We start from the raw sequence: 71,767 nt of genomic DNA on the forward strand, positions 1-71,767 counted from the left end.
TGTGCTCCCCTTTGTGTCCCCAAGACCAGGATCAAGAAACACTGCAGTAGACAGATCAGGGCCACGTTCAAAGGTTCTCTAACATTGCAGATAGAAATGTCATGAATAGAGCCTACATGATTTCTTGTTCCATGTCGGAGAGGCATGTTTGTTCTATATAACATGTTTATATCTGAACTGTCCAAACGTGTCCTCCTGAAGGCGCCCCAGAGTATGAATGAACATACAGTATCATAATCAAATGTCATTGTGGTGTCAAGGTACTTTCGCCGGCAGGTAGCCTAGCGATTAACAGCATTGAGCCAGTCATTGAACGGTTGCTGGTTTGAGTCCCTGAGCCGACTGTGTGAAAGATCTGTCAATGTGCCCTTGAGCAAGGCACTTAACCTTAATTTATCCTGTAAATTACTAAAAATGTACATTTTAAATCACACTACAGGCCTGAGGCAACTGAAATATAAAATTTCTTTAGTTACCTTGTTTACGCTGTTCTTTTGTCTTCTATGGCTGACACTTGTACACGTGAAATTACGAAAGACACAAGATAATGTGTGAATGTCTGTGTGTGACTGGGATAGGTAACTTCTCTGCAGAATCTTTACAATTTTGTGGTTATTGGTCTGAAGAGGTCTTTATTATCATTTTTCCCTCAATTAATTATTAACTACATTCATTACTTAATTAACTCCATGTTTTTTCTTGTGCCTCTTCTTTGGGGTTGTATGACTGTGCAAACCAAACCAGAGACGTTTAGAATCCTTATTCAAATGTAACCTTAAAAATAAAAGGGTTTCTTATTTGAATACCGGAAGTGACGTTTTAAAAAAGGAAGACAGAAGGAAACACATCCACGAACAAAGCTCACATTATTTTATTTTGAATCCAAGTATACTGGCACTGAAAGCTCGAAATGCGAAAACACCATATCCTGATTGAAGAAGGTATGGTTGCAGTGGCCATCTCTTTGGCGTTGTCAACATTTCTAGGCTAGTTAGCTAGTGTATTGAATTAAAAACGTGAGGGATTGTAGCTAGCTAGGCAATCTATTAGACAGTTTAGCCACACGTTGTAAAAGATGTGCCACAAACAAAAACGTAGCTTGTTAGCTGAACGAAGTAATTGCATTTTCACATGGAAATAGCACTTGATTTTCTATGTAATATTGTAGCTCGTTTTCAAGGAATGACATTATATGAAGAAAAAAAATTATACTTTGCTAAAACGTTGGAAGCTATAGAATAACAAGGATACATGTCAGAGTTATCCAAATAACTGAATGTGTGCCTGTTGTAAGTCCCTCTCTGCCCCTCATATATGGTATCCAAATAAGTGAAATTGTGACTGCTGTAGGTCCCCTGTCATCTCTGTTACCAGCTAACTGAATTTGTGTCTGCTGTAGGTCTCCCTCTCCCCCTATCATCTCTGTTATCCAACTAACTGAATTTGTGTCTGCTGTAGGTCTCCCCCTATCATCTCTGCGTCTGTTGGTTCCTCCCCTGCGGCTGGTGTCTGCAGCTCTATGGCAAGTTGTTCAGCAGAGAGACGTAATGGACTACGGGTTGGTGGAGGAGTTTGTCACCACTGTGTTGGAGATAGTTCCTGATATGATGAGTTACAGGGAGAGAGTCCAACTCATCATGGGGCTGCGAGCACAGGTGAGAGATGGTGCTGATTGGTGGAGACGAGGGAGTGGCCAGAATTCCTCAACTCTCATCTCCTGAGGTGTATTCATTAGTGTGTACACCATAGTACCTTACCATATTCTATTGAGGCATATATTAAACACAAACCCTTACGGGCAACAGGTAGCCTGGCGGGTTAGGGGCTTTGGGCCAGTAACCAAATCAGCAAGGCAATTAACCCTAAGGGGGTGTGTCAGTGGGATACGCAAAAAAACACATTTCCATTTCACACTTGTACAGGTTACCCTCTTGTACAGTGGAACAGGTTTATATACACACGCCCTAATAATAATCATTATAATAATCATTGATGTGCTGCTTTTAGTGTGTATTTATTGGTGATGTGTTGGCTTGTGCAATGAAATTTCCCCTCTGTGGGATGAATAAAGTATCATCTTATTTTAGCAAAATGTTTTTTGCAACAAAAAAAACTTTCTTATTGGACACATTCTTATGGGTCCCTCCCTGTTTCAGCCCATTTGCTTCCTAGTGAATACACTCCCGATGTCAATATACTGTTTCTATTTTTGTTGGCCCACCCACCAGTCCAATTTGAATTGCATTCATAACAAATTGAACTTTTACTAATTCAGCTGGTTCTGGAGTTGTGTCGCTCTGATCACCTAGCCAACCCTGAGACCATCCAGCCACACCTGAACAGGATGAAGACCTGTATCATCACTCATAGGGACAAGGAGGTTAGTACTACCCAGTAACAGATCAAGAATTGTAACGCTGCTACTTAGTTTAATTTATTATGACTGAGCTATCCATACTTGCTGTAGATTTCTGATCCAGAGGTGGAAGCGTCACAATTAACTTTCCGGAAGCTGATTCAAACTCTGCTGGAAGACCCAATTGAGAAAGAACACTTCTTTCAGGTCAGTGTTGTAACTTAAAGCTGCTTATAACTAAGGGCCGATTTATTTTATGAGGCAGGTGCAAATAATTCTGTAAATCAGAAAGTACTGAATACCCTCTACTTGTTTCTTAGAATATTTTTCCAGAGGAATTTGGCCCCAAGTATAACTCAGCACTGCAGACTCTGGTGTGGGAGTTCCTCTCCAGGCTGGAGAAGCTGCTTCCAGCACCAACCCTTCAACAGGTACCATGCTAACATCTTATTACCTTCATCGGGGACCATGCTAACATCGTATTACATTCATCAGGGACCATGCTAACATCTTATTACCTTCATCAGGTACCATGCTAACATCTTATTACCTTCATCAGGTACCATGCTAACATCTTATTACCTTCATCAGGGACCATGCTAACATCTTATGACCTTCATCAGGGACCATGCTAACATCTTATGACCTTCATCAGGGACCATGCTAACATCTTATGACCTTCATCAGCATACTGTCATACATGTTGTTTAACAATTGCATATGTTATAATACAAAATGGATACATTGGTCTTTTTAAAAGCCATTCTCTCTCTTCCCATTAGACGGCATCTTGGTTCCTACCTGACCCCTCTGTCCTGGAGGAGTGTGTGCAGTGTGTATCCCACCCTCAGCATTTGAAGACCCTTCTCCAGCACCACAACAACACATGTGGACATGTAGACACCAATGGTAGGAGAAATAGACTTTGGACAGGAAATAATGTTAGCAGAAAGCCTTTAACATTTCCATGTTTGGTTTTAATATTGACTTTTCTTCTTCAACTGTCTCTAGCTCTGTCTTCCGGTGACAATCAGATCCTCGCTTCAATGTCTCTCTCTTCCTTAGTGATAGATGAAGCCTTCACTGACCAAGCTGACCCAGAGGTCCAATCAGAACCTGAGCAGGAATGTATGAGCCCTGTCTCATCTGACAATGAGCCAAAGATGGCCTCTTTGTTGGAACACATGGAGAGTGAACTGTTGCCTTTGAATAAAGAGGTGAAGCCTGCTTTTTTGGAGGTAGCGTGTAGACACAAGAAAACAACAGCGAAAAACAATACATCTTTTCACCACCTTCACACTGACAGTGGGCTGAAAATTCAAGGAAAAGCCCACAGCAGCCAACAAGAAGTGCAGGACATTTCTAGTTTATCTACTTCCTGTCGGCTCCGTCAGCCCAAAGTGCTGCTACACAGACTTGACATTACTGATATGCTTTTACCTGTGACGGAGGTCTCTTCAACACCGAGGAGAGAGAGGCTTCAGATTGACAAAGTAGGATCCCAAGGACAGAGAAGAGGACCGGTCATATCACAAAAGAGTGAGGAATATCAATGAAGAACCCTCTGATGGTCAACCTCAGTATTCTCTGGCCCCTGACCCATCCCTTACCACAGGACAGCCTAAAAGAAGCAAGCGTGTCAAAATATGCTCCTTGTGTGGAAAGACTTTCAGCGAAGCAAAGGATTTGACGGCACACATGAGATGTCACAATGAGCAGAGCCCTTCCAAGTGCACCCAGTGTGGACAAGACTTTGAACACCATGAGGACTTACAGAAACATCAGCAGAATGTGTGTGAGGCGGCAGCTCAACCAGAAGAGGACATGTCTACGGCATCTTTTAAGGAGGATAACATGTCTATGACATCTGTAGAGGATGATTGGACAGAGATATCCCACCCCCATGACACTTTACCTCAGAACAAAAGAGGTCCCTATGTTCATCACACTCCAAAAGCCTTCCAGCCTTCCAAAGCCAGACAAATATGCCATGTGTGTCACAAGACTCTTTGTAATGTATTTATGCTGAGAAGGCACCTGAAATCCGTTCATGGTCTGCTCCCCTACAAGTGCTACAACTGTGAGGCAAGTTTTGGGAATAATCCTAGTTTGAAGAAACACGTAAAAGAGTGCTTGAAGACGAAGAAACGCCACCCTTGCTCTCTGTGCGGTGTGACCTTTGAGCCAAATGAGTGTTCGGAGGGGAACCAACAGCAGTTTGTAGAAAATGGTACAGCGATACCCCAGAATGCAACAGCCTTCAGTGCTCTGCCCTTCAGTGCTCTGATACAGTCCTCCAGTAATTACAGAACATGTCTTCTGTGTAATGAAACTTTCGATACTGCAGCGAACTTGAGAATACACCTAAAATGTCAACATGATGTACATCCTTACCCATGCATCAATTGTGGGGAAAGTTTCCCTAGCATATCGGATCTGCGGATACACAAGTGTTCAGGTCAAAACATTCCAGACTCCAGAAAGTGTCCGGGGTGCAGGAATAGGACATCTCAATCCACACCGCAGCAGTTAAAGACAAGTCAGGAAGTAAACCTTAGACACCAGACAGACAGGCCACTAGTTGCAGCAGAAAACGAGATGGCGATCCCGCAGTCCTGCAACACAGATGTTGACTACTCAAATGACTTGCAGCAATGCAAGCCAAAGGAGTGTGAGATTAACTTTCAGAGAGGACAGCAAGACTGGAGTGAGGCAGTTGATCCAAACCATCATCCAGAGGAGGTTGATCCAGCACACAGAAGCAGTTGTCTGGTTCCAAGGGAGGATGGGACAGAGATTCCCCACAGCCATCGCACGTCACCCGAGAACCCAACAACTTCCAAAGCGCCTCCCACTGGCGTGATTTTAAATTCTAGAACATGTCTGGTGTGCTATAAGACATTCTTTAACAGAGCAAGCTTGCTTCAACATCGGAGACGTCACTCACAGGGTCAGGGACCCCACACATGCACCATATGTTCAAGAAGCTTTGGTCGAGCTTTCGATTTGACACGACATCAGGCCAGGAAAACAGGTTGTGGCTCAATGCACCGTAATCTCGTTGTACATGAGAATGCTACTACCGAAGTTAAACCGGTCTTCTCTTGCCCCCATTGTCAGGAATGGTTCACGAGTGAAAATAAACTGGAGACACACATGTTATGTCACACAGGGGAAGGGTTCACATGTAGGTTTTGCGGCAAGATGTTTGCTAAACAATATAAATTATACATCCATGTTCGTTCGCATATTGACAGACCTCATCTATGTGATGCATGTGGTAAGGATTTCAGAACTAAGTATGCATTGAAAGTACACACGCGTGTACACACAGGAGAACGACCGTTCTCTTGCCCAGATTGTGGCAAAAGATGTTCTTCGAAGGGTAATCTGAAGGCCCATCAACAGAGTCATACAGGAGAACGTCCATTTGCGTGCCCTCTCTGTAAAGTACGCTGTCGCATTAAGTCGCAACTAAAAGTACACATTTTAACTCACACAGGGGAGAGGCCTCATAAGTGTTTGGCTTGTGGGAAGACTTTTCAACTGAAACTTTTGTTGAGAAAACATCAGTCAGCTTCATGTTCTTAGTTGTCTTTGACTCCCTTTTTGTGTTCGATTTTTTTTTTTTTTAATTTGTCAAGATTCTCCACATTACTAGCTTGTAACTAGGTGACTAGCTCGTAACTAGGTGACTAGCTCGTAACTAGGTGACTAGCTCGTAACTAGGTGACTAGCTCGTAACTAGGTGTAGGTTCTAATCCAGACTGTAGCCTTCACCTTTTGAATGTACATGTTTAAAGAACATGTCAAATATGCAGGATTTTATTTTCACTAAGAATTGATTAACACAGCAGCCCATTTGTGAAAATCCTTTATGTGGCAAATATGTTGAAAATAAAAGGTGCAATTATTACGAGTGGCGGTTGTTTACCCCCTTCTTTTCTCCAAGTGTTTCAGCTGTTCTTATTCAAAGAGCACCATGGTATAGCTATAAAGTTTTTACCCCATATGAGCATCCAATATATAGTTTTCTTTAAGTTCAGGATGTTTTTGTTCACTTACACCCCAAGAAAAATAATCCATGCAGTGTTCATGATTTTATAATGCCCTTCTGAATGTTTCTCAAGAGTATAGATTAAAATAAAAATGCTAAATGTAATCATTGCAGAACATATTACGGTACCTTGAGAATAAAATTATAAAAGCAACTGAGATTGAGATGAATAAAACCGCATTTGAGCAGAACTCAGTGTTCCTGTCTTTTTTATTTATTTAACCAACGATATCTGTTAATTACAATGAATATCCTGGAGGAAGGATCCTTTTTTTTTTACAATTAAAATAAACTTAACCTCGATATTCCCAGAAAGAAGTCTGTTCCAGACTATTGTTTACTTTGCTCCAGTTTAGCATTAGCAATAGTTGAGTACAAAAATAGCATTGATCTAAGCAGCATAGCCTCCCTAAAATGCTTTAAGGACCAGTGGATTAAGGCAATGTTGTGTCTAGGCATACAGTAATGGCTGATTTTATATAAATCAATGATGTTAACAAGTATCCTACCAGTTACATCAACTAGGAGGATAGGCACTAATATCTCAAAGTAAGGCAGTTGGGTGAGGCTAGCAGCAACTATGCTTTCACAATTCTGGTTGAAGCACCGGAGTCACCCACCATTTCTAATTCACAGCCATAAACACACACAGATCTCATCTCTAAAAGTTTTGTATTTTATTTAAGACGATAATCCTTTCCAGAGTGGCCAGCTGAGATGAATGAGCTTCATGTCACTGTGGAGTCTCCTGACGCGATCCACGTCCTCAACTGAGAGGGAGAACCCAAAGACCTGAGGAGGAGACACTTATGAGTGACATCACTCTCGGAGAAAACAGTCCTCCCCAGATCTCAATGGTATTTTAAATTGAGGCACGGCCATTCATTGTCTGTTTAGTTACCTCTGAACTAAGCAGCCATTCACGTACATACACATCAACTAAAAGCAAGCCAAGATATAGGGGCAGCCAAATATACACACGAAATCAGATGAAAGGGTTTGTGAAACAAAAGGAGAAAAGCGAATACGTTGTATGCAAATATGATTCATGATAATCAGATCGGGGATACATTTTGTAGGGTGGAAGACTGCAAGCCAGGGAAAAAGACCAGAAAGGAAGAGTGGCTGAGAATGATTTAGTTACTAAATAAAGTTAGAATAGTAAAGAGCTGAAGCTCTGCTATCCATAGAGGCAAGGCATGCTTGTGAGAAGCAGTGATGGTGAACACATGCTGCACCTGTCACTCCACACATGTGGGATCCCAGCTCACGTGTCTCCCATCATGCAACTTGCCCAATGCCTCCATGTCTTTCCCCTCCAGTTGGAACCCAAAGACCTAGGAGTGGGAGGAGCCAGGACCAGCAGGGGGGGGAAAGGTGGAGGGCAAACATGGTGGTTTGATAGAGATGATACGTCCTTTTAGCTGGGGGCAGGACTCTGGACAGGATCCATTCTTGAGCTTGTGATGATCATTTGACATTTGTTGAGTCTTAAAGTAACAGTACACCCAAATGTCCCTTTTCAGCCTTCACAGACTCACGTTGGCATTGATTACCCTAAAACAATGGGGTTCTCTTAGAGCCTATTTCAACTAATTTGGACGATTTGGGTGAACTGTCTTTTTAATATTAGATTGAGCTAGATCTACTTCAACACATGCTCAAACAGAACTCCACTAAAACATGCACACAACTCCCTTCTTCTGTCTTGTAAAAAAAAAATCCAACTCACTTGACAGTTTTCCAGGATCCTCTCGTTTTTGGTGGACTTGGGAATGGTGACAACTCCATTCTGAGAGGGAAGGGGGACAAAGCACACCGTTAAATAAAGATTTGCATTTTCAGTGTCTTAATGTAAGTGTATAACTATGACAGTGTAATAAGGAATATCTTTTTCGTAAGAATGAGTAACTGTATGGAACTTTGAAAAGTAATCAACACTCTCAAACATCCCCTTTACCAATCATATCCAGCCTGAGCAATGAAGCAAACAGAGCAGCTGCATCTGCTAACGTATGTTTCTGCAACCCCACTTTTTTTACTAGAAAAGTATCATGATCCATTGGGTAATTTGTCATTTTCAGTGATTATAAATATTTTTGAGCAATTTTTTTATTTTTTTATTTATTTTTTTATATATGTCCACGGGCGACACTGCACACTGCCCCCGCCCACCTGTAGAAGAGGAATGCATATGTGAGAATGCTGTTCGTCGACTACAGCTCGCCTTTCAATACCATAGTGCCCTCTAAACTCACGGCCCTGGGACTGAACTCCTCCCTATGCAACTGGGGTCCTGGACTTCGATAGGCCACCCAGGTGGTGAAGGTAGGCAACCATGGGGCACTCTGTTCAAAACATTGACATCAGCAAACCGCTCGCCCACACAACGCTATAGATGTGGTCTGCGGTTGTGAGGCCGGTTGGATGTACTACAATTTTTTTTTTTTTTTTTAAACAGGCGGCTTATGGTATATAAATGAACACTCAATTCTCAGGCAACAGCGCAATCAAATGTATTTATAAATCCCTTCTTACATCAGCTGATGTCACAAAGTGCTGTACAGAAACCCAGCCTAAAACTCCAAACAGAAAGCAATGCAGGTGTAGAAGCACGGTGGCTAGGAAAAACTCCCTAGAAAGGCCAGAACCTAGGAAGAAACCAGGCTATGAGGGGTGACCAGTCCTCTTCTGGCTGTGCCTGGTGGACATTCCTGCAGTCAGCATGCAAATTGCACGCTGTGAGGTTCTGTGTTATATACTATAGCCCTTACCATATCATATGTGATGGAATATTATTTGCTGTTGGCTTGTGTGGGTATATGTGTTATGCAACATAGCTGACTTGAGACACTTAACAGTTTCAGGGCCATGGGCCTTTCTCATGATGGAAAAATACAGAATAACACGAAGACAGGAACTGTGCAATGAGTTGGGGGGGCACATTCAGAACGTAGTGTTGCGAGAACAAAAGGTATTTTGTTAGATAACTGTATATTCTACACAACTACAACGACTGACCGCTGGAGCGCCCGGGGGCTGGGACCAGCTCTGCGCCAACAATCAACGATAGGCTGGGTGAGTTTAAACCACGCCCAGTCTCTACACTGACAGGCCGGCTCGGAAGCAGGAACTACTTCTGTCAGAGTATATTATAATATCTTTGTCAGGAACAAGTCAGTTCTGTTTGCCCTGCGAGGTGTGACAGAGAAAATCTATACGAAAATTGCATTTACCACTTATTGCTTAGCTAATAAAAAATACATAGCATACAATCGGTGTCATACTTATCCTGATACCAGATTCGAATTGACGCAACCCTAACAACGCTCCCTCTTAAAACTTGAGACATCTGTGGCATTGTGTTGTATGACAACTTCACATTTTAGTGGCCTTATTGTCCCCAGCACAAGGTGTACCTGTGTAATGATCATACTGTTTAATCAGCATATTGATATGCCACACGTGTCAGGTGGATGGATTATCTTGGCAAAGAGAAATAAGCTTTTTCTGCGTATGGAACATTTCTGGGATCTTTTATTTCAGCTTGTGAAACATGGGACCAACACGTTGAGTTTGTTTTTGTTCAGTGTAACTGATGGGATACACAAGCTACACATTCCTTGCCAAATGAGGACTCCAAATGGACTGGTTGATTGAAGTTGGGAAATATGTGTTCCAAAAAACAAGCTGCAATTTTGCATTGCTTAAAAGTTTCCGCTTAGGCTACTTTGCAAACTGCTAGTGCCATATAGATTTGGTTATAACCCCCCCCCCCCCTTAAACATAGAGGTTCCAAACTGAAAATATGCAAAAACAGTTTGCTAAAGACATACATATTTTCATCAGAATCATTAAGCCTGGGCCTACTCACCAAGCAGATGTTGTGGCCGTAATTCATCACCATGCAGTATTCAAATGTGGAATTGTCCATTTAGAAAGAACAGGCAGGAAACTAAATCAAACATCTGTATATTGAAAAGAAGACTGATTGTGGTTTATAACCAAAATCATTTTTGTTTTATTTCAACTCGCCAAAATGGGCCCCCCCCTGTATTCTCTTTGAGAATAACTGTTTTAGACCTGAGATGCTACTTCACACGGGCAACTTTTTATATATTGGGAAAATATTCTGTTCCATTTTATTCTGTTATATTACATCATGATTTTTTTTTACTATAAAATAGGTATGTCTTGACTGTGATAAGGGATAAGAGCGTCTTGTCTTAAATAAACAAAACTATACCATAACACAGCCATAGGTTTCTACAAGGAACACCGCTGAGGATACTGCCTTGATTGAGATTCTGTTCCACCATATAATGTAACCAGTTGATATTACGCTTTCAATAAATCAATATTAAATTACTTTTATTTTTTATTTTATTGACAATATTTATGGACAATTTAGCAATTAGGATTTTGTTATATCGTTGTCCCCCGGTGTCTAGCTAGCTAAAATTGGCCCTTTCCTAAATTAGCCATTGATGGAGATCGGAATTTGGCCTTGTGGTTTTACTTAATTCTCAGTGTTGGCCAAAGACGAGCACACTTGATTCAACTTGTCAACTAATCATCAAGCCCTCAATGAGTTGAATGAGGTATGTTTGTCAAGGGCTATAACAAAACTGTGTACTGTTGGGGGGTACTGGAGGACCAGGGTTGGGCTGTTATGGCTACTGGAGGACCAGGGTTGGGCTGTTGGGGCTACTGGAGGACCAGGGTTGGGCTGTTGGGGCTACTGGAGGACCAGGGTTGGGCTGTTGGGGATACTGGAGGACCAGGGATGGGCTGTTGGGGCTACTGGAGGACCAGGGATGGGCTGTTGGGGCTACTGGAGGACCAGGGTTGGGCTGTTGGGGCTACTGGAGGACCAGGGTTGGGCTGTTGGGGCTACTGGAGAACCAGGGTTGGGCTGTTGGGGCTACTGGAGGACCAGGGATGGGCTGTTGGGGCTACTGGAGGACCAGGGTTGGGTTGTTGGGGCTACTGGAGGACCAGGGTTGGGCTGTTGGGGCTACTGGAGGACCAGGGTTTGTGAAACACTGCGTCAAGGTCATGTAACTGTCTGTTACATGCAATGCGCGTCGTGGACTTCACTAGACAGAGGTTTCTATCAGGATTTGTGATAAAACAAAAGGTGTGGTTGAATTTATTCTGCCACTGTCTTATTGTCTTGGCCTTGAGGCCTATATATCACGGTCGCAAGGCATATGAACGAACAGGTAATAGAGCAAATGACGCAATTATCAAAACACACAGGTTGTAATATGGCTTTTTTTATGGCTTGGCTTCCCCAGTGATTTTATCCACGCACTGACACTGAATTCCCCTGATATCATATTGGTATTGTGTGTAGATCAGTGACACCAAATCTTAATGTAATACATGTTGAATTCAGGCTGTAACCCACTGTAGGTAGGCATCAGGAGAGATGAGGGTACCTGTACGCTCCACCGGATGCAGATCTGAGAGGGCGTGCGGGCGTACTTGTGTGCCAGCTGGAGGATGGTGGGGTGGCTGAGAGCTTGACCCTTGGCCAGGGGGCAATAGCCCTCGAACACGATGCCCTCCTGGCGACAGTACTCCACCAGCTCCTCTGGCTGCTGGAACGGGTGGTACTCCACCTGAGAGGTGGGAAAGGGACATCACTCGGTCTGTCCTTTCCTGTCGCTTATAACTGGTGGGCCAATGTAGGTAACAGGTCATGTCCCACAGACACACTGGCCGCATTTCCATTCCAAATATCAATCGCCTACCCTCTGCCCTCATTCAGTCTCCGTCACGGATCTAAGATAACTAGGTGGTCACTGGACAGGAAGCTACAACTCGTTTTATCCATGTTGCAATCACCCATCCAGTCCCTTCAGATCCTTCAGGGAGTGAACTAGGCCAGGAAAGACTGTGGAATGAAACGCAGCCCAATGCATCACTCACCTGGTTGACGTGAGGCACCACACTACAGTCCTCCTTCAGCTCCTTCAGATGGGAGACGAGGAAATTACTCACGCCGATGGCACGACACACGCCTGCCCCGCGTTCACCGAGACAGAAACAGAGGGCTCTAGATAAGAGACCTATGCAGAATCATATAGTCTTATAGCACGGTGTGTGACTATAAGAAATACTTTTCTGTGTCACCTTCATTATACAGCTCCTCCAAGGCCCTCCAAGTCTCCACCCTGACCTCCCTATTGGACCTTCCTGGGACCATGGCATCTGGCCAGTGCATCAGGTACAAATCTGAGAAAGGGAGAAGGGTGGGGGTGGGGGTGGGGGGGGGGGTGAGAGAGGTTGTGAGAGGGGAGAGTGGGAAAGGGAGAGAGACAGAGGGAGTGAACAGGGAGGGAAAGGGAAAAAAGAGGATTGATACAATTAGAGGGAGAGCAAGGAGTCAGTAGACATTCCACCACACCAAGGAGACATAGACATTCCACCACACCAAGGAGAGGTTGACATTCCACCACACCAAGGAGACGTAGACATTCCACCACACCAAGGAGACGGTAGACATTCCACCACACCAAGGAGACGGTAGACATTCCACCACACCAAGGAGACGTAGACATTCCACCACACCAAGGAGACGGTAGACATTCCACCACACCAAGGAGACGGTAGACATTCCACCACACCAAGGAGTCGGTAGACATTCCACCACACCAAGGAGACGGTAGACATTCCACCACACCAAGGAGTCGGTAGACATTCCACCAAACCAAGGAGACGGTAGACATTCCACCACACCAAGGAGACGATAGACATTCCACCACACCAAGGAGACGGTAGACATTCCACCACACCAAGGAGACGGTAGACATTCCACCACACCAAGGAGACGTAGACATTCCACCACACCAAGGTGACGGTAGACATTCCACCACACCAAGGAGACGGTAGACATTCCACCACACCAAGGAGACGTAAACATTCCACCACACCAAGGAGTCGGTAGACATTCCACCACACCAAGGAGACATAGACATTACACCATACCAAGGAGACGGTAGACATTCCACCACACCAAGGAGACGGTAGATATTCCACCACACCAAGGAGACGTAGACATTCCACCACACCAAGGAGACGGTAGACATTCCACCACACCAAGGAGTCGGTAGACATTCCACCACACCAAGGAGACGTAGACATTACACCACACCAAGGAGACGTAGACATTCCACCACACCAAGGAGACGGTAGATATTCCACCACACCAAGGAGACGTAGACATTCCACCACACCAAGGAGACGTAGACATTCCACCACACCAAGGAGACGGTAGATATTCCACCACACCAAGGAGACGGTAGACATTCCACCACACCAAGGAGTCGGTAGACATTCCACCAAACCAAGGAGACAGTAGACATTCCACCACACCAAGGAGATGGTAGACATTCCACCACACCAAGGAGACGTAGACATTCCACCACACCAAGGAGACGTAGACATTCCACCACACCAAGGAGACGTAGACATTCCACCACACCAAGGTGACGGTAGACATTCCACCACACCAAGGAGACGGTAGACATTCCACCACACCAAGGAGACGTAGACATTACACCACACCAAGGAGACGGTAGACATTCCACCACACCAAGGAGACGGTAGATATTCCACCACACCAAGGAGACGTAGACATTCCACCACACCAAGGAGACGTAGACATTCCACCACACCAAGGAGACGGTAGATATTCCACCACACCAAGGAGACAGTAGACATTCCACCACACCAAGGAGACAGTAGACATTCCACCACACCAAGGAGACGTAGACATTCCACCACACCAAGGTGACGTAGACATTCCACCACACCAAGGAGACGGTAGACATTCCACCACACCAAGGAGACGGTAGATATTCCACCACACCAAGGAGACGTAGACATTCCACCACACCAAGGTGACGGTAGACATTCCACCACACCAAGGAGACGGTAGATATTCCACCACACCAAGGAGACGTAGACATTCCACCACACCAAGGAGACGTAGACATTCCACCACACCAAGGAGACGGTAGACATTCCACCACACCAAGGAGACGTAGACATTCCACCACACCAAGGAGACGGTAGATATTCCACCACACCAAGGAGACGGTAGACATTCCACCACACCAAGGAGTCGGTAGACATTCCACCAAACCAAGGAGATGGGAAACATTCCACCACACCAAGGAGACGGTAGACATTCCACCACACCAAGGAGACGGTAGACATTCCACCACACCAAGGAGACGTAGACATTCCACCACACCAAGGAGACGTAGACATTCCACCACACCAAGGAGACGGTAGACATTCCACCACACCAAGGAAACGTAAACATTCCACCACACCAAGGAGTCGGTAGACATTCCACCACACCAAGGAGACGGTAGACATTACACCATACCAAGGAGAGGTTGACATTCCACCACACCAAGGAGACGGTAGATATTCCACCACACCAAGGAGACGGTAGACATTCCACCACACCAAGGAGTCGGTAGACATTCCACCACACCAAGGAGACGTAGACATTCCACCACACCAAGGAGACGGTAGACATTCCACCACACCAAGGAGACGGTAGATATTCCACCACACCAAGGAGACGTAGACATTCCACCACACCAAGGAGACGTAGACATTCCACCACACCAAGGAGACGGTAGATATTCCACCACACCAAGGAGACGGTAGACATTCCACCACACCAAGGAGACGTAGACATTCCACCACACCAAGGAGACGTAGACATTCCACCACACCAAGGAGACGGTAGACATTCCACCACACCAAGGAGACGGTAGATATTCCACCACACCAAGGAGACGTAGACATTCCACCACACCAAGGTGACGGTAGACATTCCACCACACCAAGGAGACGGTAGATATTCCACCACACCAAGGAGACGTAGACATTCCACCACACCAAGGAGACGTAGACATTCCACCACACCAAGGAGACGGTAGATATTCCACCACACCAAGGAGACGGTAGACATTCCACCACACCAAGGAGACGGTAGACATTCCACCACACCAAGGAGACGGTAGACATTCCACCAAGGTGGGTGAGAGTAAAAAGAGAGGAAAGCATTTGTTTTTTTTATTACCTATAGTGGAAGAGCTTTGGTATGAGTAGGGGGAGATCATCTTGTTGTGGACGTTGTCTCTTGCAAATGAGAACCGGTTTTCAATTGACCAGGTTCAATAAAGTCTGAATAGGTTTCCCTTATCTATTATTTCAAAAAGGACTGAATACTTTTTATCTATCAGATAAGTAAAAAGTACTCGGACCATATTGTCGTGAGCCTTACCAAGGTATTCCACCCCTAGGCGGGAACACGAGTCGCGGCAGGCCTTTTTGGAAGCGGTATAGCCGTATTCTCCGGGCCACAGTTTGGTTGTAAGCCATAGGTCTTGCCGCGGTACTCCGCTCTCCTGCACGGCTATACTCAGCTGCTCCTCACAGCCGTAACGCTTCGCTGTGTCGATGTGCCGCACGCCACACTCGCGGAGTGCATACAACATGGCGTCATGTGAATACCCGCCGTGATGCGATGTTCCTTGGGAAGAAAAGAAAGATACATCACTTTCCCTGATTTAGAATTTCAGGTATGAATTTCAAACGTTCCCTGATTTAGAATTACTGGTATGAATTTCAAACTTCTTCCTTTCAATGGGGCCATCTCAATAGTCTGAGGTGTTTCACTCTCCTTAGAATCATCTTCTCCTTCATCTGCACTCCTATAACAACATAAAATGAAAGCAATTTGGAGGATTGGCCAACCAATCCACAGAGCAGAAAAATTACAGGGGAATCAGAGAGGATGCCTCTGTGGACTACTGATACTGTGTCTCTTCATTCACACTGATTACTGATCTACAAAACATTTTGGTTAACCACTATTGAGAAGCTACTGATACTGTGTCTCTTCATTCACACTGATTACTGGTCTACAAAACCTTTTGGTTAGCCACTATTGAGAAGCTACTGATACTGGTACTGTGTCTCTTCATTCACACTGATTACTGGTCTACAAAACATTTTGGTTAGCCACTATTGAGAAGCCCACTACCTTCACACTGGTCTGTGTTGTTTTCATATTCAGTTCAGTTCAAAAGTTCGAGGATGTGTTCTTGATGGAATTCATGCTAGAACAGTCAGTCCTCTATGTAGGCTAGTTTGACACAATGTTGCGATGTTTCAGCAGAAATTCATCCGAGTAATTCCATACGGTGTGTGTGTATATATATATATATATATATATATATACATACATTCATACATACACCATATATATATATAATCTATATCTATATCTATATATATATATATATATATATATATATATTATATATTATATATTATATATATATATATATATATATATATATATATATATATATATATATATATATATATATATATATAGATTAACTGACTCATCCTGAGCACAGTAGTAAACATTGTTGCAAAATACCTTTACATTTCTCTTTAAAAGGTTGCACGTTATGTAAAATAAAGGAAGCTTTTTACCCAGTCCCAGAATTGGAATTTGCAGGCCATTGGAAAGAGAAACTTTAGGACAAGTCGTTACAATAGAATTCATGTTTGTTCAACTGTGACTTGTAAAACCAACTAATGCGTTTTATTATATTCAATAGGACGTTTCCGGGGTGCCGCTAGTATCCAATTTTCCAAATACGTCGTAAAACTAAAAGCCTTGCGGCGAAAACCCTCGCCATAAAGCAGCACAGTTGTGCGTCATTGTAGTTTTCCTGACTTTCCCGAATTTGCCTACAAATACTTTCCTGCAAGTCTACGTTGCGTCTGCGTAAATCATCCGAACTCTGGGTAGAATAGGAAAAGAGGGAGAAAACAACTAAAGTAGATTCATTAATTGTTTTGGAATGTGCGTTATAAGGATACAACAATGAGGTAGGTAGCTTAGTGTTTTTCCTCACTGTTGTATTGTTAAGTGGCCTAGTCTATTGTAGGCCGAGGTTTGTAACCCATTTTCATTAGGCTACTTTAAAAGTCACTAACGCCGTTAAAGTACAGTTTAATAAAGTTTACTTTTTGATGATGCCATAGCCTAATAGGCCCAATCAAATTAATTTTGCATATGCATGCGCGCAACATGTTGTCGTCGATTATTATCATGGAGGGTGTTGTGATTGGAATGTCGTGGTTTACAATGTATGCGCTTGACAAATAGTCCATATTTTTAAAAAGCCTATTCTGTGAATTAGTTTCTAAGTGCCCATGCCTAGTCTGTAAAATATGGCTCCTCCAATCGACCCCTAGCTCCTGCACCCTAAACACTGAAGGTCTGTGATCTGTGTGGATTAGCAATATGGCGAAAATTCCCCCTGACCTATTACAGAGGGCAAGGTAGACCTATTTCCATATTGTTTATGTCTATCTAATCATCTCAGATCTCCACAAGTGCATAGAGAGTATGGGCTAGGGGTTGATTTGGGAATCAATATATATGTCCATTGTTGTCTTTCTCCTGAGTGCAGAGTCCTTCTCCGTGGCTGCAAAGGACTTCGGCGGTCCTATCTCGTTGCTCCCATACTACTCCTTCTCTTGGTCGGTGCTGCCTTGACTGCCCTCCTCCCTTCCATCGAGGACCGGGGCCATGTCGGGGCCATGGGAGCCCTTCGCCATAGAGCCACCGCCGGCAGCAATGCCAACGCCATTCCCGGGCGCCACATGGAAGAGGAGGACGCCACCGCATTTACCATAGTCATACAGACGTATAACCGCACCGACGTCCTGCTGAAACTGCTCAACCATTACCAGGCGGTGCCACACCTGCGGCGGGTCATCATCGTGTGGAACAACATTGGGGAGCGGACCCCCCAAGAGCTCTGGGACAACCTGGGGCCCCATCCCATCCCCGTGGTGTTCAAAGAGCAGAGCGTCAACCGCATGCGCAACCGCCTGCAGCCATTTGCTGAGATCGATACCGACGGTGAGGTGTGTGAGTGTGAGTGAGTTGAGTTGAGGTGAGGTGAGGTGAAGTGAGGTGAGGTGAGTCAGACAGAGATGGCATTAAGGTGGCTTTCCAAAGTGTCTACCTCACTTAGCCGTTCAACCGAAGATAGATACTGACTGAGGTGTTGAGTGTGAAAGAGAGACACACAGACCAGGGGAGGACCACTAATAATAATGACATCAAACACATTGAGGACGTGGTTTCCATGTGGTTGATACCATTCCATTGACGCCATTATTATGGCCGTCCTTTCCTTCAGCAGCCTCCACTGAGACAGACTGACAGACACTTTCCTCGTCTCCTTTCCTCGTCTCCTTTCCTCGTCTCCTTTCCTCGTCTCCTTTCCTCGTCTCCTTTTCTCGTCTACTTTCCTCGTCTACTTTCCTCGTCTCCTTTACTCAGCTACGTCGCAAAATTGGCCAGTCGAGTATACAGGCACAACAACGCTGTGTATTGGAAGTATTTCATCATTTAATGGTAATACGGTGTTCCAATTCTCTCCTCAGCTGTGTTGATGCTGGATGATGACACGTTGGTCAGCGTTCCAGATATCAGTTTTGCCTTCTCTGTGTGGAAGGTATGTACCTCCCAACAATACACATTGAAATCAAATCAAAATGTTATTAGTCACGTGCCGAATACAACCTTACAGTGAAATGCTTACTTACAAGCCCCTAACCAACAATGCATTTAAGAAAATATGAATAGAAATAAAAGTAACACGTAATTTAAAGAGAAACAGTAAAAACAATAGCGTAACTATATACAGGGGGGTACCGGTGCAGAGTCAATGTGCGGGGGCACCAATTAGTTGAGGTCATATGTACATGTAGAATTATTAAAGTGACTATGCATAGATAATAACAGAGAGTAGCAGCGGTGTAAAAGGGGGGGGTAAGGCTAATAGTCTGGGTGGCCATTTGACTAAATGTTCAGGAGTCTTATGGCTTGGGGGGTAGAAGCTTTTTAGAAGCCTCTTGGACCTAGACGTGGCACTCCGGTACCGCTTACCATGCGATAGCAGAGAGAACAGTCTATGACTAGGGTGGCTGGAGTCTTTGACATTTTTTTAGGCCTTCCTCTGACACCGCCTGGTATAGAGGTCCTGGATGGCAGGAAGCTTGGCCCCTGTGATGTACTGGGCTGTACGCACTACCCTCTGTAGTGCCTTGTGGTCGGAGGCCAAGCAGTTGCCATACCAGGCAGTGATGCAACCATGCTCTCGATCGTGCAGCTGTAGAACCTTTGGAGGATTTGAGGACTCATGCCAAATCTTTTTAGACTCCTGAGGGGAATAGGTTTTGTCGTGCCTTCTACATAATAGCTTATACTGTATTACTATTGGAATGTTCCTCAATGAATGTTGTCCCCTACTCTCATCCTCCAACAGCAATTCCCAGATCAGATAGTTGGATTTGTCCCCCGTAAACACGTTACCACGGTGACGGGGGTCTACAGCTACGGCAGCTTTGAGCTCCAGGACCCAGAGATGGGAGGAGGTGACAGGTACAGTGTCTTCAAAGTATTCACACCCCTTGACTTTTTCCACATGTTCTTGTGTTGCAGCCTGAATGTAAAATTTATTAAATTGAGATGTTGTGTCACTGGCCTACACACAATAGCCCATATTGTCAAAATGAAATTATGTTTTTTAGACATTTTTACTAATTAATTAACGAAAAGCTGAAATATTTTGCATCAATAAGTATTGAACCCCTTTGTTATGGCAAGCCTAAATAAGTTCAGGAGTAAAAATGTGACTCACTCTGTGTTCAATAATAGTGTTTAACATAATTTTTAATGACTACCTCATCTCTATACCCCACACATACAATTATCTGTAAGGTTCCTCAGTCGAGCAGTGAATTTCAAACACAGATTCAACCACAAAGACCCTGCCTTGCAAAGAATGGCACCTACCTATTGATATAAAAATCAGACATTGAATATCCCTTTTGAGCATGGTGAAGTTCTTAATTACACTTTGGATGGTGTACCACTACACCCAGTCACTACAAATATACAGGTGTCCTTCCTGACTCACTTTGGATGGTGTACCAATACACCCAGTCAGTACAAATATACAGGTGTCCTTCCTGACTCACTTTGGATGGTGTACCAATACACCCAGTCAGTACAAATATACAGGTGTCCTTCCTGACTCAGTTGCCGGAGAGGAAATAAACCACTCAGGGATTTCCCCATGAATTTTAAAACCGTTAGAGTTTAATAGTGTGGTAGGGGGAAACTGAGGAAGGATAAACATTGTAGTTACTCCACAATACTAACCTAAATGACTGAAGGAAACCTGTACAGAATACAAATATTCCAAAACATGCATCCTGTTTGCAATAAGGCACTAAAGTAAAACTGCAAAAAATGTGGAAAAGAAATTAACTTTTGTTGGGGCAAATCCACCACAACACATCACTGAGTACCACTCCATATTTGCAAGCATGGTGGTGGCTGCATCATGTTATGGGTATGCTTGTCATCGGCAAGGACTAGGGAGTTATTTTATGATAAAAAATAAACAGTATAGAGCAGTAGAAAACCTGGTTCAGTCTGCTTTCCACCAGACACTGGGAGACAAATTCCGCTTTTGGTAAGGACAATAACATAAAACACAAGGCCAAATATACACTGGAGTTGCTTACCAAGACTACATTGAATGTTCCTGAGTGGCCTACTGTAGTTAAAGTTTTGACTTACATCTACTTGAAAGTCTATGGCAAGACTTAAACGGTTGTCTAGCAATGATAAACAATCAATTTGAAAGAGCTTGAAGAATTTTGAAAAGAATAATGGGCAAATATTGTACAATTCAGGTGTGCAAAACTCTTAGACGTATCCAGAAATAAGCACCGTTGTTAGCACTGCCAAAGGTGATTCAGGGGTGTGAATACTTTTTTCAATAAATTAGCAAAAATGTCTAAACACATATATTTTCACTTTGTCATTATGGGGTATTGGGTGTAGATGGGTGAGAGAGAGAAAATCCATGTTGAATTCAGGCTGTAACACACAAAATCTGGGTCAAGGGGTGTGAATACTTTCTGAAGACACTATAACTGCATAACTATAACTATAGAAATTTGCCATATCTAGACACTGAAGGCCTAGATGTAGACGTTGTTGCTCTAAATCATGTTCATCTGTGTCTTGCGCCCTGATGCATTTTTTTTTAAACAATCTGAATGTGGGCCCTGCTTTCCAAACTGCTGCAGGTACTCCATGGTCCTGATCGGCGCCGCCTTCTTCCACCATCGCTACCTGCAGCTCTTCCAGGAGCAGCCGCCGGAAGTGCACGCCCTGGTGGATGACACGCAGAACTGCGACGACATCGCCGTGAACTTCGTCGTGGCAGCGGAGCTACAGCGAGGTTCTGGGACCATAAAAAGTAGACCCTCTGGCATCTTTGTGAAGCCCGTGGATATGCGCAATCTGGAGAGGGACGCCAGCAGCGGGTACCTAGGCATGTGGCACCGTCCCGAACACCTGCTCCAGCGCTCCTACTGCCTGAACCGGCTGGCACAGATCTACGGCGCAATGCCCCTGAGGTATTCTAACATGATGCTGTGCCAGTTTGGCTTCCCAAGCTATGCCAACCACAAGGGCAGGGGCTGACTGGCACAGGGAGGCACGGACTGGCATTGACAGGTGTGGAACACAGCAGGCATTCAGGTAGGTCAATGTACAGGTGTTGGGATGTGATAGGGCAAGGGGATGAGGATTTGATCAGTGTTTTGGGTGATGAAACAGAGTAGATTGCATGCCAAGGTTAATGGAATAGAATGGCGGGGTTAATACTGAAGTTAGTATTGTAAAGCTGAATTGAAGTACGCAGGATTGTGTAACAAAGCGTTAAGAGGAGTAACACTTACCGTAAAATGTGAGGATTTTGCTTGGGTAATGGTTTCGGTTTTTGGGATACCCTAAAGTAAGGTTCTCATTCTGTTGTCTTTTTGTAGGAGAGCGAAGGGATTCCTTATTATGACCTCATCGGGACTAGATCTCTGAGACGGTGACCTCCAGGACCAAACACTGACAACAAGGCAGATGGTCCAACAACCGGGGCCTAACTAAAGATGGACTCTTTACGTTAATCCTGTTCTTGACAATCTGACAGACAAGATATCAGTATTAAACCAGAGGACTTTTGCTGTTGCCAAAATCCTAGGATATTACGTGGCTGTAGATAGATAGACTTTAGTTAGTGCAATGGCTTTTACTGCCAGCTGATGTCAGCATTGCAATATGCACATTGTACTGTAACTGTTCAAAAGTTCAATTTTACTTTTGCCTTTGTGTCACTACTTGCACTCCCATGACAGACATAACTTGTCAGGTATTCAGATGTGGATTTGATAAATTATTAAATATGATGAGACACATACACAGGTGCTCATACAATCACAAGACAACTGAGAATATTCCTTTGATTCTGAGATGCATAGCATTGGAAGGGCAAGTGAACATTTTTTATTTTTTTTAATCTACTGGTTTAAACATTATTATGACGTCATGACTTGAATAATGGATGCTTTCTGCTCTTGCTCGGCTCAAACTTTGCAGTGTTAAACGGTACTTACTGGAATTATGTGAATGTTACGCTGCCTTTGTTCTGGTGAGAACTGGTGCTGTTTCTGGCGATCGCCTCCCTGACATGACTGTTTCAGGGTGAATATCTACAAGACTTGTAAGCAAGTATCCTCTCTCTTTTTTTTTTTTACAATTTCTGTTGCATTAAGAGCCTGAATGCATTGAAAAAAGGCTGTCCCTACAAACTGTTTGTCCTTCGATCAGATTTCATATTATCTCCCTTAAAATGGTTTGTCTGCCAAAAAAATCTACTAATGTGCATCTCAAACTAGAAAACAATGTTTCTTTTCTACATGACATGTAGACCACTGGAACATTTATTCTCTCATTGATTTGTTGTTTTGTTTGTGATTGTGGCTTTGTTTGCATATGCTGTTGGTAGAGCTTTGTTGCAAATCATTTGTTGCACAGCACACTAAGCCCAAACAATTAAAGGTTCTAATATGCATTTTGTATTTTTTTTAATGTTGTAAAATAAAAGGGTTTATGTCCGCATATGGACTATTATGTTAGACCACCGGCCGGTTGTCTATCTGAACATTCTCTGAGAGCTGGTCATGGGTGCACCTCAGCCTCGCTCAAGGTTCTAAACGACATCATAACCGCCATCGATAAGAGACATTACTGTGCAGCCGTATTCATCGACCTGGCCAAGGCTTTCGACTCTGTCAATCACAACATTCTTATTGGCAGACTCGACAGCCTTCGTTTCTCAAATGATTGCCTCGCCTGGTTTAACAACTACTTCTCTGATAAGAGTTCAGTGTGTCAAATCGGAGGGCCTGTTGTCCGGACCTCTGACAGTCTCTATGGGTGTGTCACAGGGTTCAATTCTCGGGCCGACTCTCTTTTCTGTATACATCAATGATGTTGCTCTTGCTGCTAGTGATTCTCTGATCCACCTCTACGCAGACGACACTGGCCCCTCCTTGGACACTGTGTTATAGCTAACCTCCAGACAAGCTTCAATGCCATACAACTCTCCTTCCATGGCCTCCAACTGCTCTTAAACGCAAGTAAAACTAAATGCATGCTATTCAATCGATCACTGCTCGCCCGTCCAGCATCACTACTATGGACGGCTCTGACTTAGAATACGTGGACAACTACAAATACCTGGGTGTCTGGTTAGACTGTAAACTCCTTCCAGACTCACATTAAGCATCTCCAATCTCCATCTCTCCAGCACCAGCTGTCAGAGCAGCTTACAGATCACTGCACCTGTACATAGCCCATCTGTAAACAGCCCATCTATCTACCTACCTTATCCCCATACTGGTATTTATTTATTTTGCTCCCTTGCACCCCAGTATCTCTACCTGCACATTCATCTTCTGCCGATCTACCATTCCAGTGTTTAATATCTATATTGTAATTACTTCGCCACCATGGCCTATTTATTTCCTTAACTTACCTCATTCTCACTGTGTCGAATTGCTACGCTTTATCTTGGCCAGGTCGCAGTTGCAAATGAGAACTTGTTCTCAACTAACCTACCTGGTTAAATAAAGGTGAAATAAATCAATGTAAAAAATTAGATAGTGGTTTAATACAGCCTTTCTTAAAGTATGGGTCGTCCAGGTGGGAAAGGGCAGTGTGGAGTGCAATAGAGATCATCTGTGGATCTGTTTGGGCGGTATGCAAATTAGAGTGGGTCTAGGGTTTCTGGGATAATGGTGTTGATGTGAGCCATGACCAGCCTTTCAAAGCACTTCATGGCTACGAATGTTAGTGCTACGGGTCTGTAGTCATTTAGGCAGGTTGCCTTTGTTCTTGGGCACAGTGACTATGGTGGTCTGCTTGAAGCATGTGTGTATTACAGACTCAATCAGGGACATGTTGAAAATGTCAGTGAAGACACCTGCCAGTTGGTCAGCACATGCCCGGAGCACACGTCCTGGTAATCCGTCTGGCCCCGCACCTTGTGTATGTTGACCTGTTTAAAGGTCTTACTCATGTCGGCTACGGAGAGCGTGATCATACAGTCGTCCGGAACAGCTGATGCTCTCATGCATGCCTCGGTGTTGCTTGCCTCGAAGCGAACATAGAAGTGATTTAGCTCGTCTGGTAGACTCGTGTCACTGGGCAGCTTGCGGCAACTCGCGGCTGTGCTTCCCTTTGTAGATGATGCGCTGTCAGCCACTGACTTGTCATTCCCACTCGCCACCATTCACCGCTGTCATCAATTGGACTAATGCTAGCGACAAGATCTGACTGAGCTCAATTGTCATGAAACACATATACAGCGATGAGTTTTTCTGTTTCACACACACTCATAACGAGGAGCGCCCACAATGTGTTTTGTGTGTGGAAGGGCTTAGTAATGAATCTCGCAAAACGAACAAATTTATTAAAACAACACGTCCTGACCAAACATCCACAGCATGATGGTAAACCCAGGAAGTTCTTTCAGGACAGGGCAGAATGTTTCAGGAAACTGTGCCTCGACAGTGGAAAAATAAATCCGCTAGCAAGACATTGTTGTCATTATATAACAGGTGATGATCAGCAGAAATAAGGGAGTACTAACTCTCATAGAGTTTCTCTTTCAAACAATCCCCTGGCTTTGTACACAGCTAATAGCTAACGTTAGTCAAAGCAAGCAAGCTACTGATAGTGCAACCCTAAGTAACTACAGATTTAGGTGAACAATGATCAGGCCCACTGTACATTTTACTGTAGAAATTCTTGTTGAAAACTAGTCTCGATTGGAACTTTTGTTGTTAAGAAACAGTTTCAAGGCTGAGCATCACCTCAGTGTTACACTGTTAAAACAGAGACCAGAATAGACATGTTGCTGTTAAAATACAATACATATTTTTCATTCTGAACTGGAATAAACGGATTGATCACTTCACACAGATATAGACCAGAAAAGGACAGCGTGTGTGTTCTGTTATTCATCTGTGTGATGTGATCAATCAGTTTATTCCAGTTCAGAATGAAAAGTATTTATTGTATTTTAACAGTAACAGTTCCAACCCATACAGATATGTAAGTGTTTTAATGGGGAAAAATAACATTCATAGATATTTATATGGATATTTCATTTCATCATTTGTTTTAGGCATAAGGGCAATGAAATGTACCGATATTTATGTATAGTTGCATATTTTCCTAAGCTTGGGTCCCAGGAAAACAGAATTTCTCATTTGGGTTCCAGGAAAACACAGAATTTCTCATTTGGGTTCCAGGAAAACACAGAATTTCTCATTTGGGTCCCAGGCTGAAAAAGTTGAAGAATAATCAAACAAAATGCTGGTTCCGTTTTGTTTTCTCTTTGCCCCATACTTCAACACATTCTGGAAATTCCCAGGCCTAAATTCCTAATTTTAGTTCAGACCTTTTAAGATTGTAATCATCATTTAATCTCTGGGTTGAGGCACATCTGAGGAAATTGAAACATATAACAAACCCACTCCCTGGAACTTCCAATAGACCAGGGTCATTGGGGCACACATGGAAAAACATGTTGTAATGGAAAACAACTAAAATGAGCCTTTCTTATTAGACAAGTCCAACTAGCCCCTTCCTGTTCTAGTCTGTTTTTTATTGATTGGTGCGTAATGAATACGAACCAACCAACTTCAGAATCCATCTTTGCATTACTGTTGCACAATGCAGCCCGTATCGTCCCTCTTATTTTCCTCATGTTACCTAGGTTTGAGAACATATACCATTTGGTTGCTAACAGTAGGGGGCAGTTTAGAAAAACAGCTTTTTATTTTATCTTTGCCGACCATATTGCACGGTTTACAAAAGAGTGTGTGTATTGGCAGGGAAGTTGTCATTTTCAAGGGGAACTTACCGGGAACAAGAAGGAAGAGACACAATGTGCCTGTAATAGACTAGATTAGACTACCTCTCTATCCGGTTGGTTTATGACCCGTTTGAGTTCTATCCAATAGAGGAAGGAAGTTCTAAACCCCTGTATGAAGGTACTTGTGTATTGAAAGATTTAATCATAATATCAGAACGACTATGTGATGAACATCGCGGTTTTGACCCCAAAAATAAATGTTCCTCTCACGAAAGACACAGGTTAGGTTTTTGCAAATGAGTATTATTTTTTTTAATCTAAACTGATGCCTCTACACATATATTATACACAATCACCCTAACACACAAACATCCTGACACACAGATCTACAGGTCACAGCAAATACATCTGATTACTTCTGACTGGAGGACATAGCTTATTAACTGTGAAGAGGGGCTAACCAACACTTGTTCATCACTGGAGACGGTAAACAAACAAACCCCTTCACAGACTGCACAGTGCTTCTTAGATGAGAGCTCAGCAAACACAAAAAGGGCATTACTTAGCTGTTTCCTTTAAAAACGTGCGTAAAAACATCCCATGACTCAACGTGTGTAAAAGTATTTGGACATTAGGCATCTGGTCTAAGGCTGTAGGTGCAAATATGTCTCTACTTTGATCCGTATATGTGACCTATGACCCGAGGATGGCGATGAGGTCAAGCTGACTATTAATCTCTAGACCCGGACGAGAAGTGTTACTGATAGTGGGATGCATGGTGTCCCCGCTACATCATCATTACCCAATACCCACAACACTTTCCCTACTACACTGAGCAACAATATAAACACAACATGTATAGTGTTGGTTTTATGAGCTGAAATAAAAGATCCCAGAAATGTTCCATACACACAAAAAGCTTCTCAAATGTTGTGCACAAATTTGTTTACCTCCCTGTTAGTGAGCATTTCTCCTTTACCAAGATAATCCATCCACTTTACAGGTGTGGCATATCAAGAAGCTCATTAAACAGCATGATCATTACACAGGTGCACCTTGTGTTGGAGACAAAGGCCACTCTAAAATGGTCCGTTTTGTCACGAAACACAATGTCACAGATGTCTCAAGTTTTGAGGGAATGTGAAATTGGCATGCTGACTGCAGGGATGTCCACCAGAGCTGTTGGCAGATAATTGAATGTTAATCTCTACCATAAGCCGCCTCCAATGTCATTTTAGAGAATATGGCAGTACGTCCAACCGGCCTCAAAAACGCAGACCACATGTAACCACACCAGCCCAGGACCTTCACATCTGACTTCTTCACCTGTGGGATCGTCTGAGTCCAGCCACCCGGACAGTTGATGAAACTGAGGAGTATTTCTGTCTGTAATAAAGCCCTTTTGTGGAGAAAAACTCATTCTGACTGGCTGGGCCTGGCTCCTCAGTGGTTGGGCCTATGCCCTACCAGGCCCATCCATGAGTGTGCCCCTGCCCATTCATGTGAAATCCATAGATTAGGGCCTAATTTATTTGTCAATTTAATGACTAACTCAAAAATATAACAGAAGCATCTAATGTATACTGAACAAAAAGAAAACGCAATCATTTCGATTTCACTGTTTGTCCCCCTAAGATTTCCTCAGTTTTGTGTGTGTCTTTTCACAGATTTGGCTGAAAGCTTTTAAAGGGGAAGCCAACCAGAGATCATTTGGGATTGGTGTCTGTAAGCACAATGAACTCCAAACTCCTCCTCCCATTGACTGAGCCCTTGGGACAAATATGGTATTGTACTTATGCGATATGTACTTATGTTTTTTTTTTCTTCTCAACAAACACAGTCTCTAAATGGAAGATTAGTCTCACACTTCCCAGAAGAGTTAGTGGAACATGGGTGTTTTGTTTCTGAGATGGTTTCCTTGATACGGAGTGCCATATCCTCAGTCAAGTCTATTTGGTCTTTGTGTGTTTTGGAGGTATGCCTGTTGTTTCCTTGTTTCTTCCGCACCCTCCAACTCTTACCTAAACCCCTGTATCACCCTGTGTGTGTCTGTTCAAACAGGAGGCAGGGTACACCTTTTCATTGTCATCTTTATTACAATAAGTCTGTACAAAACATATTAATTCACATTTCTTTAAAAAAAATTATATACAGCAATAATATAAACTCTAGTGAAAGAAGGTCTGATGCTGCAGTGACGCAATGTCCTGGTCTGGTGGTTGACTAAAGGTATTACAAGATGCTAGAAGTCATACCTGTGCAAATCATCAGTTACATTCATGGCTTTGTACATCCACCAGTAGAGAACACGCATAAACAAACAATTAGGCCTCAATACAGTCCGTATCGCGGAAGGTTCTTCGCTGTAGCGCAATTTGAATTTTAAAAGGCAATGTTCCCGTAGACTGCTGTATCCGTCGGCTCAACTGGAAAACATTTACATTTCAATCAACTTCCACGATATGGATTGAATGGAGACCATGATTTCAGTGCGTGCGTGTTTGAGCTTCACTTGACCAATAGCAACGAAGAATACAGTCTCTGTCCACCTCTGAGGAAAACACCCCCTCGATGCTAGAAGTGGACTGTTACAGTGCTCAATTGCAGACTGATGTTGAGTCCATCTCTCTTCCCTCCATGGGGGGAGTCTAAACTGTCCTTTCAAGTTCATATGAACTTGCCTGTTTTGCTCTCTTCAGGAATCGCATCAGAGTCGTGGCAGCAGCGGTCATGAAAACAAAGCACGCTGCAGTTATGATGACGGTCTTTGGATTGACGGATTTATCTGGAGGGATGAGATTTAAAGTTAGCAGACTCCATATCCATTTTTTCATACTTTTTAAAATTTTGTTTTTTCATACACTGCTCAAAAAAATAAAGGGAACACTTAAAAAACACAATGCAACTCCAAGTCAATCACACTTCTGTGAAATCAAACTGTCCACTTAGGAAGCAACACTGATTGACAATACATTTCACATGCTGTTGTGCAAATGGAATAGACAGCAGGTGGAAATTATAGGCAATTAGCAAGACACCCCCAATAAAGGAGTGGTTCTGCAGGTGGTGACCACAGACCACTTCTCAGTTCCTATGCTTCCTGGCTGATGTTTTGGTCACTTTTGAATGCCGGCGGTGCTTTCACTCTAGTGGTAGCATGAGACGGAGTCTACAACCCACACAAGTGGCTCAGGTAGTGCAGCTCATCCAGGATGGTACATCAATGCGAGCTGTGGCAAGAAGGTTTGCTGTGTCTGTCAGCGTAGTGTCCAGAGCATGGAGGCGCTACCAGGAGACAGGCCAGTACATCAGGAGACATGGAGGAGGCCGTAGGAGGGCAACAACCCAGCAGCAGGACCGCTACCTCCGCCTTTGTGCAAGGAGGAGCACTGCTAGAGCCCTGCAAAATGACCTCCAGCAGGCCACAAATGTGCATGTGTCTGCTCAAACGGTCAGAAACAGACTCCATGAGGGTGGTATGAGGGCCCGAAGTCCACAGGTGGGGGTTGTGCTTACAGCCCAACACCGTGCAGGACGTTTGGCATTTGCCAGAGAACACCAAGATTGGCAAATTCACCACTGGCGCCCTGTGCTCTTCACAGATAAAAGCAGGTTCACACTGAGCACATGTGACAGTCCTTGTTTTAAGGACATTACATCAAAGTTGGATCAGCCTGTAGTGTGGTTTTCCACTTTAATTTTGAGTGTGACTCCAAATCCAGACCTCCATGGGTTGATAAATTTGATTTCCATTGATCATTTTTGTGTGATTTTGTTGTCAGCACATTCAACTATGTAAAGAAAAAAGTATTTAATAAGAATATTTCATTCATTCAGATCTAGGATGTGTTATTTTAGTGTTCCCTTTATTTTTTTGAGCAGTGTACTTTACCAAGATAATCCATCCACCTGACAGGTGTGGCATATCAAGAAGCAGATTAAACAGCGTGATCATTACACAGGTGCACCTTGTGCATTTTGTCAGACAACACAATGCCACAGATGTCTAAGTTTTGAGGGAGTGTGCAATTGGCATGCTGAATGTAGGGATTTCCACCAGCGCTTTAGCCAGAGAATGGAATGTTCATTTCTTTACCATAAGCCTCCTCCAATGCCATTTTAGAGTATTTAGCAGTATGTCCAACTGACCTCACAACCGCAGACCACGTATATGGCATCATGTGGTGCGAGCGGTTTGCTGATGTCAACGTTGTGAACCGAGTGCCCCGTGGTGGTGGGGTTATGGTATAGGCGGGCATAAGCTACGGACAACGAACACAATTACATTTTATCGATGGCAATTTGAATGCACAGAGATACCGTGATGAGATCCTGAGGTCCATTGTTATGCCCATTTATTTTTTTTAAGGTATCTGTGAAATCCACATATTAGGGCATAATGAATGTATTTCAATTGACAGATTTTGTTGTATGTTGCGTTTCTATTTTTGGTCCGTGTGTAGGAGCTTGAGATTTGTGGCCCGAGTCTTGAGGTACACTCAGATGCCTTGTGTGTGTATAGCCTAGTGGTTAAGGCGTTAGGACAGTAACGGAAAGGTTGCTAGTTCGAATACCCAAGCCAATAATGTGAAAAATCTATCGATTTGTCCCTTGAGCAAGGCACTTAAACCCTAACTTTCTCCAGGGGCACTGTACTACTATGACTGACCCTGTAAAACAACACATTTCACTGCACGGTGAACGTGTCAATACAACATGTTTTTTGTGTGTCAATGATGTATATAAACCATTCGTTTGTGTGAGGGACAGAGAGAGAGTGTGTGTGCCCGCATGTTTTTTTGTGTGAGTATCTCTCAGTGGTCTCACCCTGGATGCTGACGCTGAGGCTGAAGCTGAGGCTCTGGTGTCCCACTACATTGGTGACATTGAGCAGGTAGAGCCCAGCGTGCTCCGGGCCCAGGTGGACCAGGTGGAAGGTTCCGTCAGAGGAGTGCATCTCCACCCCATCCCGCAGCCTCACCAGGGTGGCGGAGGGGGCGGGAACGCCCACAGCCCAGCTCCAGATGGTCACGTTCTGCCCCTTCTCAAACTCAGCAGACGGGAACACCTCCACGGACAGGTTTGTGGGCGGCGCTTCGGGGGGGAAAGAAAAGTAGCAAATTGAAATGAAGGATTGCCATTTGTTTCAGCCTCTAGGTTGACGTGAAAATATTTGGCACGTGACGTCGTATGCTATTTGTAAACTGATTATATGGTTGAAAAGACGTCATATCACATTACAACCAGTTAGACCTAGACTTCATGACATCAAGACGTCATGGAAACATTCTGGTTGTTATCTGGTCAGACTGGTGATAACCAGAATATAACTATTTTACTACTAGCACTGACATTGCTGCTAATTTCTTTATTGATGTGCTCACTATGACTGAGAGATGTGGTTGTCCCACCTCACTATGACTGAGAGATGTGGTTGTCTCACCTCACTATGACTGAGAGATGTGGTTGTCCCACCTCACTATGACTGAGAGATGTGGTTGTCCCACCTCACTATGACTGAGAGATGTGGTTGTCCCACCTCACTATGACTGAGAGATGTGGTTGTCCCACCTCACTATGACTGAGAGATGTGGTTGTCCCACCTCACTATGACTGAGAGATGTGGTTGTCTCACCTCACTATGACTGAGAGATGTGGTTGTCCCACCTCACTATGACTGAGAGATGTGGTTGTCCCACCTCACTATGACTGAGAGATGTGGTTGTCCCACCTCACTATGACTGAGAGATGTGGTTGTCCCACCTCACTATGACAGATGAATGCACTAACTGTAAGTCGCTCTGGATAAGTGTGTCTGCTAAATTAAATTGATTAAGACATATTTTTCACTTTGCAGCTAAAAAGACGAAAACATCCTTTTACAACCAGTTAAAACCTTTTACATATTTATTTATTTTTACTTTAGTTTATTTAGTAAATACTTTAACTCTAGTTCTTGAACTGCATTGTTGGTTGAGGGCTTGTAAGTAAGCATTTCACGGTAAGGTATCATGTGACAAATAAAGGTTGATGTGTTTCAATGACATTGAATACCTTGTGTACTTACATGAGCAATGGTAAACTCATTGAAGCAACTGTCGCTGGTGCCAACGTTGACACAATATTAAGCACGTTTTTTTTGTCCTTATGAATTATAATCTTACAGTCAGTATTTGTCAACTGGAAATGGGATCGCAATGGGATATACCTTTTTATAACTACAAACCACAAGCTGATATAGTTTGCTTTTATCTGACTCACCTTGAACATTAACAGTCATGTGAGCTGTAAGGTTTCCTACGACGTTGTGGGCCACGCATTCATACTCTCCCCCGTGGGACCATGACGCTTCTTCCACCAATAGGGTCGCTCCCTCTCCTGCCACGACTGAGCGGCCATCTTGGTCCAGTTTTCTCCACAACACAGTAGGTTCAGGGTTCCCCTCAGCACGACACGTCAGTGTAAAACTGTCTCCGATTTTCACCTGAGTGTTCTCTGAGATAGTGATATTTCTGGGGGAATCTACATTGGGGAAAATAATGGTTGTTAGATATACATTATGGAAGTTAAGTTGCAAATTGTTTACATCAAATATTGGCTTGTTTGCTGTATAGTTCATATACCTATGACATAATATGAAACAAACCTTTAGTTTTAGGCAAACAATGTGCTCCTTTTTGTCCAATGAGGTCATTTCTGGACAATATTTCTGTCCATTTATGGGACCCCTTTTATCTCGAGCACCCCAGAGGCAAAAGTTATGTATAGCCTCATTAACTTCTACCCAAATTGTATTTGAAACATTGTCTAATGAGAATGATTGAACAACTCTTGACAGAAATGTACTTACATTGAACTGTCATTGATGCGACAGTCGTTGTGGTTCTCTGGGTCTCTGTATAAAGCTCATTGAAGACTGTGATGTTAATGGAAGATGTCTGTTTCCCATAGGGATTGGTAGCCTGACATTCGTACAGTCCCGAGTCTCTAGCTGTCAGCGATTGGACAGTGATGGAGGTGTGGCCCTGGTTGGACTCTAGCTCCGCCCCCTGACTGCCGGTCAACTGGCGTAACGCCACACGCCCCTGCGGCCCACTCTCTGATTGGCAGGTAATGGTCACACTGTCCCCCGCTTTCAGCTCACCAGATGGGCTCAGATAAAGAACAGGCTTCTCTGGAGGACCTGCCAGGGGCAATGAGTAACATAATCATATATCAATTAGGTTATATAAATACAAAAATGTCAACATAAAAGGGGAATAATAATGATGGTAAACTATGTTAATAAGGTATTTCACAAAGTAAAATCAACTATATGGTTCCAACGTTGACACAATATTAAGCACGCTTTTTTGTCCCAATGAATTATAGTCTTACTTGGTTATTCTGTGTTTTACAGTCAGTATTTGTCAACTGGAAATGGGATCGCAATGGGATATACCTTTTTATAACTACAAACCACAAGCTGATATAGTTTTCTTTTTATCTGACTCACCTTGAACATTAACAGTCATGTGAGCTGTAAGGTTTCCTACGACGTTGTGGGCCACGCATTCATACTCTCCACCGTGGGACCATGACGCTTCTTCCACCAATAGGGTCGCTCCCTCTCCTGCCACGACTGAGCGGCCATCTTGGTCCAGTTTTCTCCACAACACAGTAGGTTCAGGGTTCCCCTCAGCACGACACGTCAGTGTAAAACCGTCTCCGATTTTCACCTGAGTGTTCTCTGAGATAGTGATATTTCTGGGGGAATCTACATTGGGGAAAATGATGGTTGTTAGATACACATACACCATTAGTTGCTAATTGCTCATGTCAAATGATGGCTGTATGGTTGATATACCTATGACATAATATTAAACAAACCCTTAGTTTTATGCAATGAATGTATTATTTTGCTCATGGGTATGCTCCTTTCTGTCCAATGAGGTAATTTCTGGAGAATATTTCTGCCCGTTCTGGGACGGCAGGCAGCCTAGTGGTTAGAGCATTGGGCCAGAAACCAAAAGGTTGCTAGATCAAATCCCTGAGCTGACAAGGTAAAAATCTGGCATTCTGCCCCTGAACAAGGCAGTTAACCCACTGTTCCTAGGCCGTCATTGTAAATAAGAATTTGTTCTTAACTGTCTTGCCTGGTTAAATAAAAATACAATTTAGGAGACCCCTTTTGTCTCAAGAGCACCCCAGAGGCAAACGTTCTGTATAGCTTCTTTAACTGTATTTAACTGTATACTGTATTTAACTGTACTTTAACTGTATTTAACTGTAATTTAACTGTTATTTAACTGTACTTTAACTGTACTTTAACTGTATTTAACTGTACTTTAACTGTATTTAACTGTATTTAACTGTATACTGTATTTAACTGTACTTTAACTGTATTTAACTGTACTTTAACTGTATTAACTGTATTTAACTGTACTTTAACTGTATTTAACTGTATACTGTATTTAACTGTACTTTAACTGTATTTAACTGTACTTTAACTGTATTTAACTGTATTTAACTGTACTTTAACTGTATTTAACTGTACTTTAACTGTACTTAACTGTATTTAACTGTATACTGTATTTAACTGTACTTTAACTGTATTTAACTGTATTTAACTGTACTTTAACTGTATTTAACTGTACTTTAACTGTATTTAACTGTACTTTAACTGTATTTAACTGTATTTAACTGTACTTTAACTGTATTTAACTGTATTTAACTGTATTTAACTGTACTTTAACTGTATTTAACTGTACTTTAACTGTACTTTAACTGTATTTAACTGTATTTAACTGTATTTAACTGTATTTAACTGTACTTTAACTGTATTTAACTGTATTTAACTGTATTTAACTGTACTTTAACTGTATTTAACTGTATTTAACTGTACTTTAACTGTACTTTAACTGTATTTAACTGTACTTTAACTGTACTTTAACTGTATTTAACTGTACTTTAACTGTATTTAACTGTACTTTAACTGTATTTAACTGTACTTTAACTGTATTTAACTGTATTTAACTGTACTTTAACTGTATTTAACTGTACTTTAACTGTATTTAACTGTATTTAACTGTATTTAACTGTACTTTAACTGTATTTAACTGTACTTTAACTGTATTTAACTGTATTTAACTGTATTTAACTGTATACTGTATTTAACTGTACTTTAACTGTATTTAACTGTATTTAACTGTACTTTAACTGTATTTAACTGTACTTTAACTGTATTTAACTGTACTTTAACTGTATTTAACTGTATTTAACTGTACTTTAACTGTATTTAACTGTATTTAACTGTATTTAACTGTACTTTAACTGTACTTTAACTGTATTTAACTGTATTTAACTGTACTTTAACTGTATTTAACTGTACTTTAACTGTATTTAACTGTATTTAACTGTATTTAACTGTACTTTAACTGTATTTAACTGTACTTTAACTGTATTTAACTGTACTTTAACTGTACTTTGAAACATTGTCCGATGAGAATGATTGAACAACTCTTGACAGATATGTATTTACATTGAACGGTCATTGATGCGACAGTCTCTCTGGTTCTCTTGTCAATCCCAATGTCCAGCGTGGCTCTGCAGGTAACATTCTGTCCATTGTTCTGGGCTGTCGGTCTGTATTTCAACACTGAGGTGACAGTCTGGACTTCCAGATGTTCATCTTGTTTGAGGAGAACTTCATCTCCCAGTAGCCACTCAATGATTAGACGTTCAGCTGGGTACACATCTGGAACTGTACAGGTGAGGTTACTCTCCTGACCCTCAGTCAAAAGGTCACTTCTTGATATGGTGGGATCCTTTGGTAAGGCTGTCAATGACAAATCAATGAATGGTTAATCAAAACACATTGTCTTCTGGAATGCTACGACCCAATGTGTTTTGTAGCAGTCATTTGAAATAAGACCTACAGATAGTAGCCAATGAGAAGATCTATACAGCTACAGACAAACTAACTTGTGTCCAAGTTGCATTTTAACCCACTACTGTAGCAATTAATTTAGCTATTTATTTATCAATTCATTCATACATGTTTTGATCAAATGATCAAGTCCATCATGATCTGTCAGGCCTATTTCATATAAGTAAAGAGACAATAAGAAGACACAGTGGCAGAATAAATTCAACCACACCTTTGTTTCATCACAAAACCAGATAGCAACCTCTGTCTGGTGAAGCAAGTTAATGTTTCTGACATTTTTGGACCACTAAACAACTATTGATTTAGAATTTGATAGGTGAGAATTGTCTGTTAATTGAATGATTATAATAATAATAAAATAATATTAATAATAATAGGAATAATATTCCGCCCTGAAACATATAATTGTATGGAATTGATTAGAATGTATAAAATCATAATCGATAAATGTGTTGTCCTAGTCAGAATTAGGGTAAACAATATGTCTTTATGGTGTTCTAAACACAGACTGTCTGAGCTTGGTGCCGACCTGACTAGAGATTTGGGAGAGAACGGGGAGTACGTCTCAAGGACAAAGTCACTATCTCTGTCGGCTGGGAAGTGAGACTAGAAAAAGGGGAAAAAAAACAAGAATGAATCGCATGACCGATTGGTTTACAAAACAACAATTGCACAGTGTGTGCGTTGCAGGACATGTGTGTGCGTATTTTTGTGTGTATGTGTGGGCGTGAGAAGTCAGTATAAAATGAATTGATTTGTATTCTTGAATTCAGAACGTTCCGTGAATAAACCTTTTTGAGCATTTAGCTGGGCCTCCGTCTGTTTCATTCTACCAGGATCTTACAAATTCTGGTTTGCAGACTGAGAGTAATATAATTAATTTAGGTGATGTACCTGGAGAACATAATTCTCCTATCAGAACCACGTAGAGTTACCGCAGGAGCTGCCTCCCTATTCCAGGACTATTTCAACTTCAAAATGTCAACATCAGAATCCCCTTTATAATCCTTGTCCAGTATATAGAATTAAGTAAAACCACAAGTCCCTATCTCCATCCATGGCTAATTTAGGAAAGGGACAATTTTAGCTAGCTAGACACAGGAGGACAACAACACAACGAGATGCAACAATTCAAGTTGTTTCTGTTAATGACGTAAATTATGCTCTCGAAGCGATTTGATAGGAGACGCCAAATCCAAGCAGGCTTCCATTTACACTTTTTTTACGCTTCCAGGACCATTCACAGTTTAGCTCAACGCTTATTGGCAAATGTTTTATTATTTTTATTTTCGAAGGAGCCCAAAATGCTCTCTGGCTTCCCTTGCATCCAATGCTACGGGCGGCAACAATGGCATACTCTTTATGACCAGACAGCATCAGAGAGATGGCCTATACACGTAGAGAGTCGGAGTACCCCTGTTTCGCTCGCTCGGATGCTTTCTCCTGTGAGATACATTCAGCCCCTTGCGAATTGAAGGACAATTATTAAAACACAAAGAGACCAAAGATACATTTGTCGAGGAATCCTGGCTTCCCTTGGCCCCCATGAATACACGCCACTTATAGTCTACATACAGTAGGTCGGATGCCTATCGATTATACAGTAGCCCTGCTTAAAACACTTTAGATTCATTGGAATGTTGTTTTATTTGGGAGGAACCCGAGAGTGTGTATATTAGTGGATTAATTTAATATTATAAACTTCAAAGCAATTGCGCATGATCTGAAGACGTTATCAGCTACTGCTAATGAAGCCGTTCTACTATAAAAGCCTACAATGAACAAGTTCTACTATAAAAGCCTACAATAAACAAAAAGCTACTGTTCATGAAGAAGTTCTACTATAAAAGCCTACAATAAACAAAGACGCACAAAACTTACCGTAGACGTTCACCTTAGTAGACGTTTGCGCGTTTTGTGTATCTTCTCCTTTGGTTCTGCATGTGGCCTTACAGACGACCGTGTTGATGTGATGAATTCCCAACTGGTTAAATATTTGCAGGGACACTGTCCCGTTGGTCTCCGTTTTACCGTAGAGTGACCGGTCAATCAATGAAGACCAGGTGAACGTGACGGCTTCGGCGCAACCACTGGCTTTGCACGTCAGGACCAGACTGTCGCCGACTCGAGCCATGGGATGCTTCGGTGTGAGGTTTAGGACAAATTTCGACGCTTTAAAAGAGATAATAATTTGTCCAAATTAAACATACTTGACCTTATATGAAACTTAAAACTGCAGCATTTTAGGAAAAATGTTAAGATCTTACCTGCAGTAGGCAGCAATACTATCCAAAGCGCGAACGCAGTCATGCTCTGTTTTGAGAAATTACAGCTAAATTAGTTATTCTCTTGAAGAAACCTTGAGAGACATAGCCTTCTGTCCTTGGCCCATGTTGATATTTATATATGTCATTTTATTGAGGGGGTTCCCGTTGCAGACTCCCCTTGGAAGTGTTGTAGCCCATTATTCCATGCGCCCTTGTCTCATAGGCTAGGGCTGCAGTCCTCAACCCTTGCCCTAGCCACTTTCCCTCCGAAAATCCCCATCGAAATCGGATGCAGTTTGATTGGCATCTTAATTAAGTGGTCAAATTTACTAACTTTGTCCTCTCGAAGAGTGAACAACTTTGGTCACTTGCTGGGTTGATATGACCTACAATTCAATGCAAACTGTAGTCATATGTCAAACTGGTGGCTGCGAAGTGTACATTGAACATTTTTTAAAGGCTGCATTTTCAGCATGTCAGAAAAGTATGAAGCTAGCTTGCTTAAAACAAATATACATATATATATATATATATATATATATATATATATATATATATATATATAAAACTAGCTGGGAATTCATACACATTGATTTTTGCATTGGCAATTTGGCTTAGTCTCGTGGTGAAGAGCCTATAAAACGTTGCTAGATTCATTAACATATTTTTTGCAACTCTGAAATTTATTGGAATAAATTACCAAACTATAAAACTAGCTAGCCAGCTATGGGTAACTGTAGCTAACTACCTGACAGGAGTGCTAGCTACAGTCGGAAGTTTACATACACTTAGGTTGGAGTCATTAAAACTTGTTTTTCAACAACTCCACAAATTTCTTGTTAACAAACTGTAGTTTTGGCAAGTGGGTTAGGACATCTACTTTGTGCATGACACAATACATTTTTCCAACAATTGTTTACAGACAGATTATTTCACTTATAATTCACTAACACAATTCCAGTGGGTCAGAATTTTACATACACTAAATTGACTGTGCCTTTATACAACTTGGAAAATTCCAGATAATGACGTCATGGCTTTAGAAGCTTCTGATAGGCTCAGCAAGGAAGAAGCCACTGCTCAATAACCTCCATAAAAAAGCCAGACTACGGTTTGCAACTGCACATGGGGTCAAAGATCATACTTTTTTGAGAAATGTCCTCTGGTCTGATGAAACAAAAAAATAACTCTTTAGCCATAATGACCATCGTTGTGTTTGGAGAAAAAAGGCGGAGCCGTGCAACCCGAAGAACACCATCCCAACCGTGAAGCACGGGAGTGGAAGCATCATGTTGTGGGGGTGCTTTGCTGAAGGAGGGACTGGTGCACTTCACAAAATAGATGGCATCATGAGGTAGGAAAATTATGTGGATATATTGAAGCAACACCACAAGACATCAGTCAGGAAGTTAAAGCTTGGTCGCAAATGGGTCTTCCAAATGGACAATGACCCCAAGCATACTTCCAAAGTTGTGGCAAAATGGCTTAAGGACAACAAAGTCAAGGTATTGGAGTGGCCATCACAAAGCCCTGACCTCAAAGCCCATAGAAAATTTGTGGGCAGAACTGGAAAAGCGTGTGTGAGCAAGGAGTTCTACAAACCTGACTCAGTTACACTAGCTCTGTCAGGAGGAATGGGACAAAATTCACCCAACCTACTGTGGGAAGCTTGTGGAAGGCTACCCAAAACATTTGACCCAAGTTAAACAATTTAAAGGCAATACTACCAAATACTAATTGAGTGTATGTAAACTTCTGACCCACTGGGAATTTGATGAAAGAAATAAAAGCTGAAATAAACAAATTTCTCTAATATTATTCTAACATTTCACATTCTTAAAATAAAGTGGTGATACTAATTGACCTAAGACAGGGAATTTTTACTAGGATAAAATGTCAGGAATTGTGAAAAACTGAGTTTAAATGTATTTGGCTAAGGTGAATGTAAACTTCCGACTTCAACTGTAGATACGTTAGCTTACTAGGTAACGTTGCATTAACAGCGTTAGGTTGGTTGATAACTAAGGTCAGGGCGTGACAGCGGCCTTTTCCCGGTTGTATTTTATCGTTTTAATTTGATTTAGATTTTTAAAGTAAACCACATTACAACGATTTTGAGATACAAAGACACTATTATAATATATATTTTTTGTAGAATAGTTTTTTGTTTGTTCAGGATTTTGGAAATTCTCCCACGACCCCATTTTCATATGGGGCTCGTCCTTTAGTTTTGGAACCACATATCATCTTTATATTAGTTAATGAACTGATGTCAAGTCATCCAGGGATGAAGATAAGCTCGGGGGGGTCACAGAGTCACCTATCAGGAAGACTGGTCGTTTGAGGTCCTATGGATAAGTTCTCTATCTCTCTATCTATCATCATCGACGACGACAGCCGGGTCACACTCCACATGCCAGTCCTATCTTGCTACTATACAGCAGTGTTATTGGCCCCAGGAAGGTTATCATTTTATTGAAATGTATTATCCTGTACAGCTACTGTTTAGATAGAAGGCTCTTCTACATGCCAAGGTTTTAATGTCTTGGTAGCAGCCTTGTGCAACACATATACAGAGGGAGAGTGTGGGATAAGTATTATTTCAATGTAAAATACTATGATTTTAAGGTTACAGGCTACTAGTAAAACATGTGTTTGTACCATATTCCCCCACCCTCTGCCCTACATTTGCAGCTTTCACTTTCGTTCTGGCACATTCAAAGTATCACGGAACTTTTGGGGTTTTCCCATGTTTATGCGTTGCATTGTCTAATTTGGAGACAAGCTCCAGTTCTTTCAAGTAAACTCTATGAATTCCCTGCAGAAAGTAAAAAGGACTGGTTTGGGGAGTGGGATTTTCCACATAGGGCGGGAAATAGAGATTTCACATAATGATTTCCTATGGCAGGGATCATTTAAGGATACATTCCAGTGTGTTATAGAACATCTCACTAGACGAGTAGGGTCCATCTGCAGACCGCGGTTACTATCACATGCTGCCGTTACTATCACCATTTAAAAAAAAAATTTTTACATTTATTTATCCGTTATTTTACCAGGTAAATTGACTGAGAACACGTTCTCATTTGCAGCAACAACCTGGGGAATAGTTACAGGGGAGAGGAGGGGCATGAATGAGCCAATTGTAAACTGGGGATTATTAGGTGACCGTGATGGTTCGAGGGCCAGATTGGGAATTTAGCCAGGACACTGGGGTTAACACCCCTACTGCCGTTACTATCACATGCTGTGGTTACTATCACATGCTGCCGTTACTATCACATGCTGCCGTTACTATCACATGCTGCCGTTACTATCACATGCTGCCGTTACTATCACATGCTGTGGTTACTACCTGCTGTGGTAACTAGCTGCTGTGGTTACTACTACCTGCTGTGGTTACTACTACCTGCTGTGGTTACTACTACCTGCTGTGGTTACTACTACCTGCTGCGGTTACTCCAATATGTGGTAACGTTAACAGAACTGTGGGAAAGCAGTCCCGGCAGGCAGGGATCGAAGACTGTGTACCGGTGTCCACAACAAGTGGTCCTTGGGTCAGCTCTTTCTTCACCCTCACCAGCATGCAATTGATTATAACCAATCCGCCACCGCCCGACTATATGTGATAAAGTGAAAATCTAAGGCACCCAACCCTAACCCGCAAATATAGAAAATGTGCTATTGGCAACAGTCAAATATGGCAGAACGATTTTTTGACAGGGGCTAAAGGATCATTTTCTTTTAACCTGATTTAGATATGTTTTGGTAGGCTATTTGTTAGTCAATATAATTAGATACATGCATCTTCTCTTTTGTCATTATATGTTGCCCTAGACGACTAAATAAATCCTTTCTCAACAGAATAGTGTAATAGATCGATAGAAGGAATGCTTCAATCTAGTTGACATCGGTAATGTTTTTTTCTGTTATCTTTCTCCCCAGTCCCCTAAAGACATTTAGGGACCGGGGAGAAAATACAATAACGCAACAACAAAAAAATGAGAAAGATTTTCTGCAAAATTTCCAAATGACATCAGTTTGACCGGTTGTAAGGAAAAAGAAAACTATGAAAAGGACCCAAAAGGTTTCTGATAAGATTGCAGTTCGGCTTTGATTAATATTTTATGTGGTTAAAATACTATCAGCTTTCATGATGAAGACAGCACCTAAATAGATTGTGTCTGAGCATTGCGTTCTCTCAAGATGCAGAAATAAATCCTGTTTCTTCACTCCTGTTTCTCTACATTGGGTGTATAATTTTACTGCAAGAAATGCTTAATTCTGCAGGACTTATTGTTAAGGCAATGTGAGCGGTTATAGATCTACCGTGTCCACGTTTCAGTTTCCATACAGCTGCCTTGATATGCCATTTGGAGTCCCATCTTTTGACGGTTGAACTTGTGTAGCGCCTCACAATCGTCACATGACATCGCCGGCACTGCTATCATCCTCTTTTACCACTTCACCAAATCTTTCCCAAACATTACTTTTCTAACCCCCCACCCCTCCCCCTCTTTATTTTCAACTCTCCTTTTGCAGCTTTTATCTTATTGAATTCAACTTCGACAATGTCCTTTTTGCCTCTGTGGATTGATGTTAATGTTATCTCCCAAAAGCATTATTTGGATGTGTAGGCTATTTTGCACTTGTACAGTTAAACTCTACATTTAGGTTTATGTACTAATACCAGATAGCCTAAAATATGACACATCGATTCGCCTTGTCGGCTTGGGTATTCGAACCAGCGTCCTTTTGGTTACTAGCACTAAAGAACTCGCTACTTCCCTAAAGAACTTGTGGATATCACTTTTATGTCTCTGCGTGCACTGGCTTACCGGTCACCCATCCAGGCCCGGCGCCACGAAGGGGCAAAAGGGGGCAATGCCCCCTCAGTTCTGTGTATCCCTACTGTCCCACAATCTGCCCCCTCCGTCATGCCCAACCGATTTGTTGTGTATGCTTCATTCATGCAACTGCCTTGCATGCAGCATACGAACGTCATACACATTTTACCAGTTGAAAAAAAGGATTGGCATTCACAGTAGAAGGGCGGGGTCAATTTGACCGTTTTAAGTTTACTTTCAAAGTTACGTACTACGTATTTTATTTTATTTTTTTAAATTTCAATGTGCAGCTGGATAGAATTTAGCTAATGATAACAGTTAGGTAAGTAGCTGACAGCATGATGGATATTATAAATTGGCCAGGGCACACCGGCAGCATCAGATCAAAGTGGCGGGGAGGGAGAGAAATCTGCTCCAGAGGCCAAGGCCAATTGTGTGGAAAAACTGCTACGTGAGTTTGATGAGTAATGGGAGAAATACAAGCACACGGACACCCCCACTCCAAGCAAACGGACACCCCCACTCCAAGCAAACGGCAAAGAGTAGTGAGTAGTAATCTGAAAGAATATGTGGTCGAAACAACAATGGGCCAGCAAGAAGAGAATAATGAGAGGGAGTGCAAAAGACTGTTTTTCAGCATTCTGGATGCTGTACTGGGAGAAATGTCAGCAAGATTTAACGAATGAAAGAGGCTACTTGTTGAGGCCCTGTGTGCCTTGCACCCAGAGAATAAAACCTTTATGAATGTGGAAAAGGTGAAACCACTGCTGGACTTGGTGGAGGCTGAGTTTACTGTCAGATGCCAGTTTCTACAGACTGAAATCGCCCGATCTGGAAAAAGAAAAATGGACTACACAGAGCATTTTGGATACAAACTCCGGGCCTCTAACAGCAAGGCCTACTGTGATGATGGCATTGAAACTGGGATTAACATTTGGAGTATCCACGGCAACTTGCGAGAACTCTTTTTCAACATTGAAAAACGTATTCCGTGTGCACAGACAGAGCATGTTGCACAGGAGGAAAGCGTAGATCATTCAACTGGCATTTGAGAGGGATCTTACAAGCAAATTCCGTGGGTGGAGCGAGAGACTGCTGAGGAGGTTCCACACAGCATCAAGGCGGCAGAAACTCTTTTGAATCTGGGTAAGAACAGGCAGCCTGGCTGGGCTTGTATTATTTTGTTATTTTCTAGCTTTTAGAAATGCGTGGCAAATGTCAGCAATAGGCATTGACGTGATTTTCTTTTTTGGAGTTGCTGCCAAATCTACTGCTTGATTTCTGTGATGTGATTGGAAGTGTTTGGTTTATAATATAATTGTATTGTTTTTAATGTTGTTTAATATGATAGAAGAGGTGCTTTGCATTACATTGATGAGGTTGGGCAGACCTTGACCAATGGTTGAGTAGCGAAATAGCTACAGTGTTGCCATAAACAACTCGTTGCTATTGAATACTAATTTCTCTTGTCATACGCAGCGTAGTACTTGTGGGAAGACAGCTTGGCAGCTGTGTCCAAGCTGCATTGTACATTATTGTTTGCTTTCCGCGTGTTACAATTTTCTTCTGTCGAAGGAGAGGAGGACCAAAATGCAGTGTGGTTATTCATAAACATCTTTAATAAAGATGAAAATACAAACAATATACAAAAACAATAAACGTGAAAACCCAAAACAGCCCTATCTGGTGCAACAAACAGAGAGACAGGAACAATCACCCACGAAACACTCAAAGAATATGGCTGCCTAAATATGGTTCCCAATCAGAGACAACGATAAACACCTGCCTCTGATTGAGAACCACTCTAGGCAACCATAGACTTACCTAGACTACTTCACTAAACCACAATCCCATAACCTACAAAAAAAACCTAGACAAAACACACCACATAAATACCCATGTCACACCCTGGCCTGACCAAAATAATAAAGAAAACACAAAATACTAAGGCCAGGGCGTGACACCGCGATTGGAAATACATTCTATTGGCATGGAGAAGTGCTATTATGGTAATTGGCAACTGTTTTGCAATGCATTGATGGGTATTGTGCATGTACAGTGGGGAGAACAAGTATTTGATACACTGCCGATTTTGCAGGTTTTCCTACTTACAAAGCATGTAGAGGTCTGTAATTTTTATTATAGGTACACTTCAACTGAATCTAAAACAAAAATCCAGAAAATCACATGATTTTTAAGTAATTAATTTGCATTTTATTGCATGACATAAGTATTTGATCACCTACCAATCAGTAAGAATTCCGGCTCTCATAGACCTGTTAGTTTTTCTTTAAGAAGCCCTCCTGAATGTTCATCAGCATAGCTAGTACAAACCTAGGTCTTACCAAGCTGGTTAGTAGGAATCAATAGACATTGAAGATCCGAGTATCAAACAGAAGAAAAAACAAACATTTTGCACACATAACTTACTGTCAATGACTATGGATTTAAGGATGGGTGGTTCCGCTCCCTCCTTTCCCTGGGATGTGGCAGAATAGATCACTGGTAAGTGAGTGTGGGGCCAAGCACTGCTGTAGAGGCCATGCATCAGGTCATTGACATGTTTCAGGAGCTTTAAAGACAGACAGATCGTGTTTAACCATTACCTAAGGTCTTCCCTAAGTTAGACTTAGCCTAGCAAGTACATTGACTATGTCGCTCCTCAGAAATCTGGCAGTCAGGCAGACATACGGAGAGAGATTGGCTATTTCCATGTCTTAGTCAGCAGGATAACTGTCCTCCTTCCCTTTGTTCGATCCTTCCATCCAAGCTAGAAGATTCCTGCAAAAAAAGAGAATCAAGAATTGAAAACTGCAGATGACAGGTGTAGGGGGGGGGGGGGGGGGGATAGGCAACATTTATCGTATTGTCAAATAGAAAATACCAAAAAATACAAAGATCCCTGATGAATCAAGAACAAATTCACATCCATATTGGGGGGCACATGTTTCAAGAATTAGGCTAGCTTAAAATGTATCTCTCACACACAATCAATGTTTCCTATATGTCTATTCATCAACCATTCTCTCTCTTTTTTCTCTCTCTCACACACAGCTAGCATGACCAAATGTTGACACGATGACAGTGTTTTCTAAAGTTATTGTGATCAGCATTTTTTTCTCTGCATCAAGTCCCCAAGAGATATGTTACCAGCTGCCCATGGTTGCCTGATCATACACTCTTCGATAAAAAGGTGCTATCTAGAACCTAAAAGGTTTCAACGGCTGTCTCCATTGTAGAACCCTTTCCACAGAGGGTTCTACATGGAACCAAAATGGGTTTGTCGTGGAAATTCTTAGACAGGGATACTCAAAGTCAATGAATCATTGTTTATTGTCAGTGCGCTGGAGAGGTTCCAACAAACTTAATGCACCATAGTGAATGTCTGTCAGAAGCTCTGCTGGGGCAGTCCCAGCAGGTGTCTATTCACAGACAACCAGGGTTGGGTAGGTTACTTTCTAAATGTAATCCATTAGTTACTAGTTACCTGTCCTTTTGTAATCAGTAATGTATCTTTGATTACCCAAACTCTAATGTAATCTGATTACATTCACTTACTTTTAGATGACTTTGCCCTTAAGAGGCATTATAAGAAGACAACAATGTATGTTACCAATTGAACGACATCTATTGCAGGATAAATCAATGTTAAAGTTTACATAGCTGGCCATATATGGATGTTACATTTTAACCCATCGCTTTCTACTACATCTAATAATACGATTAAATTATATCTTATTTGCCAGCCCTACTCTGTTGTTATGGAGGACTGACTGGGTTCATTGAGTCAAGTTGAAAAATAAATGCTGCCCTCATGGAATGGCATGCTTTGAGCACTACTGAAAAGTGCTATTTACATGTGATAAATGCATCCCATATGCTGCATTTGCTATAGTCCTATTGTTTACCTTTTAGTTGGTGACACTTTGATATCTTGATAATATGCAGCTGTTTCAAAGGCAAATCCACAGATGAAACAATAACAAAACGGCCACCCGGCCTCCGTTTTGGTAAAATGCTGAGGGATGTGCCTGGAGAAATGTCTGACCATCCATGATATCAAAATTGTTTTACCATGTTATGAGGCTATACAGTGTTGGTTTATGTTTAAAAATATTGGAGTAAAACAAGCTTATATTTTGGGTTTTGATGTGGTGTGACAGTTGAACTAAGCTCATGAGGCATTTAAGTTATATTCTTCAAGAATCAATGGATATATATATATATATATAAGTAAAAAAAATGGATGTAGCAACTACAGATTGCCCCTTTAAATCTATCAAAAGTGTGTGAGTTCGAGCATGTGTACATTTAGGCCTATGGATTATTTTTAACAGCATGATATTATCCTGACCAACTTGCCCTCCAAATACACCTCAGCTGTTTTCAGTCAGGATCTCAGCGATCCCTGCCTCATTGCCTGCATTCATTCTGGGTCCGCGGTCAATCGGCCACCCCTCATCACTATCAAACGCTCCGTAAAACACTTCAGCGAGCAGGCCTTTCTAATCAACCTGGCCCGGATATCCTGGAAGGATATTGACCTCATCCCATCAGTAGAGGATGTCTGGTTGTTCTTTAAAAGTAATTTCCTCACCATTTTAAATAAGCATGACCCTTTCAAAAAATGTAGCCCTTGGTTCACCCCAGACCTGACTGCCCTCGACCAGCACAAAAACATCCTGTGGCGTACTGCACTAGCATCGAATTGTCCCCGCCATTGTTGCAACCCCTATTACTAGTCTGTTCAACCTCTCTTTTGTATCGTCCGAGATTCCTAAAGATTGGAAAGCTGCCGTGGTCATCCCCCTCTTCAAAGGGGGAGACACTCTAGACCCAAACTGTTACAGACCTATATCCATCCTGCCCTGCCCTTCAAAAGTCTTCAAAAGCCAAGTTAACAAACAGATCACTGATCATTTCGAATCCCACCGTACCTTCTCCGCTGTGCAATCCGGATTCCGAGCTGGTCACGGGTGCACCTCAGCGACGCTCAAGGTCCTAAACGGTATCATAACTGCCATCGATAAAATACAGTACTGTGCAGCCGTCTTCATCGACCTGGCCAAGGATTTTGACTCCATCAGTCACCGTATTCTTATCGGCAGATTCAACAGCCTTGGTTTCTCAAATGACTTCCTCGCCTGGTTCACCAACTCCTCCTCAGATAGAGTTCAGTGTGTCAAATCGGAAGGCCTGTTGTCCGGACCTCTGGCAGTCTCTACGGGTATACCACAGGGTTCAATTCTCGGGCCGACTCTTTTCTCTGTATATATCAATGATGTTGCTCTTGCTGCGGGTGATTCCTTGATCCACCTCTATGCAGACGACACCATTCTGTATACATCTGGCCCTTCTTTGGACACTGTGTCAACAAACATCCAAACGAGCTTCAATGCCATACAACACTCCTTCCGTGGCCTCCAACTGCTCTTAAACGCTAGTAAAACTAAATGCATGCTCCTCAACCGATTGCTGCCCGCATCACTACTCTGGACGGTTCTGACTTAGAATATGTGGACAACTACAAATGCCTAGGTGTCCGGCTAGACTGTAAACTCTCCTTCCAGACTCATATTAAGCATCTCCAATCCAAAATTAAATCTAGAATTGGCTTCCTATTTCGCAACAAAGCCTCCTTCACTCACGCTGCCAAACATACCCTCGTAAAACTGACTATCCTACCAATCCTCGACTTTTACAAAATAGCCTCCAACACTCTACTCAGCAACTGGATTCAGTCTATCACAGTGCCATCTGTTTTGTCACCAAAGCCCCATATACCACCCACCACTGCGACCTGTATGCTCTCGTTGGCTGGCCCTCGCTACATATTCGTCGCCAGACCCACTGGCTCCAGGTTATCATCTAGGTAAAACTCCGCCTTATCTCAGCTCACTGGTCACCATAACAACACTCCAGCAGGTATATCTCACTGGTCATCCCCAAAGCCAACACCTCTTTGGCTGCCTATCCTTCCAGTTCTCTGCTGCCAATGACTGGAATGAATTGCAAAAATAGCTGAAGTTGGAGACTTATATCTCCCTCACTAACTTTAAGCATCAGCTGTCTGAGCAGTTTACCGATCGCTGCAGCTGTACATAGCCCTTCTGTAAATAGCCCATCCAACTACTTCATCCCCATATTGTTTTTATTAACTTTTTTGCACATCATCATCTGCACATCTATCACTCCAATGTTCATTTGCTAAATTGTAATTACTTCGCTACTATGGCCTATTTATTGCCTTACCTCCTTACTCCATTTGCACACATTGTATATAGATTTTTCTATTGTGTTATTGACTGTACATTTGTTTATGTGCAACTGTGTTGTTGTTTGTGTTGCACTGCTTTGCTTTATCTTGGCCAGGTCGCAGTTGTAAATGAGAACTTGTTCTCAACTGGCCTACCTGGTTAAATAAAGGTGAAATATATATATATATATATCTGACCCATCACACGACTCTTCAGGAGGGCCACTGTGCTCCAGATCTGACCCATCACACCACTCTTCGGGAGGGCCACTACGCTCCAGATCTGACCCATCACACGACTCTTCAGGAGGGTCACTACGCCCCAGATCGACTTCTGTGCTCAGAGGTCCTTGATGAGGACCTACCCAATCACACCACTCTTATAATAAAACACAATGGGTCTTTATATACTCTTTGTCCCTGTCTGTGGGTGAATTATGAAACAATTAATGTATACAGGTGTACAAAAAATGGTGACGTCGATTTGTTTCTGCTATTGCTTGATCTATTTTAAAATGTAAGAATATGTTGCAGATCTAAACTTCCATTGTTGACTATGGAAACACAGAAATGTAATGAACACCGTTTTCAATTTCCAACTTTATTCTCTGCAATATTTTTTTTTACATTAGGTAATAAGCTGTAGTCATGTGGTCATTACCAGGTTATGACGGTATTAACTATGACCAGTAGGCTACATAATATAATGGTCACAATTATGACCAACTGGTCGTATTGTCGTCAGACAAATACGTAAAAACAACATCCTTTTCCAACCAGAATGAGCAGTCATAAAAATACGTCATACTGACGTCTTTTCAACCAGGTTTTGCCCACTGGGCAGGTGTTCAAAAACGCATATCAGACCGAGACCCTAATGTTTAATTCTTAAGTAGTTGTTTGTGAGTTTTAGTTTTTATAAAACGATCTCCCCGCAAAAGCGACAGTTAAAAACAGTTTGATTGCCATAGCAACAGCAGGGAGTGGTGATTTAAATACAGCAGTTCTGCAACATCTTTAATTGAGCCTCTCGTTTCTCCTTAATGACCGGCTTCAAAACGTTCCGGAAAGAGTAACTGTACAGGAAGCTGTGTAGGATACTGGACAACAGTTATGGGGGGGGGCTCAAACTAAAAAAGTGGTTTGCGATTTTATTCATACTGGTGATGCTGTGTTTGAGTTATGTGGTAGCAATATCAACAGTCTTATCTCTGGTATATCTTGGCATACATCATTCAAGACTAAGTTTAAATTGTGTAATGGACATATAATGTACAATGTCTCAGAAGCTCAGGGGAGTCTCAAGTTGGACTTAAATTACCTTGATTGCAGCCCATTTCTGTCAGCTATTAGCCAGACAAAACCTGCTGAGTTCAACACTAAATTGTGGAAAAATGTATCCCAAGCCAAGGATTTGTCCTCATTGTTAGGCTTTTTGATGTGTAATTTGTATAAATACTGTATATAGGTATAGATAGTAGGCTACACTGCATAATGAAACAACGTAAGCTAGTGTTTTGAAGGTGTGCTGACTATTATTTGGCATTAATAGACTGGTTTTACACACAACTTCCTATCCAAGCTGGGAGAGAGCATGAGGACAGCTCATGTCATGCAGGTTTAGGTAGGCTATACAGGACAATTGTATTATTATTATTTTTTTTAAATCAATCTGTTGCACCGAAAATGTATTTGACCAATCTGCAATGTTTGAAATTCAAACTTTAATTACAGAACAAGTCATTACATTATTGCCGCCAGCCAGCAGTCTAAATCATGGCAGCCTTGTAACACCCTGTATAGCTTAGTGAAATGTTAGGCTTAACATGAGAAAATGACAACCAAATAGGCCTAATAAACATATCCATTAGCTGAAGCAACGCTATAGGCTACATGCTCGGGCACCACAGAAACCCTATCATCAATTCCATCAGCCTGGTCTCAGAGAATGTTGTATTATTCTGTACGTAAATCTAAGGACACTCCATTTCGTATGGTTACATAAGACAGATGGTTACTTGGCGTATAACGCGAATGTCTACCAACCCAAAGGTTGCAAGCTCAAATCTCATCGAGGAGATCTTTAGCATTTTAGCAACTTTTAACTACTTGCTACTTTGCAACTGCTTAGCAACTACCTAGCATGTTAGCTAACCCTTCTCCCAACCCTTTAAACTAACTCTTAAACTTAACCCCTAGCCTAGCTAATGTTAGCCACCTAGCTAGAATTCTTAACTCGTTTTGCAATTTTTTTTACATTGTACGTCTGCAAATTCGTAACATATCATACTAAATGGAGTGTCTCGGATTTACATACAGAACAATACGAAATGCTCTGAGACCAGGTTGATTTGATCGGCCCGCTGCATAGACACGTCGCAATTTCAGCACCACGGACAGCAATCTGCAGTCTATACTTTGTGAATGGATTTTTATTTTTAGGGAGGAGGGGGACGAACTCCGACCTTACAGGGGTCCAGAGAAACTGCCTTGTGCCAGCGCTGCGTGCAGCAAAACTACCTCTACTGCATGCAGATATAAACATGACATCCATGAGTTCATCTTGACTCTGGGAAAATCCTGAAGTATGACCTTTAAACCCAAATGTACTACCCCAGTGAAGATGAAGGTGACCTTTTTAATTAAAGAGTACCGCAGTGTTGAGGACATTTTTGGCGTGTTATGTACCTTTTTTGTAAGGCTCAGGATTTACAAAATGTTTTACTAAGATAAGCACCTCAACCTTTCAGAAACCTCGGGCAGCGCCAGCACACCTACAAAACTACAAGGAAGTTGAAGTTCTTATGGTCAATGAGGAAGTTTGTTGTTTTAGTCCAGGACGGTCATTCTCCGTTAAACACTTCCTTACAAACAGGAAGTCAGGTTTAGAGAACAGGAAGCAGTCACTGTATCAACCATAGACATAGAATATGAATACATTATGTAATACAATATCTCTATGGTAACATCTCACATCTTCATAGAAACTACCCCATAATGATAAAGCCAACATCATCTGTACTAGAGTACAGTCACTGTTATCAAACCAAATTAATCATTCATCCCTTAGGACTTAGTTACAATAGAGTACTGTCTGAAATCCTCCTAAAACAAGACTGCCATCTTAGTTACAAATATGTCCACTCTCTCTGATTAGATTGGTTGCGTTCCCCTGCTCAGATGTTGCATGCATCAACCAATGGTTGCGTGCCACGTCATTGACTGTGCCGTCGGGCTCCAGATTGCTATAACATATGATGTGGTTGGCTGATACTTAAAATACCTATCCAGACGTCAGATAAGGCATGCGTCAGCAACGCCTGGGCAGAGGAACGCGCCAACTAGAAGAACAGAGGTTTGGGGTGCTGGGTCCCGCCCTCCACAGCTGTCAGCTGGATATCACCAGGCATAAGTACCAAAAAAAGGCTTCTTGAGGTAGAAGATTCCCCCTAACCACAGATTTAGGTTCAGATACACCCTACAGCCAATCCTAACCAATTGGGGGGGTGAGGAATATCTGACACCTGATCAGTGGTTATGGGCCAACTTCCCAGAGTGCTATGTTGGGGGTCCAGGTCTGCCCCCGTCGCCGCCCGAACCCCCAGGCCTGCCCCGTCCACCAGGGGCCTGAGATCTCAGGCTGTGCCATGCCTTGACCAGTGGCTCCCTCTTCCTCCACATCAGCTTGTGGCCGTATGCTACATACCACCTGCAGGAGAGACAGTATGGATTATATTAATAACGGATGCTTTTAGTCAAAGCGACTTACAGTCATGCGTTTTACGTATGGGTGGCCCTGGGAATCGAACCCATAATCTTGACGTTGCAAGTTCCAACTGAGCCATACAGGACATCTATATTACTTACGACTAAACTGAAATACGACCACTATTTGTATTAATTACTATTAGAAATGTATTATATTCAGTGAAATTCAGTCTAACTAAGATGGCTTTAAATGAACACAAAATAACTAGTCTAATCAATGAGGATAATATGGAGATATCATGAATGAGGTGGCCAGTGTCATTGGGGAATTATGGTATTATAAGGTGTCCGGTGTCATAGGGGTATTATGGTATTATAAGGTGTCCGGTGTCATAGGGGTATTATGGTATTATAAGGTGTCCGGTGTCATAGGGGTATTATGGTATTATAAGGTGTCCGGTGTCATAGGGGTATTATATGGTGTCCGGTGTCATAGGGGTATTATAAGGTGTCCGGTGTCATAGGGGTATTATAAGGTGTCCGGTGTCATAGGGGTATTATGGTATTATAAGGTGTCCGGTGTCATAGGGGTATTATATGGTGTCCGGTGTCATAGGGGTATTATAAGGTGTCCGGTGTCATAGGGGTATTATAAGGTGTCCGGTGTCATAGGGGTATTATGGTATTATAAGGTGTCCAGTGTCATAGGGGTATTATGGTATTATAAGGTGTCCGGTGTCATAGGGGTATTATGGTATTATAAGGTGTCCGGTGTCATAGGGGTATTATGGTATTATAAGGTGTCCGGTGTCATAGGGGTATTATGGTATTATAAGGTGTCCGGTGTCATAGGGGTATTTATTATAAGGTGTCCGGTGTCATAGGGGTATTATAAGGTGTCCGGTGTCATAGGGGTATTATGGTATTATAAGGTGTCCGGTGTCATAGGGGTATTATGGTATTATAAGGTGTCCGGTGTCATAGGGGTATTATGGTATTATAAGGTGTACGGTGTCATAGGGGTATTATGGTATTATAAGGTGTACGGTGTCATAGGGGTATTATGGTATTATAAGGTGTCCGGTGTCATAGGGGTATTATGGTATTATAAGGTGTCTGGTGTCATAGGGGTATTATAAGGTGTCCGGTGTCATAGGGGTATTATGGTATTATAAGGTGTCCGGTGTCATAGGGGTATTATGGTATTATAAGGTGTCCGGTGTCATAGGGGTATTATATGGTGTCCGGTGTCATAGGGGTATTATAAGGTGTCCGGTGTCATAGGGGTATTATAAGGTGTCCGGTGTCATAGGGGTATTATGGTATTATAAGGTGTCATAGGGGTATTATGGTATTATAAGGTGTCCGGTGTCATAGGGGTATTATAAGGTGTCCGGTGTCATAGGGGAATTATGGTATTATAAGGTGTCTGGTGTCATAGGGGAATTATGGTATTATAAGGTGTCTGGTGTCATAGGGGAATGATGGTATTATAAGGTGTCATAGGGGTATTATGGTATTATAAGGTGTCTGGTGTCATAGGGGTATTATGGTATTATAAGGTGTCCGGTGTCATAGGGGTATTATGGTATTATAAGGTGTCCGGTGTCATAGGGGAATTATGGTATTATAAGGTGTCTGGTGTCATAGGGGTATTATGAGGCTCTATCTAATTTGACCAGATCTAGATCCTAAAAGGTCCAGAAATCACTGTCTTAACAGTCTTTGAATGTGCAACTATTTGTGTAAATTGTTGTCGTAATTGAAAAAGGATACAAAACGTATGTAATTTCACAGTCAAACAGAAATCACATTTTCCCCATCTCTCACTTGTGGATATGAATCACCTCACTAATATTGGCTTGGGGATACGGCTATGCATGATACGTGAAATCAGTTGCTTAACAGATATTTTACAGATATGCCATTTGGGCTCTGGTGAGTCCAGTCGCCCATTTCTGCAGTGATCAAATACTCACACTCCGAAGAGGGCTCCTCCAAGGTGAGCAGCATGATCAAACAGCCTCCATCCCATAATGAGCCCCGCTGCATCCATGGCAACGATCGCTTTCAAGGCCTAAAAAAAAAGAGCAATGCGCGCGGTAAGACTCTGCCTCCCCACAACCCTACAGATGTTTATACACACTTTGAATTACAACGAATAGACGTGTTGAGCGCAGATTACCTATGTTATATACACTGCTTTGCTTGACGTGGTCATACACAGGCACCCCTGCCACAAACACATCACATCACTCACGTTGCCTGCAGTGAAGCTGACCATGGGCAGCAGGATGATTCCCAGTTTGGCCTCGGGCATCTTGGTGCAGACCGCGGCCAGGACCGTCATGATGGCCCCCGACTGGAAGTCAAATCACAGGAAGTGACGTCAGAGCCAGGATCAGGAAGTGACATCAGAGCCAGGACCGACCGCGGTAATAAACAGAGGAGACGTGAGTAATGTTGATTATCACTAAACCACCAACTCCCATTTTAATCATAACAGCAATGTAATAATGTGTGTATGTTTCCTGGTTTAAAGAAATCCCAGTACGATATTCTTTGGTCCTACAGTAATGAACAGGGTTGTATAGTAAAGTGTACCACAAATGGGGGACATGTGAGGACTCTTACCGCCCCAAGAGAGGGATGCAGGCGTCCCGTGCTGGTCTTACACAAGTAGCTCACCATAGTGGAGATCACACCTGACAATGTAGAGAGATGAGAGTCAACAGCAGTCTCTGAAAGTAACCTAACATATACACTCAAACACACGCAAATGAACAGACATCACACACACACACACACACTATGTAGGCTGGTACCAGCAGAGAGATAGACAGCGAGGAACTGCTCCTTCCCCAGGAGAGAGACGATGCTGGAGGAGAAGGTCCACAGGACGTACATGTTGGCCGCCATGTGGATTATAGAGTAATGGCTGAAGGTGGAGAGGAGCATGGGAAGGCACCGCGTCTCTGGGAGGAAGAGGAATGGAGAAGCGAGTCAGTCTTATCATTGAGCAAAATTAAAATGGAGGCTAACAGTATTTTTTTTGCACAGATCTGCTCTTTCTCTCCAGGATAATGTATCCCCTGATGTGTGTTGATAATGCAGGCTTTCAGACTGAAGTCCAGGAGAACTATAGGGAGGAGGGAGTGTGACTACAAATCACTGTAGAGTTGGGAGGGATTTCTAAAATCGACCAAAAATAACAACATTATTCAGCTGCATTGAAATGACTCAACCCCAACGGGCCACCACCACACTCACACACAGAAACAGTACTTACTGGAGGCTGGGTTGGCAGTAAAGTACTTGACCATGAATCGTTGCATGGAGGGTATTCGCCAACAGCAGAGCACCACAGCATTGACCGCTATGATCCCTATCACAGAGATATGATGAGAACAAAGGGTTAGAGGGTATTAAAAAAGGTAGCTAACAGAGAACGGGGCACATCTGGACAGAGAGAACACTTATGGATATAGGCTAGCACAGGCTGTATAATGCACAGGGTCATGTTTTGGTAGGCAACGAAATGTAAGAAAACGATGTCAAACGTTTACTATCTGAACATGTCCCAATAAGAAACGCTCATTATCATTTTTCGTTCTACGCTGTGTCCTAATGAACACTACCTTGATTCCATGTCATGATGCAACTAAATTTCAACTCATGCTTTGAACATTTATGCCTTTGCTGGTCCTAAGGCAGCCTCTCTATCTTGTTGACCGTAATACCCTCAATTCAGGCACCAGCCGCCACAGTGTGTGCAAGCTTTTGCGTCCATCCCTGCTCTAACACACTACAAATCAACTAATCATGGCCTTTAAAATTTAAACCATAGTCCACTTTAAATTAGGAGTGTTAGAGCTGGGCTGTTATGGCATCTGAAGCACACACTGTGGTCCTCCTGGGCCGTAGTCGCCCATTCCTCCCCGTTATCCATCACCCTTTCAGGGATCCTTACCAGTGGCCATCTGCTGACCCTCAGTCAGGCTGCTCCAGAAATCGTCTACAAAGGACATGAGCAGGATGACCTGTTTCTGGAAGTCTGTTAGCTGGTTCCACCAGTTGTGCCAGTATGTCATGTTTTGTGATGCCTTAGGATCCAAATACAAGAGGAGACACACATTTGTCATTTTCATGGTTCGTACACAGTGGCAATTCAAATTCAAGGACTTTCAAGGACCATCAATTTATTAAATGTTCCCATTATGCAATTGTTTCTAGTCGCCACAGATGGCAGTATATCACCACAAACAAAAAAAAATGTTTACTATTCATCACTACCTAACAAGTTCTACCCAATAACAGTGGTGGAAAAAGTCCCCAAGCCTCATTCCTGAGTAAAAGTAAAGATAACATAAAATGACTCAAGTAAAAGTGAGTCACCCAGTAAAAAAAGTCAGTAAGCGCAGGAAAAAGCCAGCAGGAAAAAGCCAGCAGGAAAAGGTCCCCAAGCGTCATATTTGAGTAAAAGGACCTTAACATAAAATGACTCAAGTGAAAGTGACAGTCACCCAGTAAAATACTACTTGAGTAAAAGTCTACAAGTATTTGGTTTTAGATATACTTATGTATCAAAACATGTATTTGCTAAAATATACTTAAGTATAAAAAATAAAAGTATAAATCATTTCAAATTCTTTATTATGCAAATCAGACTGCACCATTTTATTTGTCTTTACATTTACGGATAGCCAGAGGCACACTCCAATACTCAGACATAATTTACAAACGAAGTGTGTGTTTAGTGAGTCAACCAGATCAGAGGCAGCAAGGAAGTTCTCTTGATAAGTGCGTGAATTGGACCATTTTCCTGTCCTGCTAAGCATTCAAAATGTAGCTAGTACTTCTGGGTGTCAGGGAAAATGTATGGAGTAAAAAGTACATTATTTTCTTAAAGGAATGTAGTGAAGTAAAAGTTGTCCAAAATATAAATAGTAAAGTACAGATAGTCTGAAAAAATGATTTATGTAGTACTTTACAGTATTTCTACTTAAGTACTTTACACCACTGCTCAATAATACGTGTTTCACTTCATATATGAGTGGTAAGTCAGGACTGATGATGTTGACTGATTTCCTCATATGACCTGTAACTCAGTAAAATCTTTTAAATTGTTGCATGTTGCGTTTATATTTTTGTTCAGTGTACATATTAAATTGTCTTAATAGTCTTAAAATTTCACTACATTTGAGGTCCCACAGGCTGTCCCAACACATAATGACATGAAAGTGAATTCTGACAGTATAAAATGTATCTTACTTGACTCTGAAATGTTGTGTTCTATACCCATTTGAAGAGAAACAAGTTAATGTGTTTGATAAGATTAAAGATTCTCTCGGGGGACCCTATTTAAATTTTAGGGGACCCCACATGGGTCCTGGCCCCCTAGTTTGGGAACCACTGTACTACTAACTTGTCTCCCTACTGGCTTCAATGCTTCCTCTCTCTGTGTATCTCCTTTGCTTCCTTCATTGCAGCCTGACTCACCACTGTCTTGTCTCACTACTCTCTATTTTGTTATGAGAACTTCTAGCAGCCCATCTTTCAATTATAGCTATCTTAATTTCAGTCAACTGCTCCTGCTGAGGTCAGGCTCCGTTCACCGTTAGCTTCCAACTTCATCCTTCTAGCCAGCTAGTTATAGCTAGTTAGCTGGCTAAAAGACAGAGCCCTTGAGCAAGCTAGACATCTGACTGAAATATTAGCCACTATTTACCAGTTCTAAGGGGAGGGGTTGTTTGAAGGATGTCTGTTGAGACGGCAGGAGTCGAGGGATGTTAAAATAATTCCCATTGTCAGCGGCGTCTCTCTGCTACTTGCCCACTGTAGGTCTGGGCTGAGGTAGTTCATTTCACCTCTTGACCTATGTCGTGGGCCGAGTTTCCCTTTGGACAGAGTGGAGAATGAAGGTGCTGCTCAAAATAAAGAAAATCCGGGGGGAGCAGGCGAACATAACGAGAATACATGAATCATTCGTAGAGGTAGGGGGATGCAACTAGAACTCAGCTCCAGAATCCTTCTGAGCGATGATCAACACTGGGAAAGCAATAATAAGTGGATAAACGATAATGAACAAAAGAAAAGAAAAGGTGATTTAAACGCTATTTCACAAATAAAAAGGTGCGTAAACGACGTTCACCCTCCAACTACATCCCTGGTTGGTTCTGGCAAAACCCATTCAGAAACATCAATATCCTGCCAGGCAGGTTTGAATCTATGGGGCCTGGTGAGTGGCACAGTGGTCTAAGGCTCTGCATCGCAGTGCTAGTTGTGCCACTAGAGGTCCAGGCTCTGTCGTGACCAGGAGACTCATGGGGCAGTGCACAATTGGCTCAGCATCGTCCGGGTTAGGGGAGGGTTTGGCCGGCAGGGATGTTCTTGTCCCATCGCACACTAGCGACTCCTGTGGCGGGCCGGGCGCAATGCACACTGACACGGTCACCAGGTGTATGGTGTTTCCTCCGACACATTGGTGCAGCTGGCTTCTGGGTTAAACGAACAGTGTGTCAAGAAGCAGTTCGGCTTGGTTGGATCGTGTTTCGGAGGACGCATAGCTCTCGACCTTCACCTATCCCGAGTCTGTACGGGAGTTGCAGCGAAGGGACAAGACTAACTTGGGGAGAAATAGGGGTAAAAGTTTGTTTTTTTTTTAAGAAGAGAAAAAAATATTGGAATCTACATTTGCCCAACATTCTAGCTATCGATGTGATGTTTTGGCGGCACCTAATCAGTCAGTTCTGTACCTGCCTGGTTGAGTGGAAGTGTGGGGGGAATGAGCAAGCTTGGCAACCCAACACATGAGGAAATAAAACTCAGTAATCTGCCTGTAAATTAATTAGCAAAACCACTAAATTGTTCTAATATTTTCCAAATAAACATATTTAACCATTTTCTGTACCAACTTGAGAAAATGTCAAATTTGAGTTCCAAATTCAAGCACCTCAAGCATCCTGTACAAAACCCTGCATTTTGTCACACAAATAATACATCACACCCTTACCTTTCCGTTTTTCTCCTGCTCAGCCTCGTCCTTGGCCGTCTTCACTCGTGACTTCAAGGACTCGTATTGCAAGATGGCGGCCGCACCAAAGGAGCATCCTGTAAACTAACATGGAGTCAGACAAGCTTACCTTCCTTTTTCTTGGACTGCCCACCAGCTTAGTTCACTGGATAAACATTTACTTGTAAGTTACTTCTTATGGCTGGGGGCAGTATTGAGTAGCTTGGATGAATAAGGTTCCCAGAGTAAACTGCCTGCTACTCAGGCCTAGAAGCTACGATATGCATGTTATTAGTAGATTTGGATAGAAAACACTCCGAAGTTTCTAAAACTGTTTGAATGACAGAACTCACATGGCAGGCAAAAACCTGAGAAAAATTCAACCAGGAAGTGGGAAATCTGAGGTTTGTAGGTTTTCAAGTCTTTGCCTATCCAATATACAGTGTAAAATTTGGTTCGATTTCACTTCCTAAGGCTTCCACTCGATGTCAACAGTCTTTAGAACCTTGTTTCAGGCTTCTACTGTGAAGGGGGAGAGAATCAGAGCTGTTTGAGTCAGGTGTCTGGCAGAATGCCATGAGCTCAGTCTCGCCCGTAAGAGTTCGCTGCGTTCCTTTCTAAAGACAAAGGAATTGTCCCGTTAGAATATTATTGAAGAGTTATGATAAAAACATCCTAAAGATGGATTCTATACATCGTTTGACATGAACTGTAATGGAACTGTCGACTGAACTAAGTGCCTGCGCCGTGTAAATTTGGATTTGTGAACTAAACGCGCAAACAAAAAGGAGGTATTTAGACATAAATTATGGACTTTATCGAACAAAACAAACATTTATTGTGGAACTGGGATTCCTGGGAGTGCATTCCGATGATGATCATCAAAGGTAAGTGAATATTTATAATGCTATTTCTGACTTCTGTTGACTCCACAACATGGTGGGTATCTGTATGGCTTGTTTTGGTGCCTGAGCACTGTAATCAGATTATTGCATGGAGTGCTTTTTTTTTATCTGACAAAGCGGTTGCATTAAGTAGAAGTTTATCTTTAATTCCATGCATAACACGTGTATCTTTTATCAATGTTTATTATGACTATTTCTGTAAATTGATGTGGCTCTCTGAAAAATCACCGGATGTTTTGGAATTACATTACTGAACATAACGCGCCAATGTAACATTTTTGGATATAAATATGAACTTTATCGAACAAAACATACATGTATTGAGTAGCATGAAGTCCTATGAATGTCATCTGATGAAGATCATCAAAGGTTAGTGATTCATTTTCTCTATTTTTGTTTTTTGTGACTCCTCTCTTTGGCTGGAAAAATGGCTGTGTTTTTCTGTGACTAGGTGCTGACCTAACATAATCGCATGGTATGCTTTCGTCGTGAAGCCTTTTTGAAATCAGACACTGTGGTGGGATTAACAACAAGTTTATCTTTAAAATGGTGTTTAATACTTGTATGTTTGAGGAATTTTAATTATGAGATTTTGGTTGTTTGAATTTGGCGCCCTGAAGCCCTTGAGTTGCATATACAATGAAGTCGGAAGTTTACGTACACTGTAGCCAAATACATTTTTCACAATTCCTGACATTTAATCCTAGTTTTAGGTCTGTTTTAGGTCAGTTAGGATCACCACTTTATTTTAAGAATGTGAAATGTCACAATAACAGTAGAGAGAATGATTTATTTCAGCTTTTTATTTCTTTCATGACATTCCCAGTGGGTCAGAAGTTTACATACACTCAATTAGTATTTGGTAGCAATGCCTTTAAATTGTTGAACTTGGGTCAAACGTTTCGGGTAGCCTTCCACAAGCTTTCCACAATAAGTTGGGTGAATTTTGGCCCATTCCTCCAGACAGAGCTGGTGTAACTGAGTCAGGTTTGTAGGCCTCCTTGCTCACACACACTTATTCAGTTCTGACCACATATTTTCTATAGGATTGAGGTCAGGGCTTTGTGATGGCCACTCCAATACCTTGACTTTGTTGTCCTTAAGCCATTTTGCCATAACTTTGGAAGTATGCTTGGGGTCATTGTCCATTTGCGACCAAGCTTTAACCTCCTGACTGATGTCTTGAGATGTTTCTTCAATATAACCACATCATTTTTTCCCCTCATGATGCCATCTATTTTGTGAAGTGCACCAGTCGCTCCTGCAGCAAAGCACAACATGATGCTGCCACCCCCGTGCTTCACGGTTGGGATGGTATTCTTCGGCTTGCAAGCCTCCCCCTTTTTCCTTTTTTATGGTGATTTTGGAGCAGCGGCTTCTTCCTTGCTGAGCGGCCTTTCATGTTATGTTGATATAGGACTTGTTTTACTGTGGATATAGATACTTTTGTACCTGTTTCCTCCAGCATCATCACAAGGTCCTTTGCTGTTGTTCTGGGATTGATTTGCACTTTTCGCACCAAAGTACGTTCATCTCTAGGAGACAGAACGCGTCTCCTTCCTGAGCGGTATGGCAGCTGCGTGGTCCCATGGTGTTTATACTTGTTTATACTTTATATATCTACAGGTATACCTCCAATTGACTCAAAGTATGTAAATTAGCCTATTAGAAGCTTCTAAAGCCATGACATCATTTTGGGGAATTTTCCAAGCTGTTTAAAGGCAGAGTCAACTTAGTTATTGTAAACTTCTGACCCACTGGATTTGTGATACAGTGAATTATAAGTGAAATAATCTGTCTGTAAACAATTATTGGAAAAATGACTTGTGTCATGCACAAAGTAGGTGTCCTAACCAACTTGCCAAAAGTTGGTGGTTTAAAAAACGAGTTTTAATGACTCCAACCTAAGTGAAATGTAAACTTCCCGACTTCAACTGTATATGATTCGGTATGTTAAATATGAATACTCAATGAATACATATGAATCAAATGAATGAAAACTATAGAACGGTGACTTCCCATATGAAACATTTTGGGAATAAAAAAGGCTAGAACCTACCCCTATTGTGAACATAAAGGGCTTGAACAGCTTCCCAGTATGCCTGGGGGCCGCGCCAGGGGGTGGGGGTCCTGATTTAAGGGGCACCGCTTTCCGAGACACCACCGCATCGGCAGCCTCAGAGGGGGGAGGGCCTGTTTCTTCTGGGATGCCCCGGTCCCTCTTCCATGTCTCTGGTTTCCTTGCTTCTTTCCGGAAACCACACCTCTGCTGGGGGTGGAGGGTGAACCTTCAGAAGGGTACACAGGAAGACAACTTGTTAACACACATTGGTTTGGAACAGATGATCCATAGATCTACAGATTATGCGGATGTGTGGATGTTTTCATTCATCTTTTCCTTGGTTTCATCCAGATGAGTAGGTCACAGCTCATCGAACGCTGACGAAATGCGTTTTGCAAGAATACTATATCTCGTTGTACTTCAGGTCTCTACTGCTGATGCACCCTCTTGACCTTAACACTGGCCACGCCCCCGTTTGGTAAGTTCCTGGCAGCCACAATGCGGATGAACGTTAAGACCTAGGGAAATAGTAATGGCGTCTTTTTGTAGGCACTAACTCTGCCATGGTTTGTTGGACAAAGCCTATGGGGAAATTAATGCAGTTTTTGTAGGGTTTTTTGGATAAACACTGAGAATAATGTTTATGGTAAAACGTCTGTGGTACACACAGGCTTAGGAGATCTTATACATTTTGTTCTATGACATCAGCTAATATTACTTTTTGTGAATTTTGAAGCATTTATGTCATCAAAACAACATAATTCATAAAAGGTTAACTGACTGATATTTTTTTTTAAACAAAATCTCATACAACAAAACTTCTTCAGCGTTTATCCCAAAACATTTTCCCCCATACGGATGGCTGAACGAACCAGAGGTAACTCATTTCCAGGTTTTGGAACTACCAGCTGTGAGCTCTATAGCTGAGGTGCAAAAAGATGGCGGCCCCCATGCACTTACCACAAATTCCTAGATTTACCAAGTTTGCCGTATTGTGCATTTCTCTCCGTTATTCTTATGTTGTATGTTAATTAGTAGAGTATACATGATGCCAATTTTATCTTCAAGACGCCAATAATTTCATCTATAAGTCTTTGCTAGGTAAAGCCCCACCTTATCTCAGCTCACTGGTCATCATAGCAACACTCACCCGTAGCACGCGCTCCAGCTGGTACATTGCACTGGTCATCCCCAAAGCCAAAACTTACATTGGCCGCCTTTCCTTCTAGTTCTCTGATGCCAATGACTGGACCAAATTCTCTGAAGCTGGAGTCTTATATCGCCCTCTAACTTTAAGCATCAGCTGTCTGAGCAGCTTACTGATCACTGTACCTGTACAGAGCCAATCTGTAAATAGCACACCCGACTACCGCATCCCCATATTATTACTTACAATCTTGCTCTTTTGCACCCCGGTATCTACTTGCACATCATCATCTGCACATCTATCACTCCAGTATTAATGCTAAATTGTACATATTTTCGCAACTAGGGCCTATTTATTGCCTACCTCCCTACTCTTCTGCATTTGCACACACTACATAAATAGAAAAATCTTTATTTTGTGTTATTGACTGTACGTTTGTTTATGTGTAACTCTGTGTTGTTTTTGTCGCACTGCTTTGCTTTATCTTGGCTAGGTCGCAGTTGTAAATGAGAACTTGTTCTCAACTGGCCTACCTGCTGAAATAAACTGAAAGAATTTGAATTTAAAAAAAAAAGTTTAAAAACTGGGTGGATAGTGCTAAAACAAGGACATCATATCTGAATTCTGTCAGTTTTTTGCACGTTCACCATGGAGTGGTGAGGAGGATTGTATAACTAACAAAAGAGTTTTAAAGTTGAGGGTGCAGTATTTCTGAAGTTTGGCAATGAGGGCAAAAACTAGCATAGTTTAGCCAGGGAAAACCAGCTAAGGCCTACTGTGCATGTGCACCAGCTGGGCTAATTCAGGAGATGGATAGTCTTCTTTGGTATAATGGTGTTCCCAACAACTATGTTATGCTAACTAGCTAGCAAGAGGTTGCATAGCAACAGCATCAACTTCCGGTAGACAGGCTAAGAGCTAATACGCTCAACTGAAGGCATAGTGTTTGTTTACGGTATACTAAAATCAACTAATAGTATGTAGTATATACTCATTAAGTATGTAGTATACAGTATGTTAGTATTCGAACACAGTTTCCGTGTCTGGAAGCAAATTCACCATTCATATTCTGGTTTCAGATTAATTGAAGCATCGTTTTAAGCTTTGTTTTTTACAATTGACAGTTACAGCTGATTTCGGGATTGTATATCGATTTGCTCACCTTAAATAATTATTCTCTGAATTGTTTAATCAAACTTTTCGGCGCCATCTCCTGATATCAAGCCATAAAAACTACAATCCATCTCCGTCCGAGTGTGAGGTAAGGGAAGAGTGGAAATGGTGGAAGCAGAAGTATCGTTTGAAGCTGAAAGCATGTCGAGTACAGTTGTCGAGAAAGATGAGTGGACAACAGTGAAGTCCAAGAATGGAACAAAAATCAAGTGATCTGGAGACAGATTATTGTGAAGAAGATAGATTTTGTAGCATTTATAGCCACAGTTATTAATTGTACTGCACACGAGTCGAATAAACAACATTTCTGCAGCCAATAAGCTTTTGGGCCTCCAAGACTTCACAGGCAGAAGCACTGCAAAGACTTATTTTATTACATTTTTTCACTACAATTACTACTGTCGCCAGGAAATGTCCCGCCATCACAAAATCCTTCTGAGCAGGCACCTGATTTGAATTTTGTTATTGATAGTTTGAATTGATTAAAAAAAAAAAAATCTACTAAAATCTACTATATATGTTGTATTTTTTTTACCCTGCATTTTTTCCTTTTGGGATCTTTATTACCCACCTGTACAGTAGGTGGCGGACAAACTGTATGATATATATAATTTATCAATTCAAACTATCAATAACAAAATTCAAATCAGCCTACTTTTCTGTTTTAATCAGGTCCCTACACAGGCTCAGAAGGATTTTGTGATGGCAGGAGTCATTACTTTATTACATTGCTCAACATTTTCTCAACATTTGTCCTAATTAGTTAAAGCAATGATTTTGTATCCGCTCTCGTGTAGCCATTTTCTTCAAATCTGAAAACGTTGTGAAGCCACGCCCACGCTGAAGAATTGCATTATGGGCCTTTTAAAGTATGGAAATAGTGTCCTCTGATTGTATACTTCATATTTTGGCAAACTTAGTACGACATCTGGGAACTTCTGGCATACTAACTATATCCATACTATGATAAATAAGCATACTATATACACAATTCACGTCACAAATAGTATGGTTAGTATAAGCATTCAACACAGTTAGAGACTCCTCCTCACCACTATTGCATTCTCCTTGTGTTCTCTCTCCTTCTCAAAGCCCATTGGAGGAGAAAGTCGGAGGGGCGGGATCTCTGGCTTTCTCATCCAATGGGTTTTGAGAAGGAGAGAGGAAGGGAGGTGTATGCAATTGAGATCTTTCCCTAGCCTATGTTGCAGATATTTCTTTGCGGTTTACCATTAATTTATTCCTCAAAAAGCGTGGATACATAATAATAGCGTTGTGACGGACTAGGCCTATTTTGCAAAGCAATAGCCAAACTTTCCATGCCAAATACAGTGAAGTGTCATTATGCTGAATAGATTTGAATGCGACTGTCATTGGGCTTGTTCGACATCACAGCCGACAGTGTAGGAGACTGCCGACTGAATTATCTACAAATCACCACGCATCATAAATAACTACTCTGTGTGTGTAGGTCAGTCAGTCAGTGACCAATTTACCCATTATTCATCATGGATTTGATGCTCTCGAACACGGCCAGTGTCATTCTAAATAAATGACGAGACAACCGTACGGCTTTGATATTGAACAAAGCTACAATTGTAGCAATAGTATTTACACACTTAACTGCCGCAATTAATGCAGTAAAGTTATCTAAAAATTACAGTCAGAAGATGGTTAGGTAACCAGTGCAACAACCAATGTCGTAACTTCGTCGTTGTTCGCAACAATGTTCCAACGTGGATATATCGCGCAACCGGGTCTCTCCATTGCTCACCTGCTACCTCTCGAAACTGTGGAGACAGAATTTATACATTCTGTTTTGGTCCATTTTACAAAATATCCTCTCCACGCCATGTTTATGACCCCAACCGAACGTCGCACAACGGTCACTGCCGGGTTGGGATAAAGATTCTATGCTTACCGAGATTACAGACACAGTCTAGCCTACGTTCGAACGTAGCGGAGAAGGGTAGGTTATCTTAGAATTCTAGAATATCTTCGTTCGGATTCAGTGCTGAGTAAGTTGGTCTATCTTGAACAGAGAGCTACACTTTACAGTATAATTCATTTCCTGCGTGTAGAAATCATATATTTGCAAATGTGAAATATTTGTGCATTTCCCCCAAAACATAGGAAAACAGAACTGAGAGTAGTAGACTGTCTAACCACCTCATGTTAGTAATATTTATAATATTTTACTGCCCCCTAGTGGGAAATGTTCTAACAACTGTGCAACATCTGGCTGAGGACCAAAGATATGTGAGAAAGAGAGAGGGGGGGACGAAGGGAAAATGTATAGGCTTTATTCATAGGATCACCAGGAGAGGAGTGTTGTCTCGACTGAGATGAGGTTAAGAGTATCGACCGCCCTGGGCTTGATTATTGCCACCTGGACAGACTCCACAAAGTTTTCACAAAGCTTGCCAAAGATCCCAGAAATAGGTAGGCGAAAGAAGGTGGAATTTACCTCTTGAATAGCTGCACTGCAGTCTTTGAAAAAAGGAACTGCCCCACACCATTGTGCTGCCCCACAACTTGCACATCACATGCTTGACTTGCTCAGAGCTTGTTACTGTAACTAACTGTACATTTCATCCTTTCACTCTGCTAACCTTTAATGTACCCCATTTAGTATTAGTTTGTTGTAGACAGGAAAGAGAATAGGGAGAGAACAAGAACACAGGAAAGAGAATAGGGAGAGAACAAGAACACAGGAAAGAAAGACGAGAGGAGTTGATGTTGGAACGTTGTTGTGTTTGGAAACGAATCGGACAGATACAAAAGAGAAAGTGAGATACTTTAGGACAGAGACAGTGAGAGAGGAAAATGAAAAACAGAACGCGAGGGGTAGCGAGAGATAGAGTCTAACTTTGCCAGAGAGTGTAAACCCCAAGGACACGCTGCCAAGTTAGATGATATTCTGCAGGTCTAGGTCTGAAGAGAGGAGAGGGGAAGAGAGGGAAAGAGGCGAGATGGTGAGGGAAGAGGAGAGAAGGTACATGGGAGGAGAAACGACAGAAAGAGTGGAGAAGTCAAGATGGAAAGGAGAAGAAGAAAAGAACAGAGGGGAGAGGCATAAATATTTGAGAGGCCCCAGAAGTAGACCTAGGTATAAGCTGTTGGTGGTTTAGGGTTGGCTGTTAAACTCTATTAAGCATGCATGATTACATTAGTGCAATGGTTCTCAAACCTCTCCTCAGGGACCCCCGGGCCATTCCATGTATTTGATCTATTCTACAGCTATTCTGATTCAACTTGGCAACTAATCATCAAGCCCTTCAATAGGTGAATCAGGTGAGCTCATCCAGAGCTACAACAAAATTGTGAACCATCCCCCGAGGAGAGGTTTGAGAACCCCTGCATTACTATACCGCACAAGTCTGCTCAACCCTTCAGCACTGCAACAACAGACACACACACTCTTTCACTCTCTCTCCCCCTGTGGTGGAAAAGTCTGTAGAGGACTCTGGGTTCCTCCCTGATCGATACAGTGCATTTTTCCCAGCAGTGGTCTGGTGTCTTCTTTCAGGTCCTCTTATCGATCTGCCATGAACAGACGCCAACCAGGGTCCTCTTCTGTCTGCATAAGGGCTGGCAATGGCATCAGTCATGTGACAGGAAGTGTCTTGTCTGGGTGTGTCTCTGTGGCTGCATTTAAACAGGTAACCCAATTCTATTATTTTTCTCAACTATTGGAAAAAATATCTGATTTGTCAAAAGGCCAATTAGTGGCTAAAGATCAAAAATAGTCTGCTTCTATAAACACAGCCTGTGTGTCTGGAATGGATGGATATAACTTGCCACCACTTCTATCTCTAGCTTCTTTCTCTCCCTCACATCCCAATAATCCCCACAAGGGTACAGACGGTGGCTAGTTTGAAGGTCAGGGAGGGTATCAAATCAAATTTTATTTGTCACATGGTCGAGTACGTTTATTAAATAATATATATATATTTCACCTTTATTTAATTAACCGGGTCAGCTAGTTGAGAACAAGTTCTCATTTGCAACAACTTGGCCAAGATAAAGCAAAGCAGTTTGACACATACAACAACACAGAGATACACATGGAATAAGCAAACATACAGTCAATAATACAGTAGAAAAACGTATATATACAGTATGTAAATACAACAGCTGTAGGTAGACCTTTCCATGAAATGCTGACTTAAGAGCCCTTAACCAACAATGCAGAGTTTTAAAGTAAGAAAAATGTGCTGAATAATCTAAAGGAAAAATAGTAACACAATAAAATAACAATAACAAGGCTACAGTATATACAAGGGGTACGGGTACTGGTACCGAGTCAATGTGCAGGGGTACGGGTACTGGTACCGAGTCAATGTGCAGGGGTACGGGTATTGGTACCGAGTCAATGTGCAGGGGTACGGGTTAGTTGAGGTAATTGAGGTAATATGTACATGTAGGAAGGGGTACATAGATAATAAAAATAGAGTAGCAGCAGTGTGTGTGTAGCATCAATATACATGTGTGTGTCCGTGTGTGTTTGTCTGTGTGTGTGTTGGAGTGTCAGTGTAGTATGAATGAGTGTGTGGGTAGAGTCCAGTGAGTGTACATCGAGTGCAAAAAACAAATCATAAATAAATAGTCCTGATGACCATTTGATTAACTGTTCAGCAAATCAAATCAACGTTTATTTCTCACGTGAGCCGAATACAACAGGTGTAGTAGACCTTACAGTGAAATGCTGAATACAACAGGTGAAGTAGACCTTACAGTGAAATGCTGAATACAACAGGTATAGTAGACCTTACAGTGAAATGCCGAATACAACAGGTGTAGTAGACCTTACAGTGAAATGATGAATACAACAGGTGTAGTAGACCTTACAGTGAAATGGTGAATACAACAGGTGTAGTAGACCTTACAGTGAAATGCTTACTTACAGGCTCTAAGCCTTTAGGTCCTAGACTTGGTGTTTCGGTACCGCTTGCCATGCGGTAGTAGAGAGAACAGTCTATTGCTGGGGTGGCTGGGGTCTTTGACAATTTTTAGGGCCTTCCTCTGACACAGCCTGGTATAGAGGTCCTGGATGGCAGGAAGCTTAGCCCCAGTGATGTACTGGGCCGTACGCACTACCCTGTGTAGTGCCTTGCGGTCGGAAGCTGAGCAGTTGCCGCAACAGGCAGTGATGCAACCAGTCAGGCAGGATGCTCTCGATGTTGCAGCTGTAGAACCTTTTGAGGATCGTTTAGTTTTCTGAGGGGGAATAGGCTTTGTTGTGCCCTCTTCACGACTGTGTTGGTGTGTTTGGATCATGATAGGTCCTTAGTGATTTGGACACCAAGGAACTTGAAGCTCTCAACCTGCTCCACTACAGCCCCGTCGATGCGAATGGAGGCGTGCTCGGCCCTCCTTTTCCTGTATTTCACGATCAGCTCCCATGTCTTGATCACGTTGAGGGAGAGGTTGTTGTCCTGGCACCACACTGCCAGGTCTCTGACCTCCTCCCTATAGGCTGTCTTATCATCGTCATCGGTGATCAGGCCTACCACCGTCGTGTCGTCGGCAAACTTAATGATAATGCCTGGCATGCAGTCGTGGGTGAACAGGAAGTACAGGAGGGGACTGAGCACGCACCCCTGGGGAGCTCCAGTGTTGAGGATCAGTGTGGCAGATGTGTTGCTACCTACCCTCACCACCTGGGGGCTCCCTGTCA

The 71,767-nt window shown here is 42.2% G+C and overlaps 5 protein-coding genes across 13 annotated transcripts; 2 read left to right on the plus strand and 3 right to left on the minus strand.

Moving 5' to 3' along the window:
* Positions 1-807: 807 nt before the first annotated feature.
* Positions 808-6,604, plus strand: LOC110509053 (uncharacterized). The gene is given in 8 exon segments (XM_021590001.3): positions 808-941; positions 1,459-1,655; positions 2,276-2,380; positions 2,468-2,563; positions 2,677-2,787; positions 3,139-3,265; positions 3,368-3,896; positions 3,898-6,604. Coding segments are annotated over 8 exon segments (3,246 nt in total). The 5' UTR covers positions 808-910; the 3' UTR covers positions 5,948-6,604.
* A 1-nt stretch (position 6,605) lies between these two features.
* On the minus strand, positions 6,606-17,193 carry zgc:110366 (aldo/keto reductase). Of its 8 annotated transcripts, none has more exons than XM_090225192.1 (9): positions 16,953-17,134; positions 15,730-16,159; positions 15,526-15,584; positions 12,555-12,656; positions 12,351-12,442; positions 11,858-12,040; positions 8,146-8,205; positions 7,652-7,750; positions 7,069-7,205 (listed from the first exon to the last, which is right to left on the minus strand). In XM_090225192.1, exons 3-8 carry the CDS (start codon positions 15,563-15,565, stop codon positions 7,655-7,657), a joined length of 573 nt encoding a protein of 190 aa, XP_090081318.1. In that variant the 5' UTR covers positions 15,566-15,584; positions 15,730-16,159; positions 16,953-17,134; the 3' UTR covers positions 7,069-7,205; positions 7,652-7,654. The 8 variants fall into 8 exon arrangements, with proteins under 8 accessions (XP_090081315.1, XP_090081316.1, XP_090081318.1 ...); XM_090225191.1 differs by having other exon boundaries at positions 15,730-15,978; positions 16,953-17,132; XM_090225189.1 differs by lacking the exon at positions 7,652-7,750 and having other exon boundaries at positions 6,606-7,205; positions 15,730-15,978; positions 16,953-17,132.
* On the plus strand, positions 17,125-23,470 carry extl2 (exostosin like glycosyltransferase 2). Its single transcript, XM_021590010.3, has 6 exons — positions 17,125-17,354; positions 17,942-18,396; positions 18,927-18,997; positions 19,811-19,926; positions 21,648-22,104; positions 22,392-23,470. Exons 1-5 carry the CDS (start codon positions 17,350-17,352, stop codon positions 22,045-22,047), a joined length of 1,047 nt encoding a protein of 348 aa, XP_021445685.1. The 5' UTR covers positions 17,125-17,349; the 3' UTR covers positions 22,048-22,104; positions 22,392-23,470.
* A 5,388-nt stretch (positions 23,471-28,858) lies between these two features.
* On the minus strand, positions 28,859-39,392 carry vcam1a (vascular cell adhesion molecule 1a). The gene is made up of 8 exons (XM_021590021.3): positions 38,978-39,392; positions 38,592-38,882; positions 36,303-36,599; positions 34,278-34,538; positions 33,633-33,965; positions 33,044-33,304; positions 31,610-31,876; positions 28,859-29,567 (listed from the first exon to the last, which is right to left on the minus strand). The coding sequence occupies exons 1-8, from the start codon at positions 39,018-39,020 to the stop codon at positions 29,431-29,433; spliced, it is 1,890 nt and encodes a 629-aa protein (XP_021445696.3). The 5' UTR covers positions 39,021-39,392; the 3' UTR covers positions 28,859-29,430.
* Positions 39,393-50,665: 11,273 nt separating this feature from the next.
* Positions 50,666-68,146, minus strand: LOC110509056 (presenilin-associated rhomboid-like protein A, mitochondrial). 2 transcript variants are annotated; one of them, XM_021590008.3, is made up of 10 exons: positions 67,862-68,146; positions 63,765-63,993; positions 60,801-60,905; positions 57,759-57,891; positions 57,078-57,173; positions 56,614-56,763; positions 56,423-56,493; positions 56,049-56,150; positions 55,768-55,865; positions 50,666-53,789 (listed from the first exon to the last, which is right to left on the minus strand). In XM_021590008.3, exons 1-10 carry the CDS (start codon positions 67,939-67,941, stop codon positions 53,639-53,641), a joined length of 1,215 nt encoding a protein of 404 aa, XP_021445683.2. In that variant the 5' UTR covers positions 67,942-68,146; the 3' UTR covers positions 50,666-53,638. The 2 variants fall into 2 exon arrangements, with proteins under 2 accessions (XP_021445683.2, XP_090081319.1); XM_090225193.1 differs by having other exon boundaries at positions 56,599-56,763; positions 67,862-68,008.
* Between the last annotated feature and the right edge of the window lie 3,621 nt (positions 68,147-71,767).

The sequence above is a fragment of the Oncorhynchus mykiss genome, chromosome 28 (assembly GCF_057628025.1).
Source record: "Oncorhynchus mykiss isolate SJ-2025 chromosome 28, ASM5762802v1, whole genome shotgun sequence".
Classification (NCBI taxonomy): domain Eukaryota; kingdom Metazoa; phylum Chordata; class Actinopteri; order Salmoniformes; family Salmonidae; genus Oncorhynchus; species Oncorhynchus mykiss.

Bases quoted from the DNA above. Each gene is read 5' to 3' on its own strand.
- zgc:110366 (XM_021590015.3), bottom strand. From the start codon at position 17,025: ATGAATTCTATTGTAACGACTTGTCCTAAAGTTTCTCTTTCCAATGGC. The intron at 15,979-16,952 runs GTAAAAAGCTTC...TTTCTTCCCAAG, and splicing joins AATTCCAATTCTGGGACTGG to GAACATCGCATCACGGCGGG. The intron at 12,657-15,729 runs GTAAGGCTCACG...TCCCTTTCTCAG, and splicing joins CCTAGGGGTGGAATACCTTG to ATTTGTACCTGATGCACTGG.
- extl2 (XM_021590010.3), top strand. The intron at 18,397-18,926 runs GTGAGGTGTGTG...TTCTCTCCTCAG, and splicing joins TGCTGAGATCGATACCGACG to CTGTGTTGATGCTGGATGAT. The intron at 18,998-19,810 runs GTATGTACCTCC...ATCCTCCAACAG, and splicing joins TTGCCTTCTCTGTGTGGAAG to CAATTCCCAGATCAGATAGT.
- vcam1a (XM_021590021.3), bottom strand. From the start codon at position 39,020: ATGACTGCGTTCGCGCTTTGGATAGTATTGCTGCCTACTGCAG. The intron at 36,600-38,591 runs GTAAGTTTTGTG...TGTCATTGACAG, and splicing joins TACTAAGGTGAACGTCTACG to CCTTACCAAAGGATCCCACC. The intron at 33,966-34,277 runs GTGAGTCAGATA...TGCCCCTGGCAG, and splicing joins CATGACTGTTAATGTTCAAG to GTCCTCCAGAGAAGCCTGTT.
- LOC110509056 (XM_090225193.1), bottom strand. From the start codon at position 67,941: ATGGCGTGGAGAGGATATTTTGTAAAATGGACCAAAACAGAATGTATA. The intron at 57,892-60,800 runs GTAAGGGTGTGA...TTGGATCCTAAG, and splicing joins AGCAGGAGAAAAACGGAAAG to GCATCACAAAACATGACATA. The intron at 57,174-57,758 runs GTAAGGATCCCT...TCTCTGTGATAG, and splicing joins GGGTCAGCAGATGGCCACTG to GGATCATAGCGGTCAATGCT.